The following is a 72,089-nucleotide window of genomic DNA, read 5'->3' on the forward strand; positions in this document are numbered from 1 at the left end:
CACACTGGATTTATTCGATTTACTACCGTTTTTACTAATTTTTAAAAGGTCTGAACCTTTTTTTTGAAAAAAAAAGGCTTTTTATACAAACACGGTCAGCAGAGGTAGGACCTCTTAGGAGTACTTTTATACAAGGACAGCAGAGGTAGGAACTATTAGGAGTACTTTTACACCAGGAATGCCGAGGTAGGAACTCTTATGAGTACTTTTATACCAGGACAGCAGAGGTAGGACCACTTATAGAAGTACTTTTATACCAGAACACCAGAGGTAGAACCTCCTAGGAGTACTTTTGTAAGAGAATAGTAGAGGTAGGACCTCTTAGGAGTACTTTTATACCAGGACAGAAGAGGTAGGACCTCATAGGAGTACTTTTATACCACGACAGCAGAGGTAGGAATTTATTTATTCTATAGAAACTCTCAATAAAAAATTATAATAATATTAGGTTCATTCAGATTGTTCAAGTAATTCTTTAAACTCCTTTAGAAGAAAATATAAAGCATTATAAATCTAAAGATATTGAAATAAGGTTTTATATTTGCATTGGCAATTTAATGTGAAAATTGTCTTCTTCAGATAGTATTCCTTTCTTTTTCTAGTTGATGAAGTTTGATTTCTATCAAAGGATTCTAATTTAGATCAACAGTTATAAACATGTTTCGTGTTCCACTTAATATTCTCACAGTTGCAGCACTGATGCTGGTCAAATCAGGTAATTATAATTATAAAAATAATGATAATGATAATGATAATAATAACACTAATAATAATAATAATAATATTAATAATAATAAGAATAACAACAACAACAATAACAATGACTTTAACGACTAGCTGAATTGCCCGACGTTGCCCAAGTTTTCATTTGTATTATTCACAGTCATAGTTACTCCCGCTGTTTATCAGTGCTTGGTATTAAATAATGATTTCAGAACTTGGCGTTGCCCGTGGAATATACAAAATGTCAAACATTTGGTCAGTCATTTCACCCTCGGGTGACCCATGGTTTCCCTAAAAAATGTTAACCAATTTGGTCCAGCTTGGCTGACATAAATGCATATATAACAATAAAAATAATAATTAAAATAACTATGAAAAAAATAAGAACAATAATAATAATCTAGGTTTGGTTCAAGATGTAAGATGGATTTATCTTCTCACATCCCTCCTTCTCTCCCTGGCAGCTCTGATATCGTTTAAACTTTACAGTACACCCCAGATCATCCGCTGATAAAAATAAACCAGCCCGGAGAATATGAGAACTTAGTGTACCAGTCACTCATCATAATTTAGTTTTATCTCAGTACTTTTTAAATACCAAACAGTATGCAATGTGTGATAAAAAACAAATTTTAAATTCACATCTTTAAATTTCTGCATTTTTTCAACTGTACTTTTGTATAAAATTTCTGTTTTTTCAACTGTACTTTCGTATAAAATTTCTGTTTTTTCAACTGTACTTTTGTGTAAAATTTCTGTTTTGTTTCAACTGTACTTTTGTATAAAATTTCTGTTTTTTCAACTGTACTTTTGTATAAAATTTCTGTTTTTTCAACTGTACTTTTGTATAAAATTTCTGTTTTTTCAACTGTAGTTTTGTATAAAATTTCTGTTTTTTCAACTGTACTTTTGTATAAAATCTCTGTTTTTTCAATTGTACTTTTGTTTAAAATTTCTGTTTTTTTTTCAGCTGTACTTTTGTATAAAATTTCTGTTTTTTCAACTGTACTTTCGTATAAAATTTCTGTTTTTTCAACTGTACTTTTGTATAAAATTTCTGTTTTTTCAACTGTACTTTTGTATAAAATTTCTGTTGCCAAATCAAGGAATATTTTTTGGATAATGTTTAAAAATCTGGTTATTTCTGGTTTGTTCCCATGTTAAGAAAAATGAAGAAATTACAATACTTTAGTTCTGTGATATCTAATCTTTAAAATGTTATCTGAAGTATTATCCTTTAAATATATACCTACTAAACTAGCCTTACTTCTACACCACATTCTTTCTATAAACTCATGATTTTCGATCAATTGTTTTTTTGACACTTGTAATTTTGCTACAAGGGACCGAATTTAATGAATTTGAGCTAGGTCGCTGCCTAATTACTGGTTCAAATTTAAACCTCCGCTTCAAAGTTCAATGAAAAATTTGAATCTGTGATTCAAAGAACGGCTCGGTGGAGAGCAGTTTAAATTCAATAGATTCGGTCCCACCAGAGGAAAAAGAATCTTATTTAAATGAGGCATTATTTTCTTCTTAGTAGTGTAATGTATAGTATTAGTCATACAATATTAGAGTAGGAAGACGATGGTAGGTGAATTCGATATTGTATTAAAGGGAGTGACCGGCACTGTTTAATAATTGTACTGAGAATGTAGTGCTGCAGAGATATTTTTTAGCGCAAAGTCGTCGTTCAAAATCATCCATTTGTGTAGTTATGTTTTAAGAATCGATTTAAAAAAAAATATTTAAAACCGACGACAAAAAATGTAATAAGAATTCTATAGTAAACTAATTAGATGTTTAGGAACATATTTCTTCTCTTTAAATCAATGTTAGATATAATTATCTCTTTTTCATCAATTTATTGAATTTCTAATTCTTTATGAATTTGTTTGCAGACTTCTTCAAATTCTCCAAATGTCGATTCAACAAAAATTTCAGGAAATATACAGAAATTTTTTGTGAACAATGAGTTATTACAGAAATCTCAAACTGAATTAGATTACTTTTTTTCCATGCTAATGGTTAATTTTTATTTTCTCAACCTTTTCCTAAACAACTAAAATTAGTTTATTGTAGAATTTTTACTACATTTTTTGTCGACGTATACGATTAATTTTTTTAAAACCGATTCTCAAAAATGAACAATCTTTGAGATTTTTAAAGATTGAATTTGCGTTCTTGTTGAACAAATATGCACCTTAAAACCGTCTTAGTCATAGGCCTGTACATTTAGTGTATACACTAAACAACTAGCTGCTGTATTTTATGTAATTAAGATCTATTCAAAGTAATAACTTGAGTCTAAAACACGTATTCCAATTCCAATATTGTAAAGGTTACACTGTACATAAACATATATGTAGATAAGTACATTAACTATAAATTGTACTTGTTTCCTGTGTAGTTACATACATAAACAGTAAAATAATTAAATTGCAATGTATTTATTATCAGATTTGTACAAGGCATGTACACATTAAAGTGTACTGTATGCAACAAAGCATGTAAATTACAAATTAGTAAACTGACTGTACAGCGTACAGTGCACAAACTGCACATTGTCCATTGCACAGTGTACAATTTACATTGTACAATGTACAGAGTAAAACTGTTTATCATGAATACACTGGGTAAATAAAACTATAAGAAAACCTATACTCTGATTGAATATTGAGTATAACCCTGGATATCTTCAGGGTTGGACACAGAGTGTCAAGGAAAACATTCTTCTTAAAGAAAATAATCCAAGCCATGAAACCAATCTTGATAAATAATATTGGCATCCATGTTGGGTAATCAAGATTGTTTTGTATGTGTAGTGCAAGTTTACTTTGTTTAGGCAACCTGTAGAGTGTAGAGTGTAGAGGACTATTATAATCTATATAGGCTCTAATTCTTCTACTTAATACCAATGAATAGATTATTTCTAGACCGAAACTGCTTATCATCAGGAGAATCAATGTGGGAAGGGGAGGGGGNGGGGGGGGGAATAAAGGGAGTGTACAGAGATTAGGCTGGTTAATAAAACTTCTCGTTGTTAAGATCACTCCTATAGTTCTGTATGTGTGAAAATATCATTTAAATATTTGAATATTAAGTAGTCAACTAGCATTTCCATAATTTAACTAAATCAAATAAAACTCTGATTGCAGGAGTTACAATGTGCCCCACAAAACCACAGAAATGGCGTCCCCTTGAGATAAAAAGGTTAAAACTTAAGAGACGACGCGAAACTTTTTAAATATAAAAAATTCTAGGTTGGATTTGGTTTTCTGACTTGGAGTCTGTAAATTATGAAGTTTTTGATTTTTAAAATAAAGAAACAAGTTTCCTATCGCATGAAACCAGAAATGCAAGCAAAAGACAATTGGCTCTGAAGTCACAACCTTTGTGAGTAACCTCATATGTCATTCATGCATTTACGATTCTTTAAAAAATTATGATAAAACACCCCTGTACACTACACTGTACAGTTTACATAACGGGTTATATTGTGTATTAAAGAAGTATAGAAGAGAATGCTAGTTATTGTTTGGGTTGTGTAGGTTGTGTGCCAATCTAAACTAAAAATCAAAAATTCATTTTAAAACACAGTGTCAATTTATTGAGAGCTATTTTCTCATAGTTTTACTTTATTTCCAAAATTTGTTAATATAAAAAAAACTGTTTAGATTGCTGCGATAAACTAGCTGATTATTAAAATAATGTCACATATTTAGTGTCCGTTTTACAGCTGTATTCATGAATCTGTTTCTCTACATATGGAAGCTCAAGAGCTTGTTCAATTAAATAAATCGAGTAAAAACGTGAAATAAAACAGCCGTAAGCTGAAATTACTATATACGGGGTTGGTTTCAATAAGTTTCTCCCCTGATCACAATCTGATATCTCCTAGAGTACCTGGAGCACAGGTTTCTCCAGGGTCACGACTATACTTGTAGTACATAGAAGCACCAGTACATAACGTTGAAGAGAATGAATGAAACTGGGAATACAACGCGAGAATATTTGTCGATAACATTCACATCTTGGATTTTTGGCAGGGAGGATTTAATTACTACTGCGCCTTTTCTCAGCTGATTTAACAACCTCGTTCTCCGTCTTTCCTTCCTGGAAAACCAGAAAATTCAATCATGATCGAAAACACGCAATAAGAAACCGATAAAAACTGGTTCAGACAAGGTATAGTTATAAATAATCTTAATTCTATTAAATTTACCAGGAATTTATATATAAACATATGTATACTGGCTAAAGTGTCCGGCATTGCCCGTAAAGTTTTAGAAACACTGTGAAACTTGAATTTTAAAGAAAGTCTTTTTCCAGTTTTGAAAAAAAGTTCGATTTTTTAGCCTATTTTACCTCTGGGCCCGTACTCAAGGTTTCCCAAATAAATGTCAGCCAATTTGGTTTAGCCGTTTGACCAGCTAAGCGAACATATAAATGAGATAAATATATATATATATATATATATACAAGCGAAGATCTATATTTTATAGATGTTTACTTATTTTTTTTCTGTTTGTATATTTCATTTTTTTAACCCACCAAAGAAAACAAAAAAATAATGGCGGCGTGATCAGCTGATTAGATTTTTTCCTATAGACGTGATTAGTGCTGCCACGTGTCGGAAACGAGTAATTTCTGTGCATACGGAAGCTGGGAGGAAACTGCTCGGACCCTGAAATTTTTTTACTTTTCAATTGCTTGTAAAATATTTTAGAAAAGATTTTTTTTCTTTATTATATTAAGTTATTATAAGAACATACAATATTATTCATTAACTTCCCCTTCTTATCCTTGTCCTGAAAACACAATATTATTCATCAACTTCTCCTTCTTATCCTTGTCCTGAAAACACAATATTATTAATCAACTTCTCCTTCTTATCCTTGTCCTGAAATTACAATATTATTCATCAACTTCTCCTTCTTATCCTTGTCCTGAACACACAATATTATTCATCAACTCCTCCTTCTTATCCTTGTCCTGAACACACAATATTATTCATCAACTTCTCCTTCTTATCCTTGTCCTTGTCAATATTGGAAAGCTAGCTTGGGACTCCAGCTTTGCGTGGAAATAAACACTTTCTAAAAAATTTCCAACCAATTAGAAATAAGACCATTGTGGTCTTCTACAAAATATGTTCATACAAAGAATTTTGACAACTGAGGATCGTTGTGAGACGTGTAACATTATGTTAGTGTAATTCTTTTGAATTAAAAAATCTGCGAAATCAAAGTTTAAAAATTGTTGGCGAAATGTTTATTCTATTATTATCCAAAATTTTATTGAAATTCATTAGATATTAAACGAGATAAAATAAAAACCCCGCAAACATACAAAGTGGAAATCTGAAGAAAATGTAAATAATTGGCTTACTTTTTTGGTTATATCTTAATAAACTTTGAATGAATTTTTATGAAACTTTGGAAAACAACAAAAATAGTTTTCCGAAATTTTTTTTAAAAAAACGTATTTTTTCAAAAAAAGATTTCTTTTCAACGATCCAAAAATAATTTAAAAATTTTCTTAAAATCCAAAAAAAAACTAAATTTTCTTACAATTTTGTCCAAAACATCGAAAATCCCGTTTTTGGACTCATCCTGTATGTATATATTATATATACGTATATATATATATATGAGAGAATAGCTTTATGATATAGAAGAAGATATATACATTAAGAAAACACTTTTAGTTGAATGTAACAAGCTAAGATTTTTGAGACCTTCGTAAATATCTAAAACCCCTCTTTATAATAAAAATATTTTTTTTTTTAAAGAGAAATTTTATATTTTCTGAAGTCTAGTGCACTTTCTCGAGTATTTCTAGCGAATTTTTTCTTTTCCACTTTCTCAAGATATGTTCCGGAATTTATATTACAATTCTTTTCAACACTTGATGTCTAAAAACTCCTTAAAAGAAATAAAATAAATTATTTGACAAGTCTCCGGAGGAAAGTGGAAAGATCCAATATAAAGTCTGCAAATCAAAAATGGAAAACTTATAAATCATCTCAGATCTGAATGAAAAGTTTTTGTAATTTATGTGATGAGAAAGTACAACTTTTTGTTGGGGCACCGCTTAGGAACATCAACTCAACTCATAAATACAGAGCTGAAAACTTTAGAATTGTGGATATCCAGAACATTCCTTGATCTTATCATTTTACTAATCTAAAGATTAATTTAGTCTTTATTTTGTATCCAGAAAAGTGCATGAAAGTCAACCAAGAAGCCCAGAAATTTTGAAAGATAGGCGCGCAATCAATGAATTCTCATTTCTCTAATTGATCGGAACAACCTGTACGTAAGGATATCCAAAATGAGGAAAAAAGTGCATTAAGCAGGAATCAAAAGTGTCCATAGGGATATTCAGATTAAGCGATCAGGATTAAAGGTATAAAATTCTAAAGTTTTCAGCTCAGAGCAAACTTTTAAATTAATGGCTTAAAGTTTATGGGGTGGCTATGTTAGAAGGCTTAAATCAAACTGCCAGGGGAAGCTGGGATACCACTGAGCGCAATATGAACAGATTTAATGTTTAAAAGTTTTGACCTCTCGATATAAAAACTCAAGTTTTCTATTTTTAATATTTTTTAACGTCTTTTCCAAACTTTACATCAAATTGCAACACATTAAATTTAATATGATTAAACATTTAGTTTCTCATGTAACTACAGTTATTGTTCTACAGGTTTATCCGAAACCTTTTCTCAGCATTTCAAGCAAATATCCTGATTTTGAATAATCGTCTCTTTGCATCAATCATTTATAGAAAATATAGACCACACAACTTATAAGAGATGTGATGACAAATCCTGTAAAAAATAACAAACCTTCTGCTTCTTTTCCTTCTTCTTCTTTTTAGCTCTGGCGCCCCAGTATGTGTAGTTGACGGCGGCGTATTCCAGAAGCGCGGCAAAGACGAATACGAAACACATGACAAGGTAAATATCGATAGCTTTCACGTAGGAGATTCGGGGCAACGACGACCTTACTCCGGTACTAATCGTCGTCATCGTCAGTACAGTCGTGATACCTGAAACATGATTTTATTCTTATTCTTATTCTTATTCTTATTCTTATTCTTATTCTTATTCTTATTCTTATTCTTATTCTTATTCTTATTCTTATTCTTATTCTTATTCTTATCCTAATTCTTATTCTATTCTTTTTCTTTTTCTTATTCTTATTCTTATTCCACATGCAGCGGTGCACACTAAAGGCGATATTTCCTAAGAAATTCTACTGGACTGGGAAACAGTATATTATGTGGACAAATGGAATGATTTTAACGAAAAATTCCTAATACGCCACTCCATACACACCCTTATCCTCATCTCCACTCTACCTACCATCTAACCTTCTCACAAGCAGCGAAATGAGACTCGAGGACATTTCTTTGTAGGATACTACAACAAAATTACCTCTAAACGGGTCACTTGATTATCCTTTGTTCAATAGCGACCCTCCTTGTACAGGAAAGTAAAAATGTGCGGTTCATAGCAGGGAAGCTATTGCTCCCTCGCTGCAAATAGAAATTTACTTGAAACCTAGCACATGCAAGTTGTCAGAATGTAAAGAATGTAAAGAATGTAAAGAATGTAAAGAATGTAAAGGACTGAGGCAGCAATTATAATTAATCAAAACAAAAAAAACAGGGCAGGGTACATCTGTACAATAAAAGAATGATTGTGCACTGTCTTACAATGGCGCAAAGACAATAACTCTGAAAATTTCTTTCAAAAGCAGCGCAATAAATGGAAGGGCTAAGGAAGGCAAGACAAAGAGAAACTTCCGACGTGCAGATGGAGAATGGAGAAAAAAATATGAACATTTGAATTTATTAACTATGCCTTGTACCATTTTATTTTACAAAAATTATAAAAAATAAATTATAAAAACATTGTTAAAAAATTCTTATCCATATTCTTATTCTTATTCTTAATCTTATTAAGTAAGGTTTGCTGAGTTAGATGGATAAAACTTGTAAGTATTTGCTGACTCAATAATCTGAAAACCTGGCAGTTTTTATAATTAAATTTTTCAAAATTTCAGACCAAGCTTCTAGGATTTTTTGAAAAAAAGCAAAACAGAATTTTGTGCAGGCAGTGGGAGATGCCTTGCATTGTCATGATTCTTGACTTCAAATCAAATGGTTCTGTAACAGCAACAAAGAGAATCGAATATATTAGAGTGGAATTTAAACAATCCATCGGTATGAATTTTGTTAGTCTCTTTCAGCCTGAAAACTCAGCAAACCTAAATTAGATTGGTTAAATGTTTTCCTTCCATTTCGTAGTTTTATAAGTCCCATTATATAAAAGTTATGAAATTGAAATTAAAGAGTTAATAACCATTTACCTTCCTCATCCACAATTTTAATATTTTGGTATCTTGAGTATTTCAAAAATATTGGTTTTACTGTTTGGTTACTTCAAATTAAAAAATATGTTTTTTTAACTAAATAAAAACATCAAATTGATTTGATCGACGCTTATGCTGAAATGAACTCGGGATTGCATGACAGGCTATCAGAGAATTGATTTAGAAAAAATCAAATAATTTTCAAGAAAACTTTTCTTTAAAATGATGTTCCAGGGCTATATAGCACAAATGTGTGAAGTATGGAGACAGTACAACAAAATGGCCGTTTTACACTTTTTTTGAGTAAATTCCACTCTAATATATTCTATTTTCTTTGAACAGCAGGGTTCAACTGAAAAATGTTTTTTTTTAAACTAGGGTTTCCAATCGAAATTTCGCTGACCGGAATTGCGAGGAACTGTGCGGAATTTGAATATCATATCTTTTACATTCTTGCAAAAACAAATGTTTTAGAGAATCGATGTAGATTCGGTTTGATGTAGATTCGTTCACTCAAAATAACGTTGAAAGTCCCTTTAAAGGATCGCATATTTCCGATTTAATGAAATTTCTTTATAAAATTCCGAATAAAGGAATTAAATCAGATAAAAAGTCAACAAAGTCAAAATAACTAATCCCTATATCTTTGCAACATTATGGAGTAAACCTTTCATTTTTCAAACTCAGAATATCTCATTCGTAATAAGGTTTGAAAAATTTAAGGTCTACGACATTGTGTTGCAAAGATAAAGGATTGATAATATCAGAGTTTGTGGCAAACTCAATTCCTTTTTTATCAATTGAACTAGAAAATTGCTAGAAAATTTTTTCTTTTATGGATTGCTAATGATCTTCTACGTGCTCGTTTGAAGTATAAAAATAATATAAAGAAGTACACTCTAGAAAATGCAGTTGCAGCCAGGTTTATTTCCAGAAAACAATAAAGTTTATTTTTACACTTTTATTCCTTTACACTTTTACACCTTTACACTTTTATATCTTTACACTTTTATTCCTTTACACTTTTATATCTTTACACTTTTATATCTTTACACTTTTATATTTGTACACTTTTATTTCTTTACACTTTTATATCTTTACACTTTTATACCTTTACACTTTTATATCTTTACACTTTTATATCTTTACACTTTTATACTTTTACACTTTTATACCTTTACACTTTAATATCTTTATAGTTTTATACCTTTACACTTTTATACTTTTACACTTTTATACCTTTACACTTTTATATCTTTATACTTTTATATCTTTACACTTTTTCACCTTTACACTTTTACACCTTTACACTTTTATATCTTAACACTTTTATTCCTTTACACTTTTACACCTTTACACTTTTATACTTTTACACTTTTACACCTTTTACACTTTTATATCTTTACACTTTTATACTTTTACACTTTTATACCTTTACACTTTTATACTTTTACAATTTTATATCTTTACACTTTTATACCTTTATACTTTTACACCTTTACACTTTTACACCTTCACACTTTTATTCCTTAACACTTTTATTCCTGTACGCTTTTCTATCTTTATACTTTTATACTTTTACACCTTTACACATTTATACTTTTATACTTTTATAATTTTACACTTTTACACCTTTACAATTTTATACTTTTACACTTTTATACCTTTACACTTTTATACTTTTACAATTTTATATCTTTACACTTTTATATCTTTACACTTTTACACCTTTACACTTTTACACCTTTACACTTNGATTTAGTTTGCTACAGGCAAAAGCAGTCATTCAGGCAGTGTGCCTGAGGACTCAGGCAGTTAGTATTAAAGCCCGGTTTTAGGCCTGAAGGGAGGTCTTTGGGTATGTAATAAAAGTCAGAAAATTTCAACAGCCTCAGACCAATACTTTTTGAGTTATGGAAAAAAAACTACAGGGGGGGGGTCAAATTGACCCCCCCCCAGCAGGAATAGGGTTAAACCCTGTACACTTTTATATCTTTACATTTTTACAATTTTATACCTAATACAGCTTATACTTATTCACTTTAATGCGTATACTTTTATACTTTATAGCACTGGTTGTTAATATTAAAATAACCTAAAGCTACCCTGGTACTGGTTGCTAGTATTAAACTAACCTAAAACTACCCTAGTACTGATTGCTAGCATTAAGCTAACCTAAAGCTACCCTGGCACTGGTTGCTAGTATTAAACAAATTTAAAGCTACACTGGCCCTGGTTGCTAGTATTAAACTAACCTAAAGCTACCCTGGCACTGGTTGCTAGTATTAAACTAATTTAAAGCTACCCTGGTACTGGTTGCTAGTATTAAACAAACCTAAAGCTACCATGGCACTGGTTGCTAGTATTAAACTAACCTAGAGTTACCCTGACACTGGTTGCTAGTATTGAACTAACCTAAAGCTACCCGGGCACTGGTTGCTAGTATTAAACAAACCTAGAGCTACCCTGGCACTGGTTGCTAGTATTGAACTAACCTAAAGCTACCCTGGCACTGGTTGCAAGTATTAAACAAACCTAGAGCTACCCTGGCACTGGTTGCTAGTATTGAACTAACCTAAAGCTACCCTGGCACTGGTTGTTAGTATTAAACTAACCTAAAGTTAGCCTGGCACTGGTTGCTAGTATTAAACTAACCTAAAGCTACCATGGCACTGGTTGCTAGTATTAAACTAACCTAAAGCTACCCTGGCACTGGTTGCTAGTATTTTAGTAACCTAAAGCTACCCTGGCACTGGTTGCTAGTATTAACCTAACCTAAAGCTACCCTGGCACTGGTTGCTAGTATTTTAGTAACCTAAAGCTACCCTGGCACTGGTTGCTAGTATTGAACTAACCTAAAGCTACCCTGGCACTGGTTGCTAGTATTAAACTAACCTAAAGCTACCCTAGTACTGGTTGCTAGTATTAAACTAACCTAAAGCTACCCTGGCACTGGTTGCCTCGTGATTAATCCAGAATGAGACCCAGGAAAGCATGACAATGAGTATGGAAGGAAGATAAGTTTGGAACACAAAGTATCCAATATTTCTCTGGAGTTTGAAGGATAAAGACAGCCTCTGAAATATATTTAAGATTATGTCATCATGTCATATATCTTGAGTTATGATTTATGAAACAAGTCTACACTAAAAATTAAAATGAATAATCATTTTTAAATCAACATAAAAAAGCAAAGAGTGAAAACATCTTTTCTTTCGAACTTATATTTATAAATATAATTTATAAACTTTATACTTATTAATTGATATTTATAATGTTAAAAAGAAAATTTGTTCAAAACATTTAGTCGGTTTAAAAATAGCATAAATAAAAATGAAATGGACTAATATTAAAATGATGGAAATATAATGGTCTAGAGAGGGATATAATGTAAAGGAGTGGGATACAATAGAAGAGGGATAAAATATAAATGAGAGGGATATACTGTTTAGGAGAGGGATATACTTTAAAGGAGAGGGATATCATGTAAATGAGAGGAAAATAATGTAAAGGAGAGGAATATACTATTAAGAAGTGGTATAAAATGTAAAGGAAAGGAGATAATATCAAAAAGAGGGATATAATGAAAATGGTTATACTTTAAATGAGAGGTATATTGTGAAGAAGAGGGATAAAATGTTAAAGGCGAGAGACATAATGTAAAAGAAAGGGATATAATTTAAAGGAGAGGAATATAATAAAAAGGAGAGGAATATCATATTAAGGAGAGTGATATAATGTAAAGGAGAGGTATATAATGTAAAGGAGAGTGATATAATGTAAAGGAGAGGTATATAATATAAAGGAGAGGTATATAATATAAAGGAAAGGCATATAATGTAAAGGAGAGGTGTATAATATAAAGGAGAGTGATATTATGTAAAGGAGAGGTATATAATATAAAGGAGAGGTATATAATGTAAAGGAGAGGTGTATAATGTAAAGGAGAGGTATATAGTATAAAGGATAATTATATAATAAAAAGGAGAGGTATATAATGTAAAGAAGAGGTATATAATGTAAAGGAAAGGTATATAGTATAAAGGAAAGGTATATAATATAAAGGAGAGGTATATAATAAAGGAGAGGAGTATAATATAAAGGAAAGGTATATAATGTACGGGAGAGATGGAACAAATATAATGTAAATTAAACCTGATAAGTTCCTGTGGCGAGTTTGATTTTTCTTTCGTTTGTTTCCCAACCCATTATAGTGAACTGGGGCAACTCAGCATCCTGCAATCAATCAATCCATTAAACAATATCAAGCAATAAATAATTCAGAATCCATCTAACAAAGCGTAACATTTAAAATGTATAGCCAAACAATAAAAATATGAATTACCAAAAAAATAATTATTGGTGAAAATTAGCTTAAAACTACTCAATTACTACTAGAACTTTTCCTTTCTTTTTCCAAATCTTTCCAAATTTTACAAAATCCAAAATAAAAACCTTGAGCAGGCGCCAGTATATTTTAGTCTGATTTACGAGCGAATTTGTTAATTGTTGCGTTGTACATCAGTGACCAGTCTCTCTCAGAAAAACGAAGCACAAATAACCAGTTTTCAATGCAATCTTTAATTTTCTTAATAATGTTAAAAACTGAAAATTTTCGTATATTAATGTTGAAATTGCTATTTATCTCCGTCCCTCTCCACCTAATCTACCGACCCCATTGGAACCCTCACCTACCAACCCTCTTTGCACCCTAACCTACCAACCCCCCATGGCACCCTAACCTACCAACCCCCAGGGCACCCTAACCTACCAACCCCCTTGGCACCCTAACCTACCAACCCCCCCATGGCACCCTAACCTACCAACCCCTTTGGCATTCTAACCTACCAACCCCCATGGCACCCTAACCTACCAACCCCCAGGGCACCCTAACCTACCAACCCCCTTGGCACCCTAACCTACCAACCCCCCCATGGCACCCTAACCTACCAACCCCCATGGCACCCTAACCTACCAACCCCCATGGCACCCTTACTTACCAACCCTCATGGCACCCTAAACTCCCCCCCCCCCCCCCCCCTCCGCGGCACTTTGGTATTGATAATACAAGCTTTAAAATCAATTCTCAGATGTCGAGCAATCCAATAGCGTGACAAAAATAGTAAGGTTTACTTTCTTCTTTTATCGGAGATCCTTTTCTTTCTATTCTAAATGATTTTTAGGCAAAGAAAACGTAAAGGGATTGTAAACTAAATTTCAAAGCTAATCGGAAACATATTGCAGTAGCATGATTTGTTTTACTTAGACAAAAAAAAAATTCCTATTTACAACAGAATTTGATTTGAAATAATTCTCTTGTTGTTAATTCAAGCACTCTGCACTCTGCAGCTTATTAAAGCAAGAGAACACAGAAAGTAGCCTAAGGGGTTCCTACCTTATGGATTCCTATCTAAGGGGTTCCCGGCCTATAAAGGGTTTCCCCAGCCTAAAGGGTTCCCCGGCCTGAAGGATTCCTAGGCCTTTATGGTTCCCGACATAGAGGGGTTCCCGGCCTAATGAATTCTCGATATAAAGAGTTCCCGACCAAAAGGTTCCTGACATAAAGGGTTCCCAACATAAAGGTTTCTGATGTAAAGATTCCTGACATAAAGGGCTCCCGACATAAAAGTTTCCGATATAAAGAGATCCCGACCAAAAGGTTCTTTACATGAAGGGTTCCTGACATAAAGGGTTTCTGACATAAAGGGTTCCTGACATAAAGTGTTCCTGGCATAAAGGGTTCCTGACATAAAGTTTCCTGACATAAAGAGTGCCCGACATAAAGGTTCCTTACAGAAAGGGTTCCCGACTCCCGTCCTTTTGGATTCAAAATAAAAAAAATGTCCTAGATCTTAAAAAGGGATTGGTTACTGTATGCCATAGCGTATTTAAGTAACGTAAGCCGGGGTGAGCAAAAACTATTGAATAATTTTATAAAAACTAGTCGATCATTTGTTCGGATTCCTTTAGGTAGGTTTTATTTCGTTCTGTTTCCATATTACTATATTTTAAGAAACCAAATCTAACAATGTGTATTCAGGAACATTCAAAATATGTCTTTCCCTTTAAATTGAGAATATATGCAAAAGTTTATTCTTATTTTCATAAAATATATAATTTTGCAAACTTATGTTCTGCAGATTTCAGACGAGAATTTAGGATTAGTGCATTTCAGGCCAAACTCAAACAAATATGTTTTGCAAACTAGTTGCCTCAATCTGAAACCAACCTCCTACCTCCTAACTCCTATGTTATAAAATTTTTATTTCAATTGAAATTACCCCCAACATATAAAAAAGATTTTATATTTTATTAATTCAAAAAATATCAAAAACGCAAATCTTAGAAACAGAAATGATATTTATATTCCTAGAATAAAATCTATTAAAATTGGACTGGTATGAAAATAAACGACACTTCTCTAAGCTTTCAAATATCAATCTTTCGAATTTTAAACAGAATTTAAAAGAAGATTTTTATCAACAGAACAAATGTTTTAATTCTAACACATGCTATGTTTGCAAAAGAATCGAAGAAAAGACGACTTTACAAATAAAAGAATAAAAAGATTATAAAGAGTAAAAGATATAATCAAACATAAAGGATGTCAAAAAACGGTGCGAATTAAAAAGATGCTTAAAAATGCTCGTTTTTCATAGAACCTATTTTCTTTTCACACTCCATAAGGCTTTTTTCACTTTTTTTTTAACATTACAAATAAATGTAAATTTTTATTTCTAAAAATTGTTAGTTAATCGGCGAAAAATACTAACCACCAGCAATTTATATTAAATATAGTGTAAACAATAAATATGTAACTTTCCTTATCCTTTCCTTTGCTTTTCCTTTTATTTCTATTTTTATATTTTTTGGAATTGGGGGGAAATATTCCCACAACCTCTACTTTTAGAGGTTTTTAAATAATTTCTCCTGAAAAACTTAATTTTGTATATTTTTGTTATATTTCAGAAATAAATAATTTGTTACTTTACTTTTTTACTTACTTTAACTACCTCCTACCTCCTACCTCCTACCTCCTACCTCCTACCTCCTACCTCCTACCTCCTACCTAGAAATCAATAAACCAAAGTATAAACTGTGAAGCTGGAATGGAAAGACTGCCTTAACAACTTTATTGGTTTAATTAATTTATTCGATTACTGTCGTTTGGCAACATGAACTAGAATATTTCATAATCTAGACTCTAGAGGATAAACTAGAATATTTCATAATCCAGACTATAGAGGATAAACTAGAATATTTCATATATCAAGACTCTGGAGGATAATCTAGAATATTTCATTTATCTTGACTATAGAGGATAATCTAGAATATTTTATAAATCTAGACTCAAGAGGATAATCTAGAATATTTCATATATCTAGACTCTAGAGGATAATCTATAATATTTCATATATCTAAACTCTGTAGAGGAATCTAGAATATTTTATAAATCTAAACTCTGTAGAGGAATCTAGAATATTTTGTAAATCTAGACTCTAGAGGATAATCTAGAATATTCCATATATCTAGAATCTATAGAGGATAATCTAGAATATTTCATAAATCTAGATTCTAGAGAATAATCTAGAATATTTCATAGATCTATACTCTAGAGGATAATCTAGAGTCTTAGCTGCAGCACTCCGGTTATCAGCCTTTCCTAACCGCAGGTCTCATCCGCTGTGCTATAATTGGACCCAAATTTACTTCGACGAGGAAAATAATTTGAAGGTTGATTTTAAAATATGTTTAATTTGTTCAAAAAAATGTCTGACATTTTTTCAGATCAATGCAAAAAACTTAAACCCTTCCAATAAAAAAAGTTTAAGTCAAATAGGATGAAATCTTTTTTTTTGAATGTTTTGCAAAGGAAACTTTCAAGATTCCTTTATAACAGTCAAGACAATATTTTCGGGAGAAAAATTTCTTAAAGTTTAAAAAGAGATGGAAAAGCCCGGATTGGCACATCTGTAGGGTTCGGAGTAAAATCACAGGGTCTGGAGTAAAATTTAAGGGTTTAAAATTAAAAAAATAAGAAATGTTTTAAAAAAAGGACTAATATACCATAACATCATATTTTTTTTGAATTTTCTTGAAATTAATTTTTCTCCCTCATGATGAATAATATGACTTTTTCCCAATATAAGTTTTATCCCACCAAAAAAATCTAAAATTCGTCCGAATTGTGAACATTTTCTTGACATATATATTAGTTTTATCACTTTATAAAAAGTTTAGATCTTAACTTTGATCGAATATTTTTGACCCGGCAAAAACTTTTTTACACCAGGGATTTTACTCCAAATTCTCCAAGTCTGCTAGAGAAGAACTAGAACTAAAACTACACTTATTATCAAACAACAATTTTTCCCTAAATATGGAAATTATATAAATTCACTTATTTACTTTTAAACTGTTTGTTTACCTCTACTCCAACAACGGGTTCTTCCCTCCAGTACATAACAACATCAGAAACAGTGTACCCGTCTAAACAGATCATAATATCAGAAACAGTGTACCCGTCTAAACAGATCATAATATCAGAAACAGTATACCCGTCTAAACAGATCATAATATCAGAAACAGTGTACCCGTCTAAACAGTTCAAAATATCAGAAACAGTGTACCCGTCTAAACAGATCATAATATCAGAAACAGTGTACCCGTCTAAACAGATCATAACATCAGAAACAGTGTACCCGTCTAAACAGATCATAATATCAGAAACAGTGTACCCGTCTAAACAACTCATGATATCAGAAACAGTGTACCCGTCTAAACAGTTTAAAATATCAGAAACACTGTACCCGTCTAAACAGATCATAATATCAGAAACAGTGTACTTTTCTGAATAATTCATAATAAAGGAAACAGAGTAACAGTCTAAACAGTTGAAATATCAATGAAAATGAAGAGTTTCAAAGAGAAGTCCACTACAGCGAAAGTAACATTAAAGTTCTAAATTCATTGCAAAAATAGGAGTGGCAAGAAGCGCCCATTGCCATTGAAGTCTTGTACTAATATTTGTTTGTTTACTTACAGCTTTCAATCTCTACTGTGCAGTTCTGTCTGTCTAGTGGATAATGATGTAGATCCATCATACAGGCTAAACAAAATACATTCTTCAACATATTCAACCAAAGATACGTTTTAAATGTCAATATCCAGGTTAAATCATGAATACAGGATGACTCCAATTAATTTGGCAGTTTAAAAACTAAATCTAAATATTTATCCCAATAAAATTGGTTGGTTGATGAAATGTATTTAATGCCTAATGTTGTCGTAAACCGCATCCCGTATGTGATTGCTCCATCACCGTGAAGCCGAACCATCTTATTCTGCTCCGTCACATCGTGAAGGAAACTGAACAAAAAACACATTTATTTCAATATATTGGTAAGATTTTTCTAATTTGAGTAGATTCTAGTCTGCTCATAACCATTGTCCGTTTAAGGTATATGTTCTGTACAATAAATTGTGGATTAGGAAATTTCACTTTAAAGATGTTCAAGCTACAGATAAAACTATTTGGTTTATAATCCCATCCAATACACATAAAAATGGTTAAATGTCGTCTTCCTTCTCCACAGTTTCATGCGTCGCACCTTACATTTGCTAAGGCAATGCTTCCTTAATTTTAGGGAAGTACAGTCTTCATCCGTGTTTTTGAAAGTGTTAAATAATTTTCACATTTTCAATGTTCATATCATTAAAACTTCTGCATTCAGAAGTTAATAATAAGTTAAAAACATGATAATTTTTTCCTCTGGTTTCAGTAAAATGCACTAGATTTGTTTGCGGAAATGACAAAAACATCAGAAAATAAAGAAGAAAAACGCAAGAGTTCTAATAGAAATTTATTATCTTTATTTTTTTTACTAAGGAATATTTAGTTTTGGTCGAAATCTTTAAGTGGCACGACAAGGAATCTTTAGTTTTGGTCGAAATCTTTAAGTGGCACGACAAGGAATCTTTAGTTTTGGTCGAAATCTTTAAGTAGCACGACAAGGAATCTTTAGTTTTGGTCGAAATCTTTAAGTGGCACGACAAGGAATCTTTAGTTTGGTCGACATCTTTAAGTGGCACGACAAGGAATCTTTAGTTTGGTCGACATCTTCAAGTGGCACGACAAGGAATCTTCAGTTTGGTCGACATCTTCAAGTGGCACAACAAGGAATCTTTAGTTTGGTCGACATCTTCAAGTGGCACGACAAGGAATCTTTAGTTTGGTCGAAATCTTCAAGTGGCACGACAAGGAATCTTTAGTTTGGTCGAAATCTTCAAGTGGCACGACAAGGAATCTTTAATTTGGTCGATATCCTCAAGTGTCACAACAAGGACCCCTGATTAATGAGTTGAATGCCGATTATAAACGGTACCCTTTGTACCTTTAACAATGACAAAGATATCGTCGCTTTTCTCTCTTAAAGTGTGTTAAAATCATTAAATTCGAATCTTAATATCTGGCGCATAAATCCACTTTTACGTTGAAGCTTATCAGAGAACATTTTTATATTTGTCATTTTTACTCAGAAGAAAGGTTACAGGGAAACCAATGAGAATACAACTTTTTTTAGAGAGATTCATTTATAACTACGTTTACAGTTCCTTTAAATACGTTTACAGTTCCTTTAAATACGTTTACAGTTCCTTTAAATACGTTTACAGTTCCTTTTAATATGTTTACAGTTCCTTTAAATATGTTTACAGTTCCTTTAAATATGTTTACAGTTCCTTTAAATATGTTTACAGTTCCTTTAAATATGTTTACAGTTCCTTTAAATATGTTTACAGTTCCTTTAAATATGTTTACAGTTCCTTTAAATATGTTTACAGTTCCTTTAAATATGTTTACAGTTTCTTTAAATATGTTTACAGTTCCTTTAAATATGTTTTTGGTTTCAAATAATTTAGTTTTACGTCTATTTTCATATTAGCTGAAAATGTCCTTGATTTAAATGAGATAAATAAAATATTAGATTACTTCATCTTATCTTCAAGACCTTAGATTGCTATTCAGAGGCCGTAACTTTTGTGTGGAGTATTGTTATATTAACGCTTGATCTCGATATTCAAAGTCTGCACTTTTAAATTTGAGGATATATGCTTGATGCCATTATTTATCTCCACTAAGGGATATTCAAGAGGAATTTAATTAATCCTGAGATCTGCTTAAGTTTAAGATCAATACTTAGTCCCGAGATTCACAATACAAAAGTTCTGAGCTCAGTTAACTTGGATCCTTCAGCAATCTTTTGAATTTATAATTTCCCATTTAGAAGTTTTAAAATCAAGAACAGAAGCTGTTCTTTGCATCAATCAATTCTAATTAACTGAATTCGGAATTTTACCTTTTCTTATCATTTGCAAAGAAAGTGTCTGGAACCCATATTTTCTCTGCAAAATCTCCTGATAGTGTTAATACCTGGATATTTTAACCAACACTAAATATTTAGTTTTTATCTTAGTTTTCTACTTTTCCTTTATAACCTTCACCCTAATATTTAGTATTTTTCCTTCATGTAAAGTCTAGTCCCATTCCTATGAGAATCCTATTTTCTCCTACCTTCAACATCCACCCTAATACACTCCCTTATAACTCATTAAATCATTTCTAGTTCTTTAAGTTTGAATTCAAAGGACTAAGTTTATGAGTTTTATGCTTTCATTTCACACTTGAGCTAACGGGGGCCAGTGCCCAACCTCCAAGATATGTACACATACAGAGAAGGGAGCCAGGGGCTTAATTTAAATCACAAATAAGAGAAGCCGCCTTTTCCACAACTTTTACATCATCTGACGAGGGAGGGAATCCCCGGACGCCATGAGCCTCCGCTATGCAGACACGCAATTTGAGCATGCACAATACATCAAAATGTGCAGAAAGGAAGATATTTGGAGAAATATTTAAGATAAATGATAAAAATTTTCTAGATTTAATTTGAACTACAAAGAAGGGTATCACTTAAATCAAAGATGATAAGTCACGAAATGAAATTCAATCAATTTTTTCTCTAAATATTTTCCATTTCATGTAAAAAATGTTTAAAGCTTTATATACAACTTTATTAGTCATATTTAGGCACTATTTATGATAATTGATAGAAACTTCTAATCTTTGAGAAACCTCTCATGCCACTATGTCGAAAAATTTGTAGAAAATATTTTATTTAAACTTAAAACACAAGTTTTAAAAAACCTTCTGTATTACACAGGCACATTTTGATGTATTGCGCATGCTCATTTCTGCGTGTCTGCATAGCGGAGGCTCATGGCGTCCATGGCTTCCCTTCCTCATCTGACTGTAGTCAAACTTATCGAATTGGCTCATACGTGTTAATTTAAGCTTTTAGAGGTTTTGAAATGTTACTATGCGGTATGCCATATCGCCAACCTTTCCCCTTTTTTTATCCATCTATGTTTTTCAATCTACATTCTCTTCACCCTTCCCACCTTCCCTATCCTTTCCTATCCCACATTTCCCTACCCACCCTCCCTATCCCTTCCCATCCACATTTCCATATCTCATCCACCTCGCCTCTTCTCATCCACCTTACCTCTTCCCATCCCTAAGTCCTTCAAATCCAACTTACCTCTTCCTGTTCACATTTCCCTTTCCCATCCACATTTCCCTGTTCCATTCACCTCACAATTCTTCCCATCCACATTTCCCTTTCCCATCCACCTCACCTCTTCCCGTCCAAATTTCCCCTTCCCATTCACGTTAAACTTTCCAATTCACCTTAACTCTTCCCGTCCACATTTCCCCTTCCCATCCACATTACAACTTCCAATTTATGCTACATTTTCCCGTCCACCTAAATTACTTTCCATTTCCCCTTCTTATCAGAGTATGCTTGAAAACCTTCCCTCTAGTCCAGATATGTACGTGTGTATGCATATCATCTGCGCTTTCTAACTGTACTAAACAATTAATTCTTTCTAATTTTAAATTCTCCATTTGAAAACGTTTTTGAATCTGGCAATTTTCCCCTTCATTGACCTGAGCAAGCTATTGGACAGTGGATACACTAGCACACCAGGTTTATAATCCCCCTCCCCCCTCCCAGGATACACTAGCACACCAGGTTTATAATCCCCCTCCCCCCTCCCAGGATATTCCCCAGTTTCCATCCCATTTTTCAGCTTTTATATTCCCCATTTCCCCAGGGTTATTTTCTAGACGTTTTTCTGATTATAGCAATTATATTACTGGATACATTATACAGCCAGTAATCTACTGTTTTTTAGAATTATTCCCTTGTTTTCCAAATTTATTCAATTGTTTTTCCAAGCTATTCCCTTGTTTTCCAAAGTTATCCCCTTGTTTTCCCAAGATATTCCTTTGTTTTCCCAAATTATCCCCTTGTTTTCCCAAGCTATTCTTTTTTTCACAAGTCTTTACCTTGTTTTCCCAAGTTATTCCCTTGTTTTCCCAAGCTATTTCCTTGTTTTTACAAGCTATTCCCTTGCTTTCCCAAGCTATTCCCTTGTTTATACAAGTCTTTACCTTGTTTTCCCAAGTTATTCCCTTGTTTTCCCAAGCTATTCCCTTGTTTTCCCAAGCTATTCCCTTGTTTTCCCAAGCTATTCCCTTGCTTTCCCAAGCTATTCCCTTGTGCTCACAAGCTTTTCCCTTGTTTTCCCTAGCTATTCCCTTGTTTTCCCAAGCTATTCCCTTGTTTTTACAAGCTATTCCCTTGCTTTCCCAAGCTATTCCCTTGTTTTCCCAAGCTATTCCCTTGTTTTCACAAGTTATTCCCTTGTGTTCACAAGTTATTCCCTTGTTTTACCAAGTTATTCCCTTGTGTTCACAAGTTATTCCCTTGTGTTCACAAGTTATTCCCTTGTTTTCTTCTGATATTTCCCTATTTTCCCTATTTTGGTATTATGCTACTCGACTGATTTCTTTACTACTTTTGTTACTCAGTACCTACGAGGTTAAAACACTCAGTTTGGTTTCAATTCTAGAGTTTGTCGACAGAAAATTAATCAAACAATTTTGCCTTAAAAACAATAAATATTTTTCTTTCTTTCTCTATACAAAACATCTTCCTCACTACCGCTAGTATTTACTTTCATTCGCTTTTTCCTCCCTCATCAATCTTCAATTCCCCTCCCCCCTATATTGTGTAGTCCTGTTTAAAAGGACTGTACACCTAAATTCAAGTGATTCTCCATTAATAAAAGGGGGTGTCTGATGAACCATGATAACATTAAAACCTTTGTTCAATGGATAATAAATGAGTGATTAATGTTTTTCTATCTCAAAAATGTATTATATTCCGCTAACGTTTCTTTATACAGGTGACTTAACGTTCTTTGCTGCAGAAAAAACAAAGGAAAATGTTACAATTAAATACTTTTTAAGATAGAAAACCAATTTTTTTTTCTTAATTATAGAATATCAACAATGGTTCAAAGGGTACCGTGGTGAATCTGACAATGAACATGCCAAATTATAAATGGAGGGTTACATGAAATTACAAATATATACAAAAACTAAAACTATTTGATAAAACTTACCATATTTGATAAAACTTAACATATTTGATAAAACTTACCATATTTGATAAAACTTACCATATTTGATAAAACTTACCATATTTGATAAAACTTACCATACTGACTTCAGATATTGAATCAAAACTTGCAATTGTTAAATCAAACCCTACATAAAGTGGATCACCTAAAATATACAATTTGATAAAATGATCATGATGTCAAATTTGCAAATTTGAAGTTTAAAATGTTTTCTCTCTCACCTCCGAAATTTGGTCTAAGTCTAATATCGTATCCATCCAGGAGACGTCCTATTGTTTTAGTTACATTATCTAAACAACAAGAAACAAACTTGAACTTTTCACACTTCTTCTTTCATCTTTCTACATAATCTTTTCCGCTTTTATAAATATTGTTCTTATACTTTTCTGACCGGGGTTTTTCTGCGAAATCCAGTTTTTTAGTAGTAAACAAGTTTGTTTCTAGTTTCCTAAAGAAGCTGCAGAGGGAAGCATTGGATTCCGGGGAGAAAGTCCTTCGCCGTAAATACAACTGAAATAATAAAAATAAAAAATTTAACAAAACTCAAATTTGGAAAATACAATGTAAATAACAACCTCTTGTAAAATACAACGAAATTATGAAAACCCAATGAATTAAATATATATACATGTAAAATACAACGAAATTATAAAAACCCTGTGAATTAAATATCTTTTCATGTCAAATACTAGGAAATTATAAAAACCCAATGAATTAAATATCTTTTCATGTAAAATACAACAAAATTATAAAAACCCTGTGAATTAAATATCTATTCATGTCAAATACAATGAAATTATAAAAACCCAATGAATTAAATATCTATACATGTAAAATACAACGAAATTATAAAAACCCTGTGAATTAAATATCTTTTCATGTAAAATACAATGAAATTATAAAAACCCTGTGAATTAAATATCTTTTCATGTCAAAAACAACGAAATTATAAAAACCCAATGAATTAAATATCTTTTCATGGAAATTAAAACGAAATTTTAAAAACCCTATGAATTAAATATCTATAAATGAAAAATACAAGGAAATTATAAAAACCCAATGAATTAAATATCTATACATGTAAAATACAACGAAATTATAAAAACCCTATGAAAAATATCTTTTCATGTAAAATACAATGAAATTATAAAAACCCTATGAATTAAATATCTTTTTCATGTCAAATACAACGAAATTATAAAAACCCAATGAATTAAATATCTATACATGTAAAATACAACGAAATTATAAAAACCCTATTAATTAAATATCTTTTCATGTCAAAAACAACGAAATTATAAAAACCCAATGAATTAAATATCTTTTCATGTAAAATAAAACGAAATTATAAAAACCCAATGAATTAAATATCTATTCATGTCAAATACAATGAAATTATAAAAACCCTGTGAATTAAATATCTTTTCCTGTAAAATAAAACAAAATTATAAAAACCCTATGAGTTAAATATCTATACATGTAAAATACAACGAAATTATAAAAACCCTATGAATTAAATATCTATTCATGTCAAATACAATGAAATTATAAAAACCCTATGAATTAAATATCTATACATGTAAAATACAACGAAATTATAAAAACCCTATGAAAAATATCTTTTCATGTAAAATACAACGAAATTATAAAAACACTATGAATTAAATATCTATACATGTAAAATATAACGAAATTATAAAACCCAATGAAAAATATCTTTTCATGTAAAATACAACAAAAATATAAAAAATGCATATTGTAAAATAGACTGAAAAGATGCAATAAAGAAAAATAAATAATGTGAAATAAAACTGTAATGTATAAAGGCAATCACCCTTAGCGAAGCTTTCGGTGTGTACTGCAGTAATCTGCCGTACACTGACCGTAGATATAATGGGGTGTACTGCAGTAAACTGCCGTACACTTACCGTAGATATAATGGCGTGTACTGCAGTAAACTGCCGTACACTGACCGTAGATATAATGGTGTGTACTGCAGTAATCTACCGTACACTGACCGTAGGTGTAATGGTGTGTACTTCAGTAATCTGCCGTACACTGACCGTAGATATAATGGTGTGTACTGCAGTAATCTGCCGTACACTGACCTCAGATATAATGGTGTGTACTGCAGTAATCTGCCGTACACTGACCGTAGATATAATGGTGTGTACTGCAGTAATCTGCCATACACTGACCGTAGGTATAATGGTGTGCACTGCAGTAATCTACCGTACACTGACCGTAAGTATAATGGTGTGTACTGCAGTAATCTGCCGTACACTGACAGTAGGTATTATGGTGTGTACTTGCAGTAATCTGCCGTACACTGACAGTAGGTATTATGGTGTGTACTGCAGTAATCTGCCGTACACTGACCGTAGATATAATAGCGTTTAGTGGAGAGTGCAATGAGAGTGCAATGAGAGTGCAACTATGTAAATAATAAAATAATAATAAAAATACAATGGAACGAAATATATAATGTAAAGTAATACATACAACAAAATCTTCATTTATCATATTTTTCTCACATAAGGCATAAAAAAATGAAGTGAATTTGAGGGGGGGGGGGTGTTAGGAGGATGGTGTAAAAGGGTACAGAACGGGATTATATTTAAGAATGAAGAAAAATGTTAATGCTACGACCATAATTATAAGTTTTGACCTGATTCCAGTTGATTGATTATTGTTTTTTTTTTTCTAAACCTCATTATTTTCAATCAACACTTAATTATCTAGAAGAACTTGAATTTAATGGAACTTAATTGTTAAGAAATTTAAATTCATTGATTGACAAATAGATGACTGATAGTAAAGGAAAGTTTTGACGAGGCAATATTTTATAAATAATTGGATTTTTTCCTTAACGAAGATTCTGTTGTTAAATTTTGAGATGTTGACAAGTATGTATGTCAGAAGCTAGGGAACATTTATATAAATATATAATTTACAGTGAAAAATGAGCCTTTTTAGCTCACTCCAAATTAGCACAAAAAGTTTGCCTGATTTGAAAAGTATTTAAGTTAACATGTTTGAATGTAACTTGAAAGGAAAGATAAGAGCAGTACGTTTTTCTTTTTAGATATTTATTAAATGGAATTAAGTGTGTCCTCCTTTGTCTATATAGTTCTGAGGTTTATGTCAAAAATGAATTGTGAGCCCTTTTTTAGCTTTATATGGGCTCGATTTAATTTGATACTTTTTCATTGGCTGATTTAAGGTTTACGCGCGAATTGATATAAGGGTAAACAAAAAAAAAGATGATTATTCGTATCAAACTCTGAGTTTCTAATCCTTATGTTTGCAGCCTGATGTAGACATTTGATTTGTGTAACATGTAAATTCTGCTAAATCAACGTTTGACATATCAAAGGTTTACACCTTGACAATGTAAAGATTATGAAACTAAAGTTTGACATATCAAAGGTTTACACCTTGATGATGTGAATATTATGAAACTAAAGTTTGACATATCAAAGGTTTACACTTTGATGATGTGAAGATTATGAAACTAAAGTTTGACATATCAAAGGTTTACACCTTGATGATGTGAAGATTATGAAACTAAAGTTTGACATATCAAAGGTTTACACCTTGATGATGTGAAGATTATGAAACTAAAGTTTGACATATCAAAGGTTTACACCTTGACAATGTAAAGATTATGAAACTAAAGTTTGACATATCAAAGGTTTACACTTTGATAATGTGAAGATTATGAAACTAAAGTTTGACATATCAAAGGTTTACACTTTGATGATGTGAAGATTATGAAACTAAAGTTTGACATATCAAAGGTTTACACCTTGATGATGTGAAGATTATGAAACTAAAGTTTGACATATCAAAGGTTTACACTTTGATGATGTGAAGATTATGAAACTAAAGTTTGACATATCAAAGGTTTACACCTTGATGATGTAAAGATTATGAAACTAAAGTTTTAGGCAAATAATCAGTTTCTTTCGTTTATAAAAGGAATTGAGTCGTTGTCACAAACTATGATTTTCTAATCTCTATATCTTTTTTGTAATCCAATGCCGTAGACCTTAGATATTTCAAACTATGAATTCTGTTAGATGAAAAAATCTAAGTTTGAAATATCAAAGGTTTACACCATTAGGTTGAAAAAATATAGTGATTAGAAAATAAGAGTTTGTTACAAAGACTCAATTCCTTTAGTCGAGAAAAATTAAAATTAATCTAAGATTTTATTAAAGGGACTGTAGACGTTATTTTAATTGACCCCTCATTTAAAAAAATGGCATCCCTGATTCACAGCGGTACCATTTAAGTTTTTTTTTGAAATTCTCGAAGTTTGTTGATTAGACCCCGACCAAGACCTTTTACATTTAAACAGTTTTATTGAATCGTCACGACAGAAAGTTCACTCGAACGAAATGAATTTTCAAAAAAAATATTAAACTAATATCTTCTACTCTAATTAGGTTTGGGCAAGTATCAAGACAACATTATAAATTTATTTACTTATACCTAATTATGTTATTGACATACAGATATCCTCATTACATTCCTTATTAATAAATTATATCTTATCATTAAAAGTTGTTAATTTCCTAATCATGGAAAAATATTTATTTTTTCGTCAATATTAAATACTAGGTTGGGGACCCAGCGCTGGTTACAAAAAAATACTCCGCCGTTTACCCGCACTTGAACGATTACACAAGGAAAATAAATTTTTGCTATGAAAGTCGACCTAATCAACGTATATAGATAATATATATAGATAATATCCCCGACCCATGTTTTCAAGTTTTACTATTTCTCTGACTGAAAGCTTGCATTTGCTGGCCTATCGACTGGATATTGCAAGATTAAGGAGGATATACAGGGTGTCCCAGAAGGATAAACACTATACAGGGTGTCCCAGGAGGATAAACACTATACAGGGTGTCCCAGGAGGATAAACACTATACAGGGTGTCCCAGGAGGATAAACACTATACAGGGTGTCCCAGGAGGATACATACTATACATGGTGTCCCAGGAGGATAAACACTATAGAGGGTGTCCCATAATCATCTTGGATCTTTGAAACCCTTATGTTATATAAGTTTTTTTATAAAAGATAAATTCAAAATTGTACAAAATTATTTAATAGTATTATGGTATTCCAATATTTCCCACTTGTACCAAAAAATATATTTTGGAATTCTTGAGTCCCCATGGGACCCTCCCCGCCTGGACAGGGGGGGGGGGTAGACCAAATAGATTATCAAATACAATAGATGGCAACGTAGAATACTTACAGTATCTACGTCAACTCAATTTAAATGTGTCAGACAAAACTTAAATAATAATAATAATCATTTAAACTATAAATTGCTTATAACATGCAGTGAATTTAGTGCAATTTCATTTTCATGTATTCTTTATCATCTATAGTGGGATAAAATGCCGTCTTCCTTGTTACTTTTGACACTTGTGACGTCATGCATAATTGGTCAATAAATCCTGTCGCCACCTATTGTACTTGATAATCTATTTGAGATGGCCTTGAATTGGAATTAAAGAAGCTTTTAAAAGTTAAATCATTTTGAAAAACTGGAAAGATATATTAAAGGATTTTGCCTCGCAAAATGTTGGAGATAATCCAACATAATTGGGGAAGCCGTGTTTAATGAATATGCTGACTGTGTACCGTTTAACATGCATGGTATAAACGTGCCACGAGAATATCTACGTTCTACACACGTGAGTAGAATTTGTAGGCTTTTCCTTGAGTTTATAAGCTGTTGATTTATTTATAGCTACAACTATAAATACATACAGGGAAAGTTTTGAAATGAACTGTCGACCTTATTTTAGAAAGTTGTAATCCCAATTCACAATGATACCATTTAAACCTTTCCCTGATCAAACATAATTAGATTTTTTTTTCTGTAAAATTTTTTTTACTGCAGATTCCCCCAAACAAGCGTGGGATTAATGAATTAAGGGAAGGAATAAAATTAACAAGTTATATTATTTTCAAGTTATAAAAAAATAGATAAATAAATATTTAGTTCTCATGAATTTTTTAAAATAAAGGGTTGCTTTAAAATAAGACTGAAATAATGTAAAGATACTTCACAAAGTTTTTTATTTTACTTTTATTTTTATTGATAGTATGAAGTAGTAGTCTAAACTATTCATTTTTTTACAATCATAACAATTTTTCAATCCACAAAATTATTTATAAATTAAAAACCGATAAAGAATTTCAAAAAAATTATTTTTCAGGAATTGAAGCTTGAAACTCCGGTTAACCCCTTCCGCCTTGAAACGTCCCCCCCCCCTTTCCCTTATAACTACAATAAACCCCTCCCCATTGAAACTACAGTTAACTCACTTCCATTGAAAGTTTAGTTAACCCTTCTTGTAACACTAACTTCTTCCCCTTTATCACAGGAATGCAAGTTCAAAATCAAATCTTTATTTCTTGACACATCACACAGAGCCAAAACTTTAAGACAATCAAACCCAGTTTCAAACAAAGAAACATGCAGGTTTATATGATTTATAATAAAATAATTTTTTTAAGTTTCCTGAATTTAAATGTTTGTGTCCTAAAGGGGCTTAAACTGAGCTTTCTTTTATCTGTATTCTCTTTAGTTTCCTGATCTATTCTTCCCCCTTCAAATTCCAGGCGGACAGAACATACCAACACCTTTTCTATACTTAGAGATATATAGTAGATACGTAGAGAGATAGATAGAGATATAGATAGATAGATAGATAGACAGATAGATAGATAGATAAAGGAATACCATTATTAGTATACAGTGTAAACGTGTAAACTAGAGTCTACAGTGTACACTAGATTATATAGTGTACAGTGTCCACTAGAGTATACAGTGTACAGTAGAGTATACAGTGTACACTAGAGTATACAGTGTACACTAGAGTCTACAGTGTACACTAGAGTCTACAGTGTACACTAGAGTATACAGTGTACACTAGAGTATACAGGTATACAGTGTACACTAGAGTATACAGTGTACACTAGAGTCTACAGTGTACACTAGAGTCTACAGTGTACACTAGAGTATACAGTGTACACTAGAGTCTACAGTGTACATTAGAGTCTACAGTGTACACTAGAGTCTACAGTGAACACTAGAGTCTACAGTGTACACTAGAGGTACACTAGAGTCTACAGTGTACATTAGAGTCTACAGTGTACACTAGAGTCTACAGTGTACACTAGAGTATACAGTGTACACTAGAGTATACAGTGTACACTAGAGTATACAGTGTACATTAGAGTCTACAGTGTACACTAGAGTCTACAGTGAACACTAGAGTCTACAGTGAACACTAGAGTATAAAGTGTACACTAGAGTATGCAGTGTACACTAGAGTATACAGTGTACACTAGAGTCTACAGTGTACACTAACTAGAGTAGTGTACACTAGAGTATACAGTGTACACTAGAGTATACAGTGTACACTAGAGTATATAGTGTACACTGGAGTCTACAGTGAACACTTTAGTGTACATGTTTAGATAAATGAATCCAATACCTTTATATATATAGTCAGATGATGATCATAAATTCAACTTTTATATTCCTCTCATATGTGCACTCTCTCCTTATATATACACACACACACACTAACATTATTTACATACATACTCAAACACCACTCAATACCAGAACCAGAAACCTGAAAAATTCTCGTCGTTTTTCTTATCCTTTTAACTTTATAATTTGCAAAAGATTTTGTGATTTAATACTTAATACTATATATGAAATAGTGCCGAGATCTTTTTGTAGATTGAAAAATAAAAAAAAAATTCGGAAAAATTGGTAATTCTGAAATTAAGGAAGAACAAAGACGAAATTCTGTTTTGTATTTTCTGGGTCTGAATACTAACAAGCAGTTTGCAAAATTAGCAATCCTGCTGTCAGGATATATATATATATATTGGAAGTAAAAACTTTATAATTTTAGTTACATTTCCTACATTTACCACAGAGTTGTGAAAGTAGTAAATCATAATATGAATAATGTTCAGAGCACGTTAACTTCAGGGAGCACGTTTTAAGTAGGACCTGTAACATGATGATAATTAATGTTAATATTTGTGTAAAATAAAATTCCAAGTCTCTTGATATTGTTGAACAACCCATATTCTTGACATATTTATTAGAATTTTTACCTTTCTGGACACTGAAATTTACACAAGCTTCTGCAGGAATCTTTTTCGACTAAATGCATTAGATAAATCTTTCTTAAATATATCTTTCAGTTCTTCTAGATTTCTTATTAAAGGGAGTGTTCGTCAAATAAATGATGATTCCTCATTAAAAAATATTATTTGGGACGGGAATAGTGTTCTCTCTCCTGGTTGGTTGGATTTTCTTCTGCCAACCAATAGGATGGCCAGAGGGATGAAGTACCTGCTAAGAGAAGGACTTAACAAGCCTTAAATTATTGCATTTTCATAACATAGTGTTCAAAATATTGAATCGGCTTTGGTACTCTAGGTTGATCACACAATAAGATCTTCAAAGACATGCCAGCCTGTATCTCGGCCCGGGCTTGCTTATCAATACAAGTAGTGCCATAATTTAATTTTGGATCATCTTAAACACACATTTTAGTGAACACTCCCTTCAAGGTAACTTCTGTATCTAGGATAAAATGTTCCGGGCAACAACAAATTTATTCCTGAAACCTTTTTGGGGCGGGAAAATAAATGAAGATTGCAATGCATGCATATGATTATTCTTAAGTAGCAACAATTGTGAAACTTTTTTTAATGTGAACATATTTATTGATTTTTCATGAAATTTTTTAAAATTTCAATTTTAATTTTGAGAATCATGGGAACTGAACAATGAGATTTACGACGTCTACAGTTAAACCAGGGAGGGGGGAAATGATCACCTACGCGCTGAATTAAGGCACAGGTTTAGGATACAAAAATTGAAAATTAGTTTAGTCTAAGGTTGCAAATGTCATCATTTGAAGTAGAGAATAGTCTCCGGCTTTTACAATTTGATCTTAGTGCAGCTTGATCTGTACTTGTTATTATTAAGGCAGATGTGGAGAATGTGAATAATGTTTTCTTTAACCTATTGATTATAATATATCAGGCTTTTGTCTCAGAATTATGTCATTGCTGTAGTTTTTTCCTTTGTTTTGTTTTTATTAATGATAATTGATCCAGGACAGTTAGAGAGACAAGGTAGACAGTCTTGGATATTTGTATAAATGTAAATATTAGGATAAACCCAAACAACAAATATAAAATGATATATCAATAGAAAATCTGAGCTGAAAACTTTAGAATTGTGGATGTCAAGATAAATACTTGATCTTCTCTTTTTGGAAATTTTAAGATTATTTAAACCTATGGTTAGAAATCAGGAAAGTGTCTAAAATTCAACCAATCAGAGTATGCAGAATCACGAGGAACCAATCAGAAGCCAGGCAATTCAAAATCTTACGCGCCATTTATTAAGAGAAAGAGCGGATAAAGCAGAAATCAAAAGTGTCCACAGTAGATATTCAGGTTGGTTTTATAGGAATTCTCAAACAAGCACTTTACAGCTTTAAAATCTTCAAATCCAAGGCTTCAGAAAATATAAGTTGGTTGTGAAGGTTGAAGCACTACTCATGAACAAAGGCCTGACAATAAGTCTGATTCGGCCCAGTCTCAATCTACTCAATAGTATTTTACATAAATTCCACAAATCCATAATTTAAATATTTTTTATATAATTTGGTTTTTCAGATATCCAATAATGTTTGTTTACTGGAGATAGATATTTCCCAATTACTGCGGCATAATATTTGATTACAATAATTAATTCAATTTGTAAATTCATAACCTTCTGATCAAATTCACAACTGTTATGAAAATGTGTTTAACGAAAATTGGAAAAAACGAATTCCAAATCTTTGAATGATTATACATAAATATAAAATAAACAGTTTATAGAGAAACAAAAATATGCTTGTCTTATTTATACATGATCAGAAATAGCTTTCAAATGTACAGTTTGCACGAAGGATCAATTATAATCACGCTTACAGTCCCTTAAGAATAATTTTCTTGTTAAATATTTCAGAAACTACTAGATCTTATCAACTTGTTTAAATCTGCAGTTGTAAAGAGTTTAATTCAAACAGGATTTCCTTCCTGGTTAATTAATTAATTATAATTAAATTTTTTCTGAAATTTAATCTGCTACCCTGTCATCCAAATGCAATTTTGTCCACTGAGAAACAAAAACTTTAAGGTCTGATGTGAAAAGGATAAAGATTGTATTTTAATAAGCATATGCATGAACCATGTCATTTCATAACTTTGTGCGTCCTCAAGGTTTGGACTCACTGAACGTGTCCTCATTATTAGCGTTTTTTATAAGTCATGCATAATGCATGAATCATAATGCCGTTGTAAATGTACCAGGTTATTGTGTAGAAAAGTTGTTAATGTACCAGGTTATTGTGTACAAAAGTTGTAAATCTACCAGGTTATTGTGTAGAAAAGTTGTAAATGTACCAGGTTATTGTGTACAAAAGTTGTAAATGTACCAGAGCCCAAAACTTAAGACAGGGTATCGTTATGAAAACCAGTTTTAAAACCCGGGTTTCACGAATGGGGTTTTGTGAATATCAATATTTTTGTAAAGTAATGTTATTTTTTTTCAATTTCTTTATAGTCTCCATTTTTTCGAATCTCTTAAATCAAAATGTACACAAATGTTAAGACCCCAAAAAGGAAACTCGGGAGTTTCGTTCAACGATACTCTTTTAAATTTCGGGCTCAGGTTATTGTGTACAAAAGTTGTAAATGTACCAGGTTATTGTGTACAAAATGTACCAGGTTATTGTGTACAAAAATTAACTTTACCATACGAGACGACTTGTCTTGTAATATCAACAGATTGTCCCACAAAAAATGCCAGTAGCAATTCAAGTTTTGAATTTAATTTTGACATTTAGTTTTCAACCTACCTTAACATGTATGATTCTTGAAACAAAAACCATAAAAATCTTATTGTCTTGGCATTTCCAAAATGTGGTCTGCTTTTTTGTGCTGTAAACATTACCAAAGATATTCAGAATTTCGTTCAAGTTCAAATTTGTTGAATAAAAACCAAAAAGGCCCAAATCTGAACGCAAATCTTCATATCTCGGAAAAGCACATTAAAAAAGATAGACTGCATTTTGGAAATGCCAGGACTAGAGGTATTTTGTGATTATTATTTTTATAATTTAACTTAAAAAATTAGTTTGACAAATAAATGCAGCAAATTATATCAAAAATCAAGTCGATTACCACTGTCATGTTTCGAGGGACATCCTGTATGAATAAAGTTTATAGTGGGAGCCAAGGTTATAATTCAAGGAAAGTTTATTGCAGTAGCGTATACTCTGCGTACATATTGAAACCAGTTCTCTCTGGGCGGAATTTGTATACAAGAATAGAAGCATCAGTGTTCGTTTAGTATCCGAGAAGGTTAAAAGCATTAAATTTGGATGATTTTGATAATTCACACAATATGACCCGAATATTTCGTTGATTTTTTATGTGAAAGATGGATCCAGTGTCAGGCTTCGACGTCCGTCTTGTGTTTACATTACCGACCAGAGACAGTACACTGCAGTACAAAAGATGCGTACACCTCTGAAATATCTTTCCTTGCATTATAACCTTAGTGGGAGCTATCAGACGAAATACCATGATATTCAATATTTGTTTCCTTAAACAGTCTATAGAGTAATGTCACGCTAAACTAATGCGAGTTGTGATGGTCTTACATTTATCAATTTAGAGAAAAGATGATTTTCTATTTTTCATTCACAAGCTTTTAAACTTATCGTCGAGACTAGTATTAAGGTTTGTGTATGGACGAGGACTATTATCAATAAGGTTTGTGTATGGTATATGACTTATTAATAAGGTTTGTGTATGTGCAATTACTATTATAAACAAGGTTTGTGTATGAACGATGACTATTATTAACAAGGTTTGTGTATGAACGAGGACTATTATAAACAAGGTTTGTACGTGTATGGTCTATGACTATTATTAACAAGGTTTGTGTATGAACGAGGACTATTATTAACAAGGTTTGTGTATGGTCTATGACTATTATTATCAAGGTTTGTGAATTATGAACGAGAACTGTTATTAACAAGGGTTGTGTATGGTCTATGACTATCATTAACAAGGTTTGTGTATGAACGAGGAATAGTATTAACAAGGTTTGTGTATGAACGAGGACTATTATAAACAAGGTTTGTGTATGGTCTATGACTATCATTAACAAGGTTTGTGTATGGTCTATGACTATTATTAACAAGGTTTGTGTATGGTCTATGACTATTATTAACAAGGTTTGTGTATGGACAAGGACTATTATTAGCAAGGTTTGTATGGACGATGAATATTATTAACAAGGCTTGTGTATGGTTTATGACTATTATTAACAAGGTTTGTGTATGGAAAAGGACTATTATTAACAAGGTTTGTATGGACGATGAATATTATTTACAAGGCTTGTGTATAGTTTATGACTATTATTAACAAGGTTTGTGTATGTGCGATGACTATTATTAACAAGGGTTGTGTATGAACGAGAACTATTATTAACAGGGTTTGTGTATGAACGATGACTATTATTAAAAAGTAGGTAAACCTAAATGTTGGTTTTGTGTATACTATAGAATTACAGGATGTTCGGACCAAATATTTCCGACGAGAGTTTTAACTTTAATAAAGCTTTTCCACAAACTTTCACATTTAGTTTTATACAAGGGAATATCCAGCTTGTGGGGGGGGGGATTATCAACCTAAATCAAGTAATATCCAGATTAGGGGAGGATACCCAGCTTTAGGGGGATATCAAGCTTTATGGAAGGATATCTAGCTGAAGGAGAGGATATTCAGATTTAGGGGGAGAATGCCCAGCTTTATATTAGGGCCGGAGAACATCCAGCTTTAGGGGAAATTTATAGCTTGATATATTATATCTACCTTTAGGAGAGGATAATTAGCTTTAGAATATCCAGCTTGATATACATATTATATCCACTTTTAGCCTTTAGGGCAGAATATAATGCTTTAGAGAAGGATATCCAGCTTTAGGGTGAGGATATTCAGGTTTCGGATGGAAGATATTTAGGTTTCGGGGGAGGATATTAAGGTTTACGGGGAGAATATTCAGGTTTCGGGGGAGGATATTAAGGTTTAGGGGGAGAATATTCAGATTTCAGGGAGGATATACAGGCTTAGGGGGAGGAAATTTAGGTTTATCAGGGAGGATACCTAGGGGAGAATAACCAACTTTGAGTGAACTGAAAAAGCTGGCTAAGCGATGAAATCACAGATAACGTTTACCCTCAGGTAAGATTAGGGTAGGAAAAACAATGTTCAAAAATAGTATGTCTTTGTTTAAGAGGAATTATACAGGTTTAGGGATATATCCAGGTTTAGACGAGTTAACGATCTTCATGGGGAATTATTAGAAATATTATATAAGATTATTCTAGGCTTGGGTTTGATAATATTATACCGTCTTCTAAAGTTGGTGTTTGAGGATGCATTTCGAGGATTTCGAGGGTTTAGAGGTTTTAGAGGAGTTAGAGGGGTTAGAGAGGTGGATCCATAAATCTTGAATACAAGGAACACATTATTGGAAAATACTGGATGAAGAATTAACCGAGGTTTGAAAAGTACGAATTCTTGATATTTTTCTTTTCAATATATTATATTAGAAGGAAAGTTATTTCAGAGTTGTATGCTTTTTTTGCATTGCAGTGTACTGTCTCTGGGCGATAATGTAAACACGTGTTGTGGATATCACAGCCTGACATGGGATGCATCTTTAACATGAAAAATCAATGATGCATCTATTCTTGTTTACAAATTCCGCCCAGAGAGAACTGGTTTTAATATGTACGCAGAGTATACGCAACTGCAATTAACTTTCCTTGCATTATAACCTTGAACAGGGCTAGTTTCATATTCTTAAATAAAATGCAAAAGTAAATGCTAACTACACTTGTGATAAATATGTACATATGTAACAAATATATTTTATATTTCTTTTTTGAAAATTATTTTCCAAAAAAGGACTAATTTGTCCATGTATCTGCATATTGAATAAATATATAGCTAGGGGTGTTTTAATAACAAGCTCCTGAAAATTATTTCCAAAAAGGACTAATTTGTCCATGTATCTGCATATTGAATAAATATATAGCTAGGGGTGTTTTAATAACAAGCTCCTGAAAATTATTTCCAAAAAGGACTAATTTGTCCATGTATCTGCATATTGAATAAATATATAGCTAAGGGTGTATTAATAACAAGCTCCTGAAAATTATTTCCAAAAAGGACTAATTTGTCCATGTATCTGCATATTGAATAAATATATAGCTAGAGGTGTATTAATAACAAGCCCCTGAAAATTATTTCCAAAAAGGACTAATTTGTCCATGTATCTGCATATTGAATAAATATATAGCTAGAGGTGTTTTAATAACAAGCTCCTGAAAACCAACGATAATTGAAGGGATGTTTATATGTGGGACTTTTTTCATGGTGAATCATGGAGTTTCACTTGTTATAGGACTTTTTTCCGAGGACTTTTTTGTATAAAATCCTAGAAAATAAAGTAGGACTTTATTTCCAGAAACTTAAAATAAAAGAACTTTTTCCACGGGACTTTTTTGTGCGAAATTTTAGGAATTTTTTAGCGGAAACTTTTTTCCAAGAACTTTTTGGCGGTTACCGTATTGCAAGGATTTTTTTTTGTTTATTCCAGATTTAACTTAGAATCTATAGTTTTTCTCAGTTCTTAACAGTTCTTACACCGCATGCTTCGTATACAACAAGCATATGTACTGTAAGCTTTTGTGTACTGTAAGCTTTTGTGTACGTAAGCTTTTGTGTGCTGTAGGCTTTTGAGTACTGTAAGCTTTTGTGTACTGTAAGCTTTTGCGTACTGTAAGCTTTTGTGCACTGTAAGCTTTTGTGTACTGTAAGCTTTTGTGTACTGTAGGCTTTTGTGTATTGTAAGCTTTTGTACCGCAAGCTTTATTTACTGCAAGCTTTCTGCACTGCAACCTTTTTGTAATCCAAGCTTTATGTACTGGAAGCTTTATTTACTGTTATTGTTATGTTATGCACTGCAAGATTTTTGTACTGCATGCTTTTTGTACTGCAAGCTTTATTTATTGCCGTTTTAATGTACTGCAAGCTTTATGTGTTGCAAGCTTTAATTAAGCACTTTAAGATTTATGTACTGAAAGCTTTATGTACTGTATGCTTTATGTACTGCAAACTTTGTGTACTGTATGCTTATGCATTGCAAACTTTGAGTACTGTAAGCTTGTATACTGCAAACTTTATGTACTGCAAACTTTGTGTACTGTAAGCTTGTATACTGTATGCTGATGTATTGAAAACTTTGTGTACTGTTTATATTCTGTTTTTATTTCTTTTGCAAAGACTAATGCAGAAAAGAATTATGAAACTAAAAGATTTACATTTCACCAAACAGTGTACATCTCCTTCTGGGAGAAATGTAAACAGTCAATATTTTTAAATTACTAAAAATGAAAAGTGAACAAGAAACAAACACACACTAGTGAGTACACACATACTTTAACATAAACTTGTATCTTCACGCTTTGTTGAAATATGTTCAGTTTAGTTCTGCTCAAACTCTAATGATTCGATTTCGATCGTTACATGTATAAAGAAACATAAATAACTAGACTTTCATAGCGCCTTGCGCCTATTTTCTAGTTTAATTGTGAACATTTTCTATTTTTTATTTCTACAATAAGGTGCTAGCGGTAGCTTTTCTCATTCTAATGTTTACCATGAGAACTAATCTAAATATTTAGCTCAATATCTCTAAAGCTCTAGGATATAATCGCTGCTAAAATTTGGAAAGACCTACCACAGCTCCAAGATATTTTTTTCTTGAATTTATCATGTCATATATAATTTTCTTCGCAATTGTTCAGAAAGGTAAAATCAGTGGAAATTTTTTACAAATTTAAAATAGACTGAGTTAAAATTTTTTACAAAAACTTCAACGGATCCGAGTTCTCTAATTGAAAACAAAGAAATTGTTATGAAAAATCATAATTTCATGAATTTTTTTTTTCTTCAGCTCTTTTTAAATCTTTGGTGATTTCCTAGAATTTAAGAGGTGTCAACCAAAAATTTTCAGAAATTACTCACAACATGTATTGCAAATTGCAATGGGCAAAGTTACCGCGAGCGCCATTTTTTAAAATTAGTTATCATTTGTGTACACCTTATTCTACATTGTAAAACTATAACAAAAAAAGTTTGAGGATTTAAAAAAGATTTCGTGGATTTTTTAAATTAAATGAAAATCGAATTTTGTCGAAGACTAATTTTTTAAAATTTTGATCCCCACAAACCTTCCACACAAAATTTGAGCCCAATCAGTTCAGCCGTTTTGACGTTAGTTGAATACCAACAAACAAACAACTCAATAGACAGACACCCAGGCAAAGTACATTCTTTCATTTATGTATAAATACAAGTAACCATGCAAACAAATGTACTTTTACTAAACTTATGAATAATGAAAATATTCCTGAAATTGTTTTTTTTTCGTCTATTTGGATCTTTACTTGTAACTTTCATCTCCTATATATATACTTTGCTTGCCTGGGTGTCTGTCTTGGTGTTTGTTTGTTTGTTTAGATCCAATAAACGTTAAAACTGCTGAACCGATCGGGACTTGTGTGGGGCTTCACGCGACCCCAGGGAAGGTTTATGAACAACCAAAATTTAAAAAACGATAAAAAGGATAAAAGGATTAGATGGATTAAAAGGATTAGAAGAATAAAAGGATAAGAAGGATAAAAGGATTAGAAGGATTAGAAAGATTAGAAGGATAAGAAGGATAAGAAGGATAAGAAGGATAAGAAGGATAAGAAAGATAATAAGGATAAGAAGGATATGAAGGATAAGAAGGATAAGAGGGATAAGAAGGAGAAGAAGGAGAAGGATAAGAAGGATAAGAAGGATAAGAAGGATAAGAAGGATAAGAAGGATAGGAAGGATAAGAAGGATAAGAAGGATAAGAAGGATAAGAAGGATAAGAAGGATAAGAAGGATCTGAGAATTGATGAGAGGATCGTGTCCAAATCCTGGATAAAAAGTGTTTGTTGGAAAAACACATGGTTCTTTGTTTTCCTTGATTCTATCAGTCTATCTATCTATCTATCTATCTATCTATCTATCTATCGATCTATCTATCTATCTATCTATCTATCTATCTATCTATCTATCTATCTATCTATCTATCAAGGTGTGTGTCCGTGAAGGAACGGAGTGTGAGTAAAAAACTAAACTAGATCATAGGGATGAGTTTGCAGAAAGCCAAGAATAGGCGTGTAAGTAAAGTGTAAACCTAGATTCAACCCAGTTCTTACATCATCAGATGTTTAATTGAAATAAAAAATGCAAATGAAAAATACAAAGTATTCTTTGTATTTAAGAATCCTGAAACAATCGAGTTGGAAACTTATGAATTCGGTTTGAATCGGGTTCGAACAACAAGTTCAACCTAAAAATTAAAGTGTCTCACTAGCCAGCTAATAAGGTTTCAGCATCCGTACCTAGTAAACCAATTTTTTCATTCTTATTTTTCAAATTAAGGATTTTAATACATAGTTAAAATATCTTTTGTTGAAATCCCAAAAAATGGAGAATGAAGAACGAAAACTCACATTAAAAATAGGTAACATTCAATAAAGTCACAATCAAATATGTATTTTGAAAAAATTTCTGCGGAAAAAAGTCATGAAAATGTGTATTAAAAAAACTAGTTTGAAGGAATTAAAGTCATGGCTTTTCATGAAAAGTTTTTATTTCCTGACACGGGATTTTCTCCATAAAACTCAAGGGGGTAAAGTCATAGAAAATCATATAGCCCACTGAAAGGGGTGAATATTTTTCACAAATAAACTTAAATTAATTGTAGATTTTTCCTTAGTTTGAATCTTGTTGGTCACCCCTCTAAAAATTATGATCTAAAAATGTGTAAAACAAAATCATCCCTTTTTGATCATGTTTAACTGTAAGTTGCACTTCTTATTTTTTTCTGTGACTTATTTTCCAGTTTGTATTCTCCATAACAGGTTTTTGAACTCCATAACCATGTTTAGTTTTTTTACTCCATAACCCAACAAGTTTTTAACCTCCATAACCATGTTAAGTTTTTTGACTTACTAACCTAACAAGTTTTTGTACTCCATAACCCAACGAGGTTTTGAACTCCATAACCATGGTAAGTTTTTACTTCATAACCAGCAGGATTTTGTACTTTATAACCCAACAAGTTTTTTTGCTCCATAACAGATAAATCTTTGTACTCAAACACAAACCGGACTTTTTCACAACTTGTACCCTAACCTATGTTTGAAAAAAATATTACAAAAAAATCTTTTGGAATATTTTCTTAAAAGTCAAAAGATTTCAAGAAAATATTCTAAAAATTACATATTTTAAATTTTTTATTCATATCATTAATACATTTTGTGAATCTCGCTGTACAAATTAGGGCAAAACAACCCATTCAACGGTTTAAGATGAAACTATTTTAACTTTACAGATTTAAACGTTCAGTTCAAACCAAATTTCAAAATTTGAAAATAAATACAAATCTCAACTGAATTTATGTTTCTAGATTATGGCTAAATTTATGAATATCGTCAGAAACCAATTTTACACATCAGGTCTTTTTGAAATTAAAGAATATTTTCAGTAATCTTTATGATTTTTCATTTTTGTGGAAGTAATTCTTGTTTTAGTTCATAGTTGATTATATTTTTTCACGCTCATTAATGAAAACGTGAATTTTATTTTTTGACAAACAAAATTTATTGCGTACAACTTTATTCAACTTCGTTTAAAAAATCCACAATATTTGAGATGAAAATACTGTAAACAAAAACTTGTAAAAATCTAAACCAATATTTTTTACTCATACACTTATTCTAGGTACGTGCGTTAACAGTTGAGATGAATATAAAAAAGAACAGTAGATTAAACTCAGTTTCTTAAAACTTTTTTGAGTACAGTACAGGCCGAAATGAAACTGAAAGCAGAAATTACAACTTAACAAAAATAATACATTGAACAGAATTTAAACAGAAAATTTGTCTTAAATTTGGTTTGGGCTTTAATAGAATGAGGTTAACAGATTTTTAAATCAAAAGCTAAAAAGAAAATTGCTGTAATTTATCTGATGTAAATATTTTTTTTATGATATAGTTAATCCTTCCTAGAACTCTTTAAATGAAAAAAAAATGTCTCCAGCCGTCGACAACATAATTTTAAGTAATTTCCCAAGTATAGTGCCAGAACCGATATATGATTAAAAGTAATAAATTACAATGTGAAAGTTAGATATGTAATAAATATCGTAGCAAATCCCATATTTATAAACCTGATGTCCATAGAATTCAAAATATACGTCAGTTGGAATAATGCTCTTTTTTGATTACAGTTAGGGTTTCCATTTTTCCGGAAATTTGTTGCGTAAACCGGAATTCCGGGATAATTCCGGATCAAATGGAAACCGGAATGTTTAAACAATATTAAAGCATTAAAAGTTAAGACTTATTAGTTGACATACATAAAATACGCATTTAGTTCTACAATTATATATCCACAAATATTTCACTATAGTTCATCATGACTATTTTACAGTTACAGTTTTCATTTTCCCCACAATATTTTTTGACAAATTAGTTTTTATTTTTCAAAAGGGAAAATGCTTATGCCCCCCCTCCCTCCTCTCCCCCTCCGTATTTGATCAGGATGGGATGAAATGAACCATATAAATAAGAGTTTATAAAAACTAGGCTTTAAACTGGTGAATTAAAAAATAATAAATTTCGAGTTTTTTTCCCGCATAATTTTTAACTAGTTCTAAACTTTCCCTTGGGCCATGTGAGTTGCCTCAAAAATGTTGGGCTCGGTCGGTTCAACTGTTTGGACGTTTATTGAATACAAACGGACAAACAAACAGACGAGCAAAGTATGTAAATAGAGTGGGAACCAGAAAACTCTGGAATAGGAGGACGACTTTTAGACTTAAATCAGGACTCTAAATAGTTCAATGAACATGAGACACGGCAATTACGCAGTATATACTATACTGTATATACAGACCAATTTAAAAGTGATTTTATAAGTTACTATTTAACTTATTTGCTTTGTAACAACATCAATTAGACTCAAGGATTGCTATACATGTCGTCTTCCTTTCCACAGTTTTCTGTAGATGAAATTATTTTGAGACATGGCAGTGAGGATTTATATTATTTCATGATAATTCATAGTAGTATTACTTTAAATACAGCTACACCAGGCGCACATTCTCTTATTCTGTAGATAGTATTACTTACTGGTTTTACCTTTAACATAAGTTTAAGATGTCTTCAACGTTTTCCAGAACCTTTTTCAGGAAAATTCCGGAACACTTGATTGTTCCGTAAACCGGAATTTTCCGGAACACCATTCCGTAACGTTCCGTAATTCCAGAACAACGTCCCGGAAATTTCCGGTTTACGGAAAAAAATCGTTCCGGAAATCGTTCTGGAATTCCGGATTTCCGGAACCTTTTCCACAATGGAAATGGAAAAAATTTCCTGATCATTTCCGTACGTAAACCGTAACCCAGAATTCTGGTGGAAACCCTAATTACAGTGTTAGAGTAATTATATGCCTCGTGTATTAACGAGAGGGACCTGAGCTTTGAGTCTTGAAAGATAGATATAGGCTAGGAAATACTGATTGAGTCGTATCCGGTTTGATATTGACTAAAGTATTACTACGGAATAGTTTGTGATTGAGTTGTATCTTGAAAGACAGATATCTGAGAATACTGATAGAGTTGTATCAGACTAAAGTATTATTGAACGGAATAGTTTGCGATTGAGTTGCATCTTGCAAGATAGATATCTAAGGATACCGAAGGCTACACCTGAATTGGTACCTATCTAGAAGTCTTTGTTGGAGTAGGGCATACTACAGATATGATTTCAAGCAATAAATTACAATGTTACAGATAGATTTGATTACAAGTAATAAATTACAATAAGAAAGGTAGATATGATTACAAGTAATAAAGTACAATGTAAAAGGTAGAAATGATTACAAGTAATAAGTTACTATGTTACAGGTAGATATGATTTTAAGTAATAAATTACAATGAGAAAGGTAGATATGATTACAAGTAATAAATTACTATGTTACAGGTGGATATGATTTTAAGTAATAAATTACAATGTGAAAGGTAGATATGATTACAAGTAATAAATTACTATGTGAAAGGTAGATATGATTACAAGTAATAAATTTAAATGTGAAAGGTAGTATTCCAAGATTTGCATGATAAAAAAAAATCTATAAAACAAAGTTATTTTCTCCCCGAACTTTGATTGTAAAAAAAAAAAAAATGTTATGCAAATGTTAAAAATACTGTAGATTGACCAGCATGCTTAAATTATCGAATTAGTCCCGTTTTAAGTAGAAATTGACGATTATAAATGGAAGATCATTCCCAGAAGACTGTTTGGAGGAGGTTCGGAAGCCCTATGGGGACGCGCACTTCCGCAAGTAGGTAAAATGAGGTTCGGAAGCTTGCGGGAGAGGTTGCCTTCCCTCCCTCGTCTAAGAGACCAGTTTCTTTTTAAAGTGAAAGCTTGTTTTTATCGCTCAATTGTTAAAAGCTTAAAATTTCAAAAGTGCATAATTAGAAGTTCTTATACATTTAAAATTGTGTTTCGTACCATTTATTTTATAATATATGAGCAAATACTTTTTTCAAAAGAGTTTTTTTTGTCCCCAGGACATGATCGGGTTGTTACGATCAAATCTCGGAATTTTCTACTGCAAAAGTTTGGTGTTGTTTTGGGTTTATATTGATCTACCAGGGGTTGTAATCTGGCAGCACATTCATCCATCCACGCTTCATTCATTCTGAGAAGAGGGTTGACAAGATTCCAGCTATCATCTTTTATTTCGATAACAAACTCTGTAAAGATGAGGAAAGCTTGGAAAAAACACTATTATTAGTAGTTGGTCACAGGAGAATATATATAGCTTTGTTTATTAATCAAAGCGTTTTTAGTTTACAGAATACAAGATATTTATACCAGAAACTTACATATAATACATGGAAGACGCACCAGGAAAATACAGAAGGAACTCATATATAATACAAGGAAAGTATATCAGGAACTCATATAAAATACAAGGAAGATTCACCAGGAATTCACGTATAATACAAGTAATATACACCAGTGTCAACCAAAACAATTAAGCTTGCCCTCCTGCAAGGTCGTCTTTGACCAAGATTTTCTCTGGTTGCCAAACAAAACATTTTATACCTCCAGAAAAATAGTAAACCTCCTCTCGTGTAGTGCTCACGCTTCAAATATAGTTAAAAGCTTTAAAATTTGTAATTTTTAAATCTTTGCAACTGTCATTTTATTTCAGAAGATCAAAACGTACAATTTAGCACTGTTTAATAGCCCGCCTATCCCCGTCTATCCACTCGATAGTAAGCTCATTTCATAATAAAAATAATTATCATAAACATTAAATATACAAACCCTGGAAATAATTATTGTTCATTTCTATTTATTTCTAGGATCGAAATATAGACTTTTCTGCTATTATAGTCTACGGTTTATAGGAGAATTCGTGGGAAGCCATATGGACTATTGCCAACCTTATAATTGCCCACCTGAAAACATTAGTTGCCCGGAACCATTGCTTGGGAAATATATATCCCTCCTTTCTCCTGTAAGCCAACTCTTCCAGTTCTTATTGACAAAGCCTATGAACTATTGCCAACCTTATAATTGCCAACCTGGGATTATTAGTTGCCCGGAACCGTTGCTTGTGAAATAAATATTCCTCGTTTCTCTTGTACGCCAACTTATCAGTTCTTATTGCCAAAGCCTATGAACTTTTGCCAACCCTATATTTACCAACCTGAGAACATTAGTTGCCCGGAACTGTTGCTTGAGAAATAAATATCCCGCCTTTCTCCGGTAAGCCAACTCTGCCAGTTCTTATTGCCATGTTTAAAGACCCCCCCNTAGAGTAGAGTAGAGTAGAGTAGAGTAGAGTAGAGTAGAGTAGAGTAGAGTAGAGTAGAGTAGAGTAGAGTAGAGTAGAGTAGAGTAGAGTAGAGTAGAGTAGAGTAGAGTAGAGTAGAGTAGAGTAGAGTAGAGTAGAGTAGAGTAGAGTAGAGTAGAGTAGAGTAGAGTAGAGTAGAGTAGAGTAGAGTAGAGTAGAGTAGAGTAGAGTAGAGTAGAGTAGAGTAGAGTAGAGTAGAGTAGAGTAGAGTAGAGTAGAGTAGAGTAGAGTAGAGTAGAGTAGAGTAGAGTAGAGTAGAGTAGAGTAGAGTAGAGTAGAGTAGAGTAGAGTAGAGTAGAGTAGAGTAGAGTAGAGTAGAGTAGAGTAGAGTAGAGTAGAGTAGAGTAGAGTAGAGTAGAGTAGAGTAGAGTAGAGTAGAGTAGAGTAGAGTAGAGTAGAGTAGAGTAGAGTAGAGTAGAGTAGAGTAGAGTAGAGTAGAGTAGAGTAGAGTAGAGTAGAGTAGTTCCAATGAATTAAATTTTCTTACAGTGTAAGGAAAGTAAGTGACCATCGTATACTTCATCTAAAGAAATGTGTACGCCCCTTTTCGATTAATTTATCCAAGGTTCGATCTGTCCCAAATAGATTCTAGCAATGTCTAGTACACTAGATGGCAACCTAAATTTGAACACTCTCAGTACAGCCGCATTCTGACGTTCTTTAGTTTCACTTTATTATTTAATCTTGGAAAATTCGTCCACAAATGTGGGAAAATTCGTTTTCCTTTTTATATTTGTGCTTGTGACTATAGGGTTGTTAATCGTTTTTGAAAACGATCGTTAAATGTTCGGTTTTTGTTTCGTTTTTCAATCGTTTTCAAAAACGATCGTTTCGTTTTTGGAAAATAAACGATCGTTTTTAAAAACGACTGACTCGTTTTGAACTTTTAGAAAACGAATAACAATCGTTTTTGAAAACGATAAACTTTATAAAAACAGTCGTTATTGAAAAAAAAGCGTTTTTGAAAAAAAAATACATGCAACTTTATTGAATGTTGTCTTACTGTTACATGTAGTAGAACAGTTGTTGGGAAGCTAAAACTTCTTGATATTTTCTTAAGAACTGCTCAATGAATAGTACAGATGCCCTACAGGTCGGCTTCCTCTCTTCGTTATCGAAGGGTCGTCGTTGACGATCGTTTACAAAGGTTCGTCGTTAACGATCGTTAACGAAACAACGAGTTTTATAAAAAACAATCATTTTGATAAATGATCGTTTTTCAAGACGATCGTTTTAAAAACGACCATTTTTAAAAAACTATCATAAAAAACGATTGTTTTGTTTTGATTTTTCGTCGTCGTTTTCATAACGAAACGATCGTTTTTAAAAAAAATGAAAATGTTAACATCCCTACTTGTGACGTTGTGTTTATAATTGGTTCATTTCTCTGTTGCCACCTATTGTACTTGATAATCTATTTGATCCTTCCTAACTTTAATTTACATTTTATTAAATCTATCCTGAACTAAAAATTTTAGAATGAGATCATCCTAAACAGTGGATATCGAAATCAAGCAATCAGGATTATGAGTATCCAATACAAAATTTCCCAGCTCTGAACTAGTTTTTTTGTCGGCGCTATAAATTTTTTGAGATCCATAATGGAAATTAATATAATAATAATAATAATGATTAAAATAATAATAAAATGGAGATTAAAATAATAATAATGGAGATTAAAATAATAATAATAATGGAGATTAAAATAATAATAATAATGGAGATTAAAATAATAATAATGGACATTAAAATAATAATAATAATGGACATTAAAATAATAATAATAATGAGTTTAAAATAAATCTCACCTCGAATAACATAGTGATCCAGAGCATTTACTGAGGTAGTGATAGCATCCTCCCTAGTGGCCCCGTATTAGGTCAGCTTACAGATCAAAGGATCGTAGAACATACTGATCTCTGACCCCTTTTCAATGCCTGTACCAAAAATTCATTGAGCAAAAAAAGTAAAAATCAAATGGTATCAAATTGAATGTAAATCTGAGTAGTGAGTACTGTACACACTTTTGATTTTCTTCTTATAATCCTCTTTTTGAAAACTTCGTTACGTTTGATAACAATTACAAATTCAATGCTATATCGATTAGACTAATATTCGATTGAATTAAAGTCAGTTGTTCACAAGCCGGGTCTTAGAGCATTTAAACAAACATAAATTTAATCATGTTAATGTGACATTATTAAAAACATATTTTAGGACTATTGTCATTTTTAACGTTAGTTTTATAAAACATTAATCCAAAACTTACCTTCGTTCAATCGATGTTGAGTTCAAATGATATGACACCATCAACACCAGAAATCAAAACCGGGTTTTCAAAAGTTAAAGAGTAAATCTTAACATGACACGCTGATTGGTTAAATTTTTATCTTCTTTCTTGGATATCGAATGCGTTTTAAAATAATCTTGGGTTTTGTAAAACTAAGCGTTTAAGCATTAATCTTGATATCCACCATTCTAAAGTTTTTAGCTCAGTATCCACAACCCTAAGTTCAGTTCCTTACTATTTGTATTTGTATTTGCGAGACTAATGATAATATATTAGTTTCACCACTTTTTTAGTTCCACACTTGGGTTTGGGTTTGTTGTATCTTTTGCGTGACTAATTTTACATATTATTATTTTTCTTTTTTTATGTCAGAAATAATTCCTGCTTTTTTCAGATGATAAAATCTGTTGAATTAGAGCGGTGATATAGATTATAAATACATGTATACGCATATTTGCTTGTCATTGTCTCCAAATGTCCTAGATGGCAGCGTCAAACTGATTATTGCATGATAAGTTTACCTTGTTGGTTTCTTGTTAAATATTTAAATAACAAATTTCATTGGAAAATCTATAATTAAACAACTATGGAATAATAGTTAATCATAGAGAATAGAATATATATTAGAGGGGAATTTAAAGAATCTCTCGGTATGATTTTTTTCAGTCCCTTTCAGCCTGAAAGGCAGTTCAAAGTGTACAAATCATGTAAATGTTTACAAATTATATGAAGTAGAGTACATTAATACAGTATGTTCCCTAAACTATTCATTTCAATTTCGAATTTTTTAAACTGTTAAATAAACTTTATAATCAGTGGCGGATATAAGGGGGGTTATTGGGGTTATTTACCCCCCCCTAGAATCCTGGGGGTAAATACCCCCCCCTAGAATCCTGGGGGTAAATACCCCCCCCTAGAATCCTGCGGGTAAATCCCCCCCCCCTAGAATCCTAGGGGTAATTACCCCCCCCCCCTAGAATCTTGGAGGTAATTACCCCTGAACATATATTCAGGCCCTGAATAGCAGGGGTTACTCCACTTGCTGCCTCTTCAAGTTACAGTTGCCTTGACCCCTTCACTTCAAAAAAAAAATACATTCCCTATTGCTTAGTCTGCACTCAAGTGTAAAGACTTCTATTTTCATGATAGTAAAAGTTTTTGCGGCATTTTGCAGATGCCTAAACAGTTATAAGCTTTGAAAACTGTTTAAAATTTAAACAAAAAATATAAACGGAACTTATGTATATTGATAATTAGGTTGCTAACATGGCTACGGAACACCATGAAAACAGAAAAGCTATCTAGCCTTGCACTCATGCACTCCCATCCAGGGGCGTACGAGGGGGGGGGCCCCCGCCCCCCTCTACGCTTGCCCCCCCTGAGAGGCTGAGAGGGGGCACCCATGAGGGAGGCTCTTTTAATATTACATCTGCTTGCATTTCCCTTCCTCAGGTCAGGCACAGTGGCGTACCTAGGGGGCAGTAGTCCTGTTGCCCCCCCCTGGGAGTTTCAGACGGGGCACTGCCCGCCCGCCTGGAAAATACAAAATTAAAAGGAAACTACGCTTAAAAAGTAACACCTGACAATGACAAAGACTAAGGATTTGTCTGAATTCACTGTTAATACAAGGAGAGAAAAGTTTTAGCCTTCTAAAGAGAATACTTCATTACACAAGATGTACTATGACGGAGAGCAGACTTAACGATCTNTCAATTATGAAACCAGCCTATTTCATAATTTGGTTTTCTTTTAACAATAATTTTAAATTTTCTATAAAATGATATTCCAGGGCCCAAAAGGTTGTATAGCATAAATATGTGAAGTACACCTGCAGTATGGAAACAGAACAACAAAATGGCCGTTTTACACTTTTTTCTAGTAAATTCCCCTCCCCTCTAATATATATTCTATTCTCTATGTAGTTAATGAAGAAAGTATTTTTGAAAAGGGACAACATACAGATACGGATGCAAGCAGAGTCGTTTGGAGGGGGGGGGGGGTTATGGGGGCTCAGTCATCCCCCTGGAACAGTGAAGACTGTGATTTCTGGAGATTTTTTGCCCCAACTGGTGCCCCCTGGAAAATTCCTGAATTCGCCCCTGAATGTAAAAGCCTAAAGTTTCCACTAATTTTCTGTTTTTTTTTTTTTGACAAAACTATCTACTAAAACTTTCAGATCAAGAACAAAATTTGTACAATGGGCCAATAAACCGTGTAAATGGAATACAACATTATATAAATATTTACTGTGATATGATGCGATTAAGCCATAGAACATCATTTGAATGGTCTCCTCTATTCTCTGAATAATCTTCAGTTAGGTTCATTGAGAAAAGTTTTTAATTAAAGTTTCTAGTGCTCTCCGATCCTTCATATTTTCAGTTCTCGAGTTGGGGAATATTTTGAAATATTTGATTAAACTCTTTAGAAATCCTTACTCAGCACCCTCACCAGGTTCAGGGATCTGGTTCAGGAAAAGGATATTTGTCATTTGTTTCTTTGCAAAAAAATATATTTTTGAGAAACATAAAATGAAGGAAGTGGTTGAACTTGGCATAGCTAATTTTTTCTCTTGTACCTAGTTCAGCTCCATCTTGCTTTTTATTTCTCAAGTAAAATAAATAACATATAGACAACATATTTATTTCACAGTTTTCTAGTTCTCCTCCTCAGAAGGTTTAATTGTTTGCTTAAACTGAATCACTTGAGACTATAGAAACAGCTTTAGAGCTGAACTAGGTGCATTAATTCTTCTTATATATTTCATCGTAAAAGGTCCAATGTGAGTTTGTTCAAGTTATTTTAAAACAAATTATGTTTCATAGTAAGACTTTAACACTATAACTTAAACACCTGCATCATTTTGAAGTGGGGGGGGTGGGGGGGGGGGGTTGCAAAGAAGTCCACAAAAAATGTTCTTATATTTTTATAACGTATATAAATTAAGGGAATCTAAAACTCTGGGTTTTAACCCCTTAAACCAAGAGTATTGGAATAAAATTAATTTTAAAATGGCCCAAATATTGAGTAATGGAGCAGGAAAGAAAGAAATTGAGATATAAATTGATACATTCTGATTTTTGCCCTAACGAACGAGCCAGAGCTGAAAAAACAGAATGGGATATCCTTGATCCCGATCGGTTAATTAATCTGGAGATTAATAACGAGAGGAGGACAAGCATTATTTAATCTCGAGATTAAGAAAAAGAGTGGTTAAAGCAATAATATCGATATCCACTATTCAAAAAGTATTTGATACAGTTTAACCCGGAACTTTGGAGTATTTATCACCAATATTACTCGTAGTGAAACTTATGAATACTGTACGTACTGTACTGTACTGTACTGTACTGTACTGTACGTACCTTATCGATCAGTTTTTTGAAAACCGAGCCATAATTACACTTGACATAATACTTTTGCCATAAGTAACACTTGCCATAAGTTACACTTGCCATAAGTAACACTTACCATAAGTTACACTTGCCATAAGTCACACTTGCCATAAGTCACACTTGCCATAAGTCACACTTGCCATAAGTTACACTTGCCATAAGTCACACTTGCCATAAGTTACACTTGCCATAATGGTTACACTTTTCATAATTACACTGGCTATAATTACTTTTGTCATAATTTTCGAATTTTTAAAAAGATGTAAATCTGTCTTTTTTATTGCAAATGCGGGAAATGCAACAACTATACACCTATGTAGCAAATGCATTGGGGACTGAGTTTACTAAATGACTTGTTGACTCGTTGTTTAGTTGACTTGTTGACTTGTTGACTTGTTGACTCATTGCTAATTCTAGGTTTAAGAGATTCAGAATATGTTTACTCACTCCAGTTTTATGAGATTCAAGAACACGCTTACTCATGGCTAATGAAATTCAGAGATATGTTTATTCCAGGTTTTTGAGATTAAGAAAATTTTTACTTTGTGCTTATGAGATTTTTGAGTTAGGGAATAATATTTCATAAAGATTATTTTTACTTCAGGTTTGTGAGATTATGTTTTATCCAGGTTTATGGGGTTCAAGATCAAATTAACTCCAGCTTATAATATGGTTTACTTCAGGTTTATGACATTCAAGATTATTTTTACTTCAGGTTTATAAGATTAAAGAATATGTTTATTCCAGAGATGAGATTTTAAAAGCTTGAACCCGACTAAAACCCGGTCTTTGCGTCTGCTTAGACTCAAGTAAAGCTCAAGTCAAGACCCGGGTTTTGGATGGCCTTGATTTTAGTAAGAACCAACCCTCTTGGGTTTTACTCTCTTTAAGGCTCAGGTCTTCAGCAACTGATGATTGTAAATTTTGTAAAAAATTTTACATTTGTACATTTAAAATCTCGGGAATTATTTGTGATGTCAAATTTTATTAATTATAATTTATTAATTAAATAATAATCAGGTTTATGAGATTAAATAATATGTTTCCTTCAGGTTTATGAGATTAAATAAAATGTTTCCTTTAGGTTTATGAGATTAAATAATATGTTTCCTTTAGGTTTATGAGATTAAATAATATGTTTCCTTCAGGTTTATAAGATTAAATAATATGTTTCCTTTAGGTTTATGAGATTAAATAATTTGTTTCCTTCAGGTTTATGAGATCGATCCGACCTATAGAGTGACGGTCAACACGGTTTTCGTGATGAATAATTTTAGTACTGATATGGATTTTATATGTTTAAAGTTTTAACTTCTTTTTAAGGCATATTTTCCTGCAACTAAAAAAAATGTTTGGTAAATTCCTTTTTTATTTCATATCAGATGGGGTCGTGGTAAGGTTAGTTTTTTTATTGTTTGAGTATAATTGCCCCCCCCCCCCCCAAAAAAAAAATGTTAAGGTGGTAAAACTTTTTTCAATCTCGCCTCATCCTAACAAAATGTCTATTTGCACGCCTGGCTTGGACAGGCTAGGGGACCGGGCGCTGCGGCCACTAGTCCATATAGCAGCTAACCACGTGCTAGTAGGTCGGAATGGATTTGGTGTAGGTCAGAAGTGGAGTATAGCGGATTTGCGTAGATCGAAAGACACACCATCTTTTAAACACCATAATCCTGATTGTCGTCTTAGTTTTTCTAGAAATAAGAAAATTGAAACTATCCTTGTTAGGAGAAATATCCACCTACCAGGGATTTTCCAATGGGGGTAAGGGATGCAAAAAAGTCACTGAAAAATTTTCTTCTTGTTTTATTGCGTATTCAGGTTTTTTTTCCCCAGGAAGGGCTAATATTTCTTTTTTTTAGGGGGGAGGCCTCTAGAATACGCCTCTAGATTATAACATAGATGTGTTTTAGAAATTTACAAGCATATTTCGGAATGGAGTGAGATTTAAAAGAACAAAACTAAGCAGTTTTAAAGATAAATTCCTATAGAATTAGAAATCTTTTCATGCAATTATTTCCGAATCAAATAAAACCTTATGGCCCAACCTGTCGTCGTTACCTTTGTCTGTTCCACTTTATTATTTATTCACTTTGGGACGGGATGCAGTTCGTTGTAGCTGGCCGGTTCTAGGTGCGAGGGTATACAATTCTGTATGACTTATAAATGACCACTTTACATTCCAAAATATAAAATAAAGGTTTAAAGGGAATAAAAAAAACTAACAGTTTTAAAGAGAGACAAAGGAATTGAGTTTTTGCCACAGACTGAGATTTTCTAATTCTTATAACTTAGCAACCCGTTTTCCTAGACCTTTGATTTTTCAAACTATTAATTCTGGCTGGTCAAATAGTCTAAGTTTGAAATATCAAAGGTTTACACTATCAGGTTGCAAAGATATAAGGGTTGACAATTTATGTTTGTTGCAAAAACTCAATTCCTTTCAGAGTGTATTTGAAAATCTCAAATATTCTTGTTGTAAAGTCTTCATTTAAGCGGAAAATAGGCAATATGATGATTAATGAATATATTCGCGCAATTAAAGTCACTTTATTCTTTAAGTCACTCGAATTATTTTTTTGTTACATCTTTTAAAAGCATTCCTTTTAAGGATTAATAATATCATACTGCAATGTAATCTGATAGAAGAGTGAATCATAATAATTCTATATTCGACCCACGACCACACTCTTCTAATTTATTTTTTTGTGACCACACTCTTCTAATTTATTTTTTCGTGACCACACTCTTCTAATTTATTTTTTCGTGACCACACTCTTCTAATTTATTTTTCGTGACCACACTCTTCTAATTTATTTTTTCGTGACCACACTCTTCTAATTTTTTTTTTCGTGACCACACTCTTCTAATTTATTTTTTCGTGACCACACTCTTCTAATTTATTTTTTCGTGACCACACTCTTCTAATTTATTTTTTCGTGACCACACTCTTCTTATTTATTTTTTCGAGCCATCATCTCCGCATACTTTTACTTGCAATTTCTTTTTAATTGACAACTCCTCAAAGCTAAGGCCCTTTTTTAAAACATCTAGGTACGTCAGGCCATACATATCAAATTTCGTAAATCTATTAAAATTTACAACCACTGTTTGATAAAGTAGTTTATATTATTGTGTATTGATGGACCTATTTAATAATTACTATTTACATATTGTTATAAGTAATTCAAGCAGATGTAAGCGTAAATTCAAATGACCCTCTATTCAAAGCCATGTTCGATTTACAACGGTATCCTTTAAACCTTTGACTGGTCATCGAGTGCAGAGAGCTCAGTGTGAAAATCTCTCGAATAATGGCTGAATTTCTTTGAAATCCAGTGCACGCTGAGTACAGTGTGTTGACACAGCTGATCCGTTTCTTGTGTCTATCGAAAAAATCGAATACTTTATGTTAAAAATGGTATTCTAAAATCGAATACTTTATGTTAAAAATGGTATTCTAAAATTTAAAAGTTAATTTTCATGTTCTGCTAATTCTATAATGTAACTATTAAACATATAAAATATATAATCAGTAGATTAATAAGGATGTGTAGCTGATATCCTTGATATGCTTAGTCACATGTTTAATGGGTAATGTTGTTAATTGTACATGCCACTCTGCTAGTGGAAGGACACTTGAAATTACGCCTGGAGTCTCCTTAATATTTGCTTTCAAGTCATAAAGTAACATGCACGAGCTATGAGTTTACGGTGGGAGAAGATACAGAAATAAACTTCTTAAATGAAAATGAATTTCTCAATATATTTTGTTATAAATCTTTCTTATAACAGAATTGACATAATTCGACCCAACTGAGCTCAATTTGGTAAATTTATTGATAAAACATCAGCAAGAGAGAAAATCCCAAAAACAGTATAGAAGAAACTATTTACTTGTCTCAAACTCTAGTTTTCCAATCATTGTTTCAATTTAAAATATAAATTCTGCTCGGTCAAATAGTTAAAGTTTGAAATATCAAAGGCTTGGAAACTGTTTAGATTTTGAGGCGACTAATAATTTTTTTTTTCAATCATAGATAGTTTAAACAGATAAAATAATAAACAGTCGATTAAGAAAAATTATAAAACTTTTTTTGGGACGCCCTACTAACAGACGTCATTTTGACACCATGTTATTTATTGTTCCCTAGAGGAGGTAAAAGGGGGGGGGGGTCTTTTTTAGTATATAAACCTAAAATATTGGATTTATAATACAGTTCCTTGGCATGACTTCTACCGTAAATACCCAGAGGTAATATTGTGCAAAGTAAAATGATCAAATTCAAAGAAATTAGATATTTTTTGTTAAGTTCGAAAAAAACTAATTTACTAATTCTACTAATTCACTAGAAACGGCAAACAGGTTGGATAATGTCATCAAAAATCGAAACTACTTTAAAATTTTTGTTTGATTTCCAAAGAAAATTAAATATTCCTTTGCAAACAAACAACTCTCAAACTTAAAAATGTTTTAGGATCTCAGCTTTACTGTTTCTGGTATTTTCATTTCTAGATGTAATTATCTGCAATGAGGAAAGTTTTCAAACAATATTTTTTAACATTTTCCTGTAAAAAAGCTTATATATTTTCCTGTAAAAAAGCTTATATATTTTCCTGTAAAAAAGCTTATATATTTTCCTGTAAAAAAGCTTATACATTTTCCTGTAAAAAAGCTTATACATTTTTTATTATTTGTTTAAAACCTTCGAATGAACAGGAAGCAGTCGCGCAAATAGGTCCGGAACATATGGTGGACGATAGGTAAACTATGTTTTTCTTTTAAAATATATATTTAAAATATATATTTTAAATACAGGGGAAATTATATTCCGTTCGGTTTCTGGTTCCGAGGGAATCCCTTGTTTCCAGAATCTGGTCCTAATCCTAAAAAGGTATAATTTACTTTAAGCTATCCAGCTTTCTGTCTATCACCTAACCTTAAGCTATCTATCTTTCTGTCTTTCACCGAACTTTAAGCTATCTATTCTATATATCTTTATCTATATATTTATATAAAAGGTATAATTTACTTTAAGCTATCTAACTTTCTGTCTTTCACCTAACTTTAAGCTATCTATCTTTGTGTTTATCAAATAACTTTAAGCTATCTATCTTTCTGTCTTTCACCGAACTTTAAGCTATCTATCTTTTTGTTTATTAAATAACTTTAAGCTATCTATCTTTCTGTCTTTCACCGAACTTTAAGCTATCTATCTTTCTGTTCATCAAATAACTTTAAGCTATCTATCTTTCTGTCTTTCACCGAACTTTAAGCTATCTAACTTTCTGTTTATCAAATAACTTTAAGCTATCTATCTTTCTGTTTATTATATAGCTTTAAGCTTTCTACCTTTCTAGCTATCATCCAACTTCCTCATACTGAACTAGACATAAGTAGAAGGTTAAAGTTATGCAACATTAGTGGCAGACCTTTGCAACCTCGTAGCTCCTCTGGTTTTGATTTTAAGCACAATTATTTGAGAATTTATCTGGTTACATTATACTAGAAATATAAAACATTTCTGCTCTTCTAAATAGCCCCTCAATAAAATAAGTTCTGATTGAAAACATATAATATTTTAATATCACATGCAATATACTTTAGTTTGACGTGATCTCCGTAATCTGTTCTTCTATCTAATTTCTATTGTTGTTGAAATATCTAATTTGTGATTAGCGCAGACAACTTCGAGAAATATTTTTCGTCTTCTTAAGAAAAGTTTTTCTACATTTAAAAAAGTTATATCTATATCTATATCTATATCTATATCTATATCTATATCTATATCTATATCTATATCTATATTTATATCTATATCTATATCTATATCTATATCTATATCTTTATCTATATCTATATCTATATCCATATCTATATCTATATCTATATTTAAATCTATATCTATATCTATCTATGTAATTATCTAGTCTCTCAGTTCTGGAAGAAGTATACGAGCAATTCCAGGCAGTTTTGATGAAATGTAAGTAATTATATATTTCTAATAAATTCACACTTGTATCTATAACTTGATGTTTGATGAGGATTGTTTTGGACAAAAAAACAGCTTTTATACTTCTATTTTGATATGAATGGAGCTGTCACACGATATTATCTATATAAAAAAACAAGACATTCGTATATATATATATATATATATGTTGCGTATAGCAGGCCAAACGGATGGACCTTTTGGGCTGAAATTTTTTGTGGACACTCATGGATGGGAGTGTTATATGCTAAAAAAAAATTTTTTTCACGGGCAACGCCGGGCCCTTCATTTAGTATTTATTAATTCAACTTGCTCAAAGTTTAGTGTTCTGTGGTAAACGGGTTTCATCAAATTCTCTTTGCAAAGACATCGTATCGAAATAAAAAAGATTTCTACCGCACGACACAAAATTTGATTTTAATTCTGTTTCTCCCATTTTTAGTTAATAATAAAAGTTTTTTTGTTTTGTTTGCAAGGCTCCAGGTGAACAGTCCACTAGACCAGGCTGACCAAGGGTGGAACAAGGGTGGTGACCAGGTTGACCAGCGGGTGGCCTGGAACAAGAGCAGTGACCAGGTTGACCAGCGGGTAGCCTGGAACAAAGCCATTAAACAACAAATGGTTATTTCATCTATGATCAGGTTATTTTTAGTTTTATATAAAGGTAATGTAAAATTAGTTAAGTTTAAAGGGAGTGTTGGTGAATAATAAAAGGAATATTGGCTGAATGATATTTAAATTTAAAATCGGTCGCTACCAGTCTACCTTCTTTTAAATGCGTTTGTAATAAGTTCGTAATGAGTTTGTAATAAGTTTGTAATAAGTTTGTAATAAGTTTGTAATAAGTTTGTTATAAGTTTGTAATAAGTTTGTAATAAGTTTGTAATAAGTTTGTAATAAGTTTGTAATTAGTTTGTTATAAGTTTGCAATAAGTTCGTAATAAGTTTGTAATAAGTTTATAATGAGTTTGTAATAAGTTTGTAATGAGTTTGTAATAAGTTTGTAATAAGTTTGTAATAAGTTTGTAATAATTTTGTAATAAGTTTGTAATAAGTTTGTATTAAGTTTGTAAAAGTTTGTAATAAGTTTGTAATAAGTATGTAATGAGTTTGTAATAAGTTTGTAATGAGTTTGTAATACGTTTGTGATAAGTTTGTAATAAGTTTGTAATGAGTTTGTAATGCGTTTGTAATAAGTTTGTAATGAGTTTGTAATAAGTTTGTAATAAGTTTGTAATAAGTTTTTAATAAGTTTGTAATGAGTTTGTAATGCGTTTGTAATAAGTTTGTAATGAGTTTGTAATAAATTTGTAATAAGTTTTTAATACGTTTTTAATAAGTTTTTAATAAGTTTTTGATAAGTTTTTAATAAGTTTTTAATAAGTTTGTAATAAGTTTGTAATAAGTTTGTAATAAGTTTGTTATAAGTTTTTAATAAGTTTGCAATAAGTTCGTAATAAGTTTGTAATAAGTTTGTAATGAGTTTGTAATAAGTTTGTAATGAGTTTGTAATAAGTTTGTAATTAGTTTGTTATAAGTTTGCAATAAGTTCGTAATAAGTTTGTAATAAGTTTGTAATGAGTTTGTAATAAGTTTGTAATAAGTTTGTTATAAGTTTGCAATAAGTTCGTAATAAGTTTGTAATAAGTTTGTAATAAGTTTGTAATAAGTTTTGTAATAAGTTTTTAATAAGTTTGTAATAAGTTTGTAATAAGTTTGTAATGAGAAATTGTAAAATGATTTTGGGTTCAGCTGCTGTATTGAAACTTGCAACGGAAATTTAATGGACTAATCACCACTCAACAGTGATTTAAATGTTGCAATATCTGACGCAAAAATCAAAAAGAATCTTTGCTATTAACTTTTTAAATAAGTGCTTTATTGATCTTAATTTTCTAGGATTACAAAAAGTATAAGTGAGTGATGTAAAATAAAAAGGCCAAGGCGTTGCGACACTAAAATGTCGACCCAATCTTGAACATTGATGCAACTTTTAGAGCAGTCTGGATCTATGTGCTTCACTGTAAGCGATTAACGTTTGAAATAAATTTCTTATGACTGATTACCGACGCAAAAGAAAGAAGCAAGGTTAATAGCGATCGATCCCCCATTCATTTTCACGAACACTCCCTTTGACAGGATACTTTTTTTGAATTATTATTATTATTGCTATTGTTATTATTAAAACAATTGTTTTTATAATTATGTTATTATTATTATTATTATTATTATTATTATTATTATATTTATCAATATAATGAAACAAGACATTCGTTTATATATATGTTGCGTATAGCAGGCCAAACGGCTGGACCGAATGGGCTGAACTTTGTTGTGGACTCTCATGGGTAGCCTGGGGGTGCCTATAGGCTAAAAAAAAATTTTTTTCACGGGCAACGCCGGGCCCTTCATTTAGTATTTATTAATTCAACTTGCTCAAAGTTTAGTGTTCTGTGGTAAACGGATTTGTATCCAATAAACGTCAAAACGACTGAACCGATCGGGCCCAAATTTTGTGTAGGACATCACGTGACCACAGGGAAGGTTTATGAATGATCAAAATTTCAAATATTTGTCTCCATCAAAATTCGATCTTCATTAAATTTTTGAAAAGTTTGAAAATCCACGAAATTTTTTGTGAAAATCCGCGAATTATTTTTGTTTCGTTTTACGATGTACACAAAAAGAACACAATTAATTTAGAAGATGGGCGCGAAGCGCCCTCTAAGGCTTGTAATTAAAGTTACTCTACAGTGGAGGGTGACACATAAATTAATATCTTCCAGGGACCTCATAACTCTTTTCAAACTCTAATTTTTAAATTTTATTTCTTTACAATCTGATATCGTAGATTAAAAAAAATTCAAACAATGAATTCTACTAAATCAAGTGCTAACGGTTTGAAATATTAAAGGTTTGCAAATTTATGTTGCAAAGATATAGAGATTAGAAAACTAGAGTTTTTTTGCGAGTTGTCAGATTCTTTCCACAGTCCACACTCATTTGAATCAACTGCTATCAAGGATCCTAGTCTTGCATATCTACTCTTGAATATACTTTATAAATAATGAATCCTTTCAATACTATAGACCTGGTTCTCCTCCTGGCTTTGATTCGAAACCTCTCCGCAACCCTAGGATTATTTTATCCTAGGTTCCTCATATCTGTGAAAAAAGGTTTGGAGAATGATATTTTTTAACATATTGTGTAATGGGACGAGACAAACAAGATATTTTTCTTATTCCGAAAGATTTAGGTTAGTAAACGTTGATAACTTGTTTAGTGGAAATAAAATTAAATATAATAATAAAATAAAATTTAAATTCCTTATTTAACAGTACTAAGATTACAATGTTGCTTTTTGATAGAAAAGTTTAGATTTTAAGTCACCATTTTCAGCTAAATTCTCTGTTTAAATTGTATCCAAAGTTGTATGATCATTATGTGTAAAAAATCGGTTTTTATGTTTTAGACTGAGGACTATTAAGAGGCTTTATACCTGAATTCTGCATTTAAAATAAGAATCTTTTAAGAATGATAAAAAAGTGATGTGTTTAATTGATTCAAGTGAAAATATTTTTGATAAATGCTTTATTTATTGACCTGGCACACACGGATAGTGGAGGGCTGGGGTGCTTATGGTAAAAAAAAGGATATTGTTCAGAAATCCAATTCACTTGAAAACCTGTATTTAGTAATTATGCAACCCCTACTTGTATTTATGTTCATCTCAATAAAATGATATTTAAACAATTATAAATTTATGGTCTAAATTTTTGTATCACACGCTTTTTTCTTTTTTTTTCTTCAAATTTTAGACCAAGATCGGTTTTTGCGTGCCACTGCAACAACTGACAAATAGCTCTAGAAAAATCTGAAGAAAAAAATTTGTAATTTATAAGGCATTAAAAAAATAGTAAGTACTAGGTAGATAGATTAATTCATAGATGAGATAGGAAGGTTATTAATCTAGTTACTAATGTGTGTCTTTGGTAGAAGATCATAATTAATCAAAATTTCTCCCATTGTCGTCATAAAAAAACAACATTAAGAAAATATCGCTGTTTTTATTTCGTAAGATGATAATTTTCCACATTTCAGTCTTCTTCACTCTGCACACGTTTGTTATAAGTTTGTAATAAGTTTTGTAATAAGTTTTTAATAAGTTTGTAATAAGTTTGTAATAAGTATGTAATAAGTTTGTAATAAGTTTTTAATAAGTTTGTAATAAGTTTGTAATAAGTTTGTAATAAGTTTGTAATAAGTTTGTAATAAGTTTGTAATGAGAAATTGTAAAATGCATTTGGGTATATATATATATATGTTGCGTATAGCAGGCCAAACGGCTGGACCGAATGGGCTGAACTTTGTTGTGGACTCTCATGGGTAGCCTGGGGGTGCCTATAGGCTAAAAAAAAATTTTTTTCACGGTCTATAGATATACCACGATTTGTACTCATTTTTCTATAGCGGGGATATTCCATCTTTAACTTTTGTGCATAAACTAGACAATAACCTTTACTAATTTGATTTCCTTTGTGTTTTTTTTTTATCAAGTTTCCCCAGGGGGTGGAAACGTCATGTGTGTGTCTGTACCAAAAGAGTGTGTGTAAAGTNCTACACTCTACACTCTACACTCTACACTCTACACTCTACACTCTACACTCTACACTCTACACTCTACACTCTACACTCTACACTCTACACTCTACACTCTACACTCTACACTCTACACTCTACACTCTACACTCTACACTCTACGCTTTACACTTTTCAAAAAAATAATTCTAGATTACTTTACAAACTTCATTTTCGTCATACAAGAGCTATTTCTTCAAATTTATCAAAACAGTTTTCTCTTTTTCTGGTTCATTCCTTTTAACCATTAGAGGAGCATGAAGGGTGAAAGGAGCTGAATGAAAAAGAAATGAATCCAATTGAATTCTTCATTTAGATTTTTAAAAAATCACTATCTGTTGAAAACTTTATTCTGATAAAATATAAGCTTAAGAAATAAATTCATAAAAATAAAGATTTGATGCCAAAGTATGATTGAATAGCTGGGCAGGACACCGAACTACCACTGCACCGATTCAAATCCTCATAAATCTTTAAATTTGGACCTAGCTGATTTTATCCAAGTTCGGTCCCAGTGCTTTCACAGTTACTCACAAAAAACGACTTTGAAGACGACATTCTATAAATAAAATTTGTTCTGTGTATCAGAGTTTAATTTTTCATTAATTTATTCAATTTCCCCAAGTGTATTTTCAATAAACTTGACAATTTAACGACGACATACAATATAGTTTTAAATATGAATTTGAAACAGTTCACAACCCTTTTTTTTCTAAAATCTTCTTTACGAACAATTCAAATAAACCTTTTGCTCAACTGTCACTGGATATAAAGTGTGCATTTATTATATAAACTTGGTCGATTTTTAAATGTCATGTTTATTGGGACCAACTGAACTGCTTAATGTTTGGTACATATGATACCGTATATTCTGCTGAAGGTTCATGGTTGAATTCATATCTTCAAATAAATACAAACCATGCAGGGTAACCTTAGCAGTAAGTTTTACCAGTTTACCACTTGTAAGAATTGTGGTTTGAAGCTTGGTTTATTAGACGCACGCTTTGAATCAATTTACATATTGATGTCAGGGAAAATAATAATTTGTTAAACATATTTGCAATTTTAGAACAGGCCTAACCCCGATGCCCCCTAGTCCGCAATGTTCCCATGTCTAATAATAATTGAGAAATATATTAGACAAATTAAACAGGAAAGATATTAAAGCAACAGTATAGGTGAGATGAAACAGAAGGAATAAAAGGAACGGAAGGAAAGAAGAAGGCTGAGAAATAGGTGGAGGAAAAGGAACGGAAGGAAAGAAGAAGGCTAAGAAAGAGGAAGGAATAAAAGGAACGGAAGGAAAGAAGAAGGCCGAAAAAGAGGCGGAGGAAAAGGAATAAAAGAAAAGAAGAAATAAATAAAGAGATTAATCAGAAGGCGAGCAAGTAAAAGAAACGAGAAAGGAAAATGAAAAAAAGAAGAGGACGAAGAGAAGAAAGCTAGGTTCAGGGAACAAGAGAAAGATGCAGTAGAAAGAAGAAAAAGTGTGATAAGAAGAAGGAGAGAGAAGGAAGAACAATAACTAAGAAGATTAGATCGAAAGAAAAAAAAGAACATAATGCGACAAGTAAGCTAGAGGAAGAACGAGATGGAAATTTAGTAAAAGAAGAAGGGGGGGGGGGGAAGGAAAGCTATATAACATCCCTTCTGAAGTATATTACATGATAGCAGAACCCTCCACTCATAGTTTTCCTCCTACATATGTCATAAGATACCTGTACAGATGTCCTCACAGTTTATAATTAATTTATTAATTTATAATTTCCATGTGAACTTTTCTATCCATCAATCAATATCAATTTATCTACGGGATGGATGGGATGAAAGGTTCTGACGAAGCACAAACTGGATGAGCTACATAGATTTAGGGATAAGGGTAAATAATATGGATGTATGGATGGGATGGATAGATATAGATAAAGGAGGGTAGAGGGGAACAGGATGGGATAGATATAGATATAGATAAAGGAGGGTAGAGGGGTACAGGATGGGATGGATAGATATATAGATAAAGGAGGGTAGAGGGGTACAGGATGGAATGAATATAGATAGATAAAGGAGGGTAGAGATAGAGATGGATAGTTTGGATGAATGCTGAAGATGCATGGATAATATGGATGGATATAGGGAGAATAATATGGATGCATATAAGGAGGATAATCTGGATAGATATAAGGAGGATAATATGGATGTATATAAGGAGGATAATCTGGATGCATAAAAGGAGGATAATATGGATGCATAAAAGGAGGATTAGATGGATGGATACAAATAGGATAATATGGACGGATATAAAGAGGATAATGAAAATATGCATGTAGTTACCCAGGTTGAATGGATGGTTATAGTTCAAGGATAATAGGATACTGAAATGTACAAATAGGGGATATTTCTTGAATGGCTGGATTATATGAAGGAATGTTATAGATTTATGACCATTATGGATAGCATAAATGGATAGTATAGATTGGATGGATTGTATGGATGGATGGATGGATGATATGGATGGATGATTATCTACCTGAATCTAAGTTTAAACAGATCAGTTATATTCTGCTCCCCGCGGGCTAAACAAATTCTCATTCAGTTACTGTAGTGTCTTTAACAAATCGTTACTGCAGTGTCTTTAACACTTCGTAACTGTAGCGTCTTTACACTTTGTTACTGTAGTGTCTTTAACCCTTCGTTACTGTAGTTTCTTTAACCCTTCGTTACTGTAGTGTCTTTAACACTTCGTTACTGTAGTGTCTTTAACACTTCGTTACTGCAGTGTCTTTAACACTTCAATACTGTAGTGTCTTTAACACTTCGTTACTGTAGTTACAATGGCACATCCTTACTGTAGTTACAATAAGACATCCTTACTGTAGTTACAATAAGATATCGTTACTGTAGTTACAATAAGACATCCTTACTGTAGTTACACTAAGATATCGTTACTGTAGTTACAATAAGACATCGTTATTGTAGTTACAATAAGACATCCTTACTGTAGTTCCAATAACACATCCTTACTGTAGTTCCAATAAGACATCCTTACTGTAGTTCCAATAAGACATCCTTACTGCAGTTCCAATAAGACATCCTTACTGTAGTTACAATAACACATCCTTACTGCAGTTACAATAACACATCCTTACTGTAGTTCCAATAAGACATCCTTACTGCAGTTCCAATAAGACATCCTTACTGTAGTTCCAATAAGACATCCTTACTGTAGTTCCAATAAAACATCCTTACTGTAGTTCCAATAAAACATCCTTACTGCAGTTACAATAACACATCCTTACTGTAGTTACAATAAGACATCCTTACTGTAGTTCCAATAAGACATCGCTTACTGTAGTTCCAATAACACATCCTTACTGTAGTTACAATAAGACATCCTTACTGTAGTTCCAATAAGACATCGCTTACTGTAGTTCCAATAACACATCCTTACTGTAGTTCCAATAAGACATCGCTTACTGTAGTTACAATAACACATCCTTACTGTAGTTCCAATAAGACATCCTTACTACGGTTACAATAAAATAAAAAATAAGTTACTGTTTTAAAAAAAAAAATGTAAAAAATCAAGTAACAACATAAGTAACACCATTAAGTTACTGTTGTAGAAACATTTTTGTTCTACAATAGAACGACTATTACTATTTAGTTTAATGCTGTAGAAATATCAAGTTACTCCAGTAATACCAATTTTGCTGATTTAGTAAGAAACATTAAAGATAGTCACTGCAAGCAAAGGTTGTAATATTTCATGATTAAATATGTTTATTCCTTGATGCATAAGTTTCAAAACATTGATTCTTAGTAATTAACGGGTCCAAGCGTATTATGTAGATTTTTAGTAGACTCCTATCATGCTATTCCGGAAAAATCATATTTCAACCTAGTTGTTCAATGAATGGTAATAAAAGATTTAAAAAATTACATTTTCTCGAATTTCCGGGCAAAGTACATTGCATAAACGAAAAATTTAAAACGGAAAGGGAAAAGTATTAACTTATGAAAATTGACACAATTGTAATATTTTGATTGACACTTTTTTATTTGATATTTGAAAAATTGGAACACGTTTTAGAAATCGAATACATCAAAAATGTCAAATTCTGTTTCGGAATTTTAAAGTTGAAGATAAAAACAGAAGAATTACAAAGATGAGCTCGTTAGTTTTTTTTGTTCATTCGTTGATCGTTCATTAACGACCCACTTTTTTCCTTTTTTTAGTCGTTCAGTAAAAATCTGAATTCGTTCATTCTCAAAATTGGCGTTTAGTTTTCATCTATTTCGTTCAGTTTTCATCTATTTCGTTCACTTTCTGACTGAAAGATCGTTCAATAAAATCAATAATTCAGAAAGATAGATAAATTAGTGAAATTGTTGTTTAATAAGAATCGTTCGTTCATTAAAATTGTTAGTTCAGAACTATCGTTCATTCAACAAATGGTTAAGTTTGTTCGTGAACGATCAAGTTCGAGGGAACGAACGATTTATAAAACGTTCGTAAGGAAAAAAGTACAAACAATCGTCAACGATATAAAATCTTTTTTCCTTGTTTGTTTTTAAAAAGCTATTGGCTTTTATTTTTCTGAATAATACAATTCTTCCAATCATCGTTCGTAAATATTTTTGAACAACAAATCGTTCCCAAAAAATTTGGTTCGTTCATCAAAACAATGTCAATCTCTAGTACTGCTTCCGTTTCAAAATTTCTAGAACTTGTTCCGTCCTAAAATTTCTAGTTCTGGTTCCGTCCTAAAATTTCTAGTTCTGGTTCCGTCCTAAAATCTTTAGTTCTGGTTCCGTTTTAAAATATCTAGTACTGGTTCTGTCTTAAAATTTCTAGTTCTGGTTCCGTCATAAATTCTCTATTTCTGGTTCCGTCCTAAAATCTCTAGTACTGGTTCCGTCCTAAAATCTCTCGTACTGGTTCCGTCATAAATTCAAGCCTAAGAATATATTCCTGGTATTCCTTTATACGCATACTTTTCTGTGAAATCAAGGGAGAAATTAATAAAAGGACCGAGGTGTAGGAAGAGAGGGCCACTGTTGTTTCATGGATCCGACAAAAAAAATCTTGATTTAAAAATGTGATTAATGTGAAAATGTGGATTAAGTAAGGGAGGGGAGGGGGTGCTCCACAAGGGCTGCATGTTAAATGAACCCTATCTGGCCTGTGGGAGGGGGATCAGTTTGACCCCCCCCCCCTAAAGTTTATTAGCGATAACTCAAAAAGTATTTAAGCTAGGAAGCTAAAATGTTCTACCTTTTCTAACTAACACATGCCCCTTAAATAAATGCGAAAAGTTTGGCTTTTATTCCAACTGCTTGATTCCTCAGGCATACTGCTTAAATGCCTTATTTTACCAATACCAGACTAAATCTATATTTAGACCTACTTCCAATCATTGAATTTCAACATTTTACAGCTCTTAGGAAAGCCTATCACAAAAGCAAGCAGATTGCACAATTTTGCAAAAAAATTTTGCACATAATTTTGCATTGACGCTTTTAAAAGGAATTTCACAATAAATATTTGGATTTTTGTAAATTTGCAATTTTCTTGTCAGATTATTGAAGTAAAGTCCAAGGGCTTTCAAATAGCGTATTTAATGTTATAGATTTGTATCACAAGAAAATAGAAGGGGGGGGGCAATTTGACCCCCCCCCCTCTCCCCCAGGCAACCAATCAGTAAACCAGACGTCAGGCTAAATAGGGTTAAACACATTATAGTGTACCGAATTTATTTCTTTTATGTTGAAAACTCAGCAGGGAAATAAAATTCTAAATACCAAATTATTCTTTAAAAACCAAAATTGATGAGCAATTGAGAAAATTACATAGTAAGGTCTTATACTAATCTTCAGTTTCTTGAACCTCACAGAGTTGAGACTTGAGACAGTTCTTGGGAAGCCTGGCTTAATCTTAATTAGTTTAAATATCACAGTAGCACGTTCCATACTACTCATTCAATACCTGGATTAACAGAAGCTCATCCTTCTAAACCAGGAACCAACACAAGTTCTTAGAAATCTGTAATTTATCAAAACTTCAAACTTTTTCTAATCTATGATTGAATTAAGACAAATTATTTTTTCTCTTTCTCAAGAGCTAAGATATTCATATTTCATGAATCTAAAACCATCTTGTTTCATCTCATCTTTCTCAAGAGCTAAGATATTTATCCTTCATTAAACTAAAAACTTCTTGTTTCGTCTCATCTTTCTAGAAAGCTAAGATATTTATCCTTCATTAATCTAAAACCTTCTTGATTCTTCCCATCTTTCTAGAGAGCTAACCTTCTTGTTTCGTCTCATCTTTCTAGAAAGCTAAGATATTTATCCTTCATTAATCTAAAACCTTCTTGATTCTTCTCATCTTTCTAGAGAGCTAAGATATTTATCCTTCATTAATCTAAAACCTTCTTGATTCTTCTCATCCTTCTAGAGAGTTAAGATATTTATTCTCTCTCGATCTAGATCTAAATGTAAAGTTATGTGAAATGTTGTGTGTAAAGTTTTCTGTAATGTTGTGTAAAAAGCGGGTTGTATCGTTGTGTGTAATATTGTGTGTTAAAGTGGACGTGTAATTCTATGTGTAAAAGTGTACGTGTAATGTTGTGTGTAAAAGGGGGTGTAATGTTGTGTGTAAAAGGGTGTGTAATATTGAGTGTAAAAGTTTACGTGTAATGTTGTGTGTAAAAGTGTGTGTAATATTGTGTGTAAAAGTGTACGTGTGATAGGGTGTGTAATATTGTGTGTAAAAGTCAGTGTAATGTTATGTGTAAAAGGGAGTGTAATATTGTGTGTAAAAGTGTACGTGTAATGTTGTGTGTAAAAGGGTGTGTAATATTGTGTGTAAAAGTGTACAAGTAATGTTTTGTGTATAGGGTGTGTAATGTTGTGTGTAAAAATAAAAGAATGACAAGGTTTGGGAATGTGAACTGGAGCAATGATCTTTCAATATACAATGTCCAGGACTTTAAAGGATTTATAAACGTAATAATTTACAAGATGAAAGGGATTGTAAACGTAATAATTTACAAGATTAAAGGGAGTGTGAATGTAATAATTTATAGGACTAAAGGGCTTGTAAATGTAACAGTTTACAGTATTAAAGGGATTGCAAATGTAACAGTTTACAGGATTAAAGGGATTGTAAACGTAACAATTTACAGGATGATAGGTATTATTAATGTAACAATTTACAAGATTAAAGGGATTGTAAACGTAACAATTTACAGGATGATAGGTATCATAAATGTAACAATTTACAAGATTAAAAGGATTGTAAATGTAACAATTTACATAATTAGAAGGATTGTAAACGTAACAATTTACAAGATTAAAGGAGTTGTAAAAATAATAATTTACAAGATTAAATGGGATTGTAAACGTAATAATTTCAAAGATTAATGGGATTGTAAACGTAATAATTTACAGGATGATAGGTATTATAAATGTAACAATTTACAGGATTAAAGGGATTGTAAATGTGATAATTTACAGTACTCAAGGTATTGTAAATGTAACAATTTACAGGATTAAAGAGATTGTAAATATAAAAGTTTACAGGATTAAAGGTATTGCAAATGTAACAATTTACAGGATTAAAGAGATTGTAAATATAAAAGTTTACAGGATTAAAGGTATTGTAAATGTAACAATTTACAGGATTAAAGTATTTTTTGTACAAATGTCAGAAAACATTTATTAGACCTTCTACACCTTAAACATTGTAGATAATCACTTTATAAGTTAGTGTGTGTATTCACTTTCACCTTTTAACTCCGTTAAACAGTGAAAGTGAATAAAAAGTTTAAAACTATCATCGTTACTTTAGTTTTAAACTGCTTCGGCTCACTCAACTTGGAGAAATGAGAAGATTATCATTTAATTGAATTTGTTCCAGAACAGAACCGTGAAAATACGGCCATGCGGTCATACGGATATATTGGATAAATCGATGTATCAAGTCCAACTGACCCAGCCCAGCAGACACAATCTCCAGAAGTGGCGTTTAAGTCCAGTTACAAAGTGGAGTTAAACTCTGCCAAACGTGCCATGGACTTTTGAAATCCTTTAAACAACTGGAGGAAATCTGGTGGTAAAAATCGACTTTAACTCGACTTTTTAAATCCCAGTTTTAACACGTACCTAGTTATGGAACACCTATTGAAGATTTAAACTCCATTTGACAACTATAGTTGTTCCATCATGTTCTGTTTGGTGGGAGTAGACTTGGTCGAACAGGCAAACATTATCAATGACCATGTACACTGCACAGTGTCAGGATTTGAATAAGAGAATGGTTTATCTAGTTCTCGTTAAAGGAATTGAGTTTTTGCCACATATATAAATTTTCTAATCCTGAAATCTTTACAACCTGATTGTGTAAACCTTTGATATTTTAAATTTGCATTTCTAGATCTACCAGAATTTATATTTTAAAATAGCAAAGGTCTACGAAATCGGTTTGCAAGGATATAGAGGTAAGAGATAAAAGTTTGTAGTAAAAACTCCTTTTCTTTCTAGATTTCTTAAATTTTCTAGATCACGAATATTTTCTAGATCTCGAATATTTTCTAGGTTCCTATAATTTTCTAGATCCCTACAATTTTCTAGATCCCTAAAATTTTCTAGATCTCTACAGTTTTCTAGATCTCTATAATTTTCTAGATCTCTATAATTGTCTAGTTTCCTTTCATCATATTCTAATTCGTCCTTGAATTTTCTAGATCCCGATACTCTTTTATGATCCTCTAGATTTTCTCTATTTTCTCTATATTTTCGAATTACTCTAGGTTCTCAAACATTTCTCTGTATAAATCCTAATAATTATATAGACCACATAGGATCCTTTAGATACTTAAAATCCCGATACTGTAGATCATCATATGCTTTAGATTCTTTAGATCCCGCTAGTTCC

General features: G+C 31.9%; 2 protein-coding genes and 2 long non-coding RNA genes across 5 annotated transcripts; 3 read left to right on the forward strand and 1 right to left on the reverse strand.

The window, feature by feature from the left end:
• The first annotated feature begins 80 nt into the window (after positions 1-80).
• Positions 81-1,424, forward strand: LOC111709458 (uncharacterized). 2 transcript variants are annotated; one of them, XR_002766863.1, is made up of 3 exons: positions 81-227; positions 642-715; positions 1,128-1,424. It is a non-coding gene; the product is annotated as an uncharacterized LOC111709458 (long non-coding RNA). The 2 variants fall into 2 exon arrangements; XR_002766864.1 differs by lacking the exon at positions 81-227 and adding an exon at positions 242-393.
• A 1,733-nt stretch (positions 1,425-3,157) lies between these two features.
• LOC111709453 (gamma-aminobutyric acid receptor subunit beta-like) lies at positions 3,158-24,198 on the reverse strand. The gene is made up of 15 exons (XM_023483117.1): positions 24,103-24,198; positions 23,876-23,944; positions 23,732-23,799; positions 23,240-23,248; positions 22,516-22,893; positions 20,462-20,535; positions 18,382-18,473; positions 18,148-18,213; positions 17,533-17,594; positions 13,260-13,340; positions 12,040-12,181; positions 7,574-7,776; positions 5,727-5,764; positions 5,329-5,424; positions 3,158-4,839 (listed from the first exon to the last, which is right to left on the reverse strand). The coding sequence occupies exons 1-15, from the start codon at positions 24,125-24,127 to the stop codon at positions 4,659-4,661; spliced, it is 1,584 nt and encodes a 527-aa protein (XP_023338885.1). The 5' UTR covers positions 24,128-24,198; the 3' UTR covers positions 3,158-4,658.
• A 31,301-nt stretch (positions 24,199-55,499) lies between these two features.
• Positions 55,500-60,432, forward strand: LOC111709454 (uncharacterized). The gene is made up of 7 exons (XM_023483118.1): positions 55,500-56,778; positions 57,002-57,063; positions 57,248-57,287; positions 57,343-57,418; positions 58,455-58,507; positions 58,993-59,180; positions 60,416-60,432. The coding sequence occupies exons 1-7, from the start codon at positions 56,753-56,755 to the stop codon at positions 60,430-60,432; spliced, it is 462 nt and encodes a 153-aa protein (XP_023338886.1). The 5' UTR covers positions 55,500-56,752.
• Positions 60,433-61,462: 1,030 nt separating this feature from the next.
• On the forward strand, positions 61,463-62,276 carry LOC111709456 (uncharacterized). Its single transcript, XR_002766862.1, has 2 exons — positions 61,463-61,692; positions 61,989-62,276. It is a non-coding gene; the product is annotated as an uncharacterized LOC111709456 (long non-coding RNA).
• The last annotated feature ends 9,813 nt before the right edge of the window (positions 62,277-72,089 follow it).

Source organism: Eurytemora carolleeae, unplaced genomic scaffold, assembly GCF_000591075.1.
Source record: "Eurytemora carolleeae unplaced genomic scaffold, Eaff_2.0 scaffold738, whole genome shotgun sequence".
Lineage (NCBI taxonomy): Eukaryota > Metazoa > Arthropoda > Copepoda > Calanoida > Temoridae > Eurytemora > Eurytemora carolleeae.

Coding starts and splice junctions, on each gene's coding strand:
- LOC111709453 (XM_023483117.1), bottom strand. CDS start 24,127: ATGCTTCCCTCTGCAGCTTCTTTAG. Junction 13,341..17,532: donor AACCCGTTGTTGGAGTAGAG/GTAAACAAACAG, acceptor GATTGATTGCAG/GATGCTGAGTTGCCCCAGTT. Junction 5,425..5,726: donor AAGTTGATGAATAATATTGT/GTGTTCAGGACA, acceptor GCAATTGAAAAG/TAAAAAAATTTCAGGGTCCG.
- LOC111709454 (XM_023483118.1), top strand. CDS start 56,753: ATGACTTCTACCGTAAATACCCAGAG. Junction 56,779..57,001: donor TCTACCGTAAATACCCAGAG/GTAATATTGTGC, acceptor AAAATGTTTTAG/GATCTCAGCTTTACTGTTTC. Junction 57,064..57,247: donor AATTATCTGCAATGAGGAAA/GTTTTCAAACAA, acceptor ATGAACAGGAAG/CAGTCGCGCAAATAGGTCCG.